Here is a 67,145-nt window from a genome sequence, read left to right as displayed (position 1 = left end):
CGGCGCCGCGTGCATTAGATCGGTCGTGTTTTATTTTTCAACCGCGGTTATTTATTATCCGCGGACCACAGCGGTAAGAGTGGGATCAATTTATATCCACGATGCGTACAAAAAAAAAAAGGATAAATGAAATTTAACGCGACTAGGCGAAAAGCATTTTCTCGTTCGCGCGGTTTCGTTATCCTATTGTAGATAGCGAAACAGAAAGAAATTTATTAACAACTTAAAGCAGTTTCGCGAAAAGTCCAGCTCAATGGAAACACTTGCTTTGTCATCGCGCAATCTCTTAAAAAGACTGCGACCGGGAAAAAGTAGACTTTGCCGGCGCTTACGTTTTACGAGAAAATCGATTACAATTATCGGCGACGAAATTCAACACAATCTTGTACTAATTCCGTGCAAACGAGATACCGAATAATCTCTCCGATAAACTGATATGTATTTAACGCGATATACTCTTTGATTGTATATTATTTGGATAAACGAATTCCAAATATTCCCGATTTTCCTTCAACAAACGACGCGTTTCAAGTTCTACGTGTAGATAAGAAGTTGGCGTATCGATAACGAGACCCGTCGGTTTCTCGGGTATAGTAAACGACAGATCGATAGGGAGATGACTTTTAACGTCGCGTCGCCACGCGATACCTGTATGTCACCGTCGAACAGTGGGAGGCTTTGAAAATGCCACCGAACGTTCCGCGGTAAGGTCAAAGAGAGCATATCTGGTATCGCGATCAACGTCGCGCAACAAAGAAAATACACGCGTAAGACGAGGAAGAAACGAGGCGTTTTTACTTACTCAGTATGTCGAACTGCGGCAGCCATTTCTTCACGAGAATGTTGCTGGATTTCAAGGGCACTTGGTCGGTCTCCCACTTCCAAATTACTTTTCTTGGTATGGAGCTTAGCACGTTCAAAACAGCGGTCAATTTTTCTTCCGGTACGCTAGCCATTTTGATCATCGAGCCGAGATTAAAGTACAGGACGCCTTCGCGAGCCTCGTCCAGAAACTTCTTGACGTCCTTCGGTAGGGGACTCGGTTTCGATGGTAAATGCATTCCACCCACTTCGACGATATTGGGCGGAAACAGTTGGGCACCGTGAAGAGAATAATGCGTGTTGAGCAGCATCAACGACACGTTCTTACTGATCTCCTTCACATCCGGGACCCCCGGGCCGTAGTACTTCTCTCCCAAGGATTGATCGTGCCAGTGGAATATGGTATCGTAGACAGACGTCGCCAACCATGTCGCTAGAACGTTCCACGTTCTCTGAAGAAAGTTCATCGGCCTTTCCAAACCGCTAAAGATCGACGGCTTGTGGCTGGCCTCGTAGGAAGCCCCCAATTGATCTATGGCCCAATCCATCAATTGGTGAGTAGATATTTGGACAAAGGGAGCGTCCAACTTTTTAATCACAGGCATGAAACAATTGGTGTTGAAGCTCTCCGTTATCACCAAATCGAACTTTTCTCCCGACTCGACTATCCTTTTCAATTCGGGATTCTTTAACGCGTTCTCGCAAGTCATTCGCGCCATCACGCTCAGCATGTATATATTCTTGATCATTTTGAAGATCGTGTCGTCCATCTCGCGCAGATCGATCACGTTTATCATAACGTTGTGCTCCCCGTCCAACAGACTGACGTCCTTGTAGTTAGGCAGTGGTTCCGCCGCGATCGATTTCTCGCTTCTAGGAAAATGAGAAACCACCGTCAGATCGTGACCGCGGCGTGCCAAGGACTCCAGAAGAGGTTTGAAAACGTCGAAGTGGCTCTTGCCGTTGTGGCCGAATATCGCCAAGATCTTGAACTTGCTCGATTCGGAGCTGGCATCCTTCGCCGCTGAACACAGCGCGAAAAACATGAGGGAACACAGGAGAATCCACCGAGTCCGCATGTCGAAGAAACGATGGAGACGTTAAATAAACTGTGTTTAATCGAATGCAACCCAAGTTCCGACAGTAGTCGATTCGAGGAGTATTAATTCGAGACTGCGAGAGTTGGTTCATCACCGGTTACACCGCGAGAGCAGTGTGACGAAATTTGACGTAGATAGTGCTGCTGCTTCATCAGGGGGGGAAGTCCTAGCGAACGTTACGAGTTACGTCTAAAGATAATAACGTAGTACTTAACGACTAAAATATGCATAGATAGTACACAACGTTGAATAAAAGAAATTATTCTTACCTGTTAGATCGGTAATATTACTTTTCAGCGAATTTATCCACGTTGCATAAGTAAAGTTCTTCTTACCGATTAGATATCATTTTTCATCTAGTTCTTTTCGATGCGTATTATCGAGGATTTCCTAGATAAGCTCTTATCACGTGATTTCTAGCGATAGACGATCCCCTCGACAGTTTTTGCGGTTAGTGAAAATCTGACACGAAGATAAAATGAAAAATGAGTTCGCAGCCAGGTTCGATATCGTGGTTAATACGCGCCTGGGGATTATATAATACAGTAGTTCAAAGGCCCGATTACGTGTTTTAACGGCGAGCACAGAGACGATTAGCTATTCCGAGCTCGTAACATAAGAAGTCTACCGTGTCGTCGTCACTTGATCGCGTTTGCTTCGAACAAACTGAGACGTGTGCGTTCTACGTAACTTTTTCTCGTTACGCTTATAATTACACGACTCGAATCAACGCGCCGAGAGCTTTAATTCGTGCGCAAACTTCCAACAGATTTACAAGGAACACGGAAGCGGGGAAACCAGCCCTTTTGAGATAAAAACGATTCTAATCACATAGAGTCAACGGCGCCGAATCGCACATATGCTTAAAGCGACGGGTCCGGTAATCTCGGATCAAAGTGTATTCGTAGAAACGAACATTGGATTTCGCCCAAAAAATACAGTAACCTTGACATCGTTCGGACTATCGTTTCAAAATGTACCGATTCCCGCGAGCTACAATGTAAATACCGCGGAATCTTTGACACGCCAAACCGAAGAAAGAAACGAACAATTTTGTGTAACAAGGAACTACCGCTAATGCAGTTTAAGCGAGAACACGGACGTTTATCTCGAGTATGCGAGCGTAAGCAAAGTGAACCGCGCGAAAAGTAAACGCGCTTTATCCGATGCGTTTCACGGTTTCTCCGTGCCACGTAGTTTTTTCTTTCTTTTTTTTTTTTTTATTCTTTCAGTTCTTTCCGACACGACTACATTAATTGTAACAGCACTTTGCTTAATTACCTCCGAGCACCCTTACACCGTACTAGTTCCACTCTATACGCGTACTTCTTTATTCCCCTTTTATTCGAACGATTTTCGATACTTGTCGCTTTTCCCTGCCTCCGATAATTCCGCTCCGAAAAACACGATTCCAAGCAAGTAAATACCGCGCGCGAGAAAGATGTACGAAAGATGTACACGATGTGTTTTCTTCGCGTCTCCATTGAAAATGGGTAATAAAATAATGAATCGACGGAGTGGAATTTTAATTCTAATTTTATCATATGTCATCACACGAGGAAGTAACGTCCGTGTTCTACGAAATTTTCCAAAGAACTAACTGGATGAACAAAGAGAGAGTCCTGCATAACAGGTGTCGATTGATTTTTGTCGATCGTATATTCCAACAGTTTCCAACCCCCGTGTTTCTTTTCAAACGTGTTCACCCTTCGGGCGTTCTATCCCTGATTTTACCCAATTTCTACCTAAAAAAAAAAAAATATACATGTCGAATCGAGTAACCTTCCTTTACGAAGTCGGTTAAAAAGTTTATCGATCGCAAACGAATCCGTCGGCCGCGAAACATGCTCAAATCTTCGATCTACCCGCGGCGTTCTATTTATGAAGTCCCAGCAGTGAAGAAACCAGCACCATAAATTTCCCGTAAAAATCTCTTAATCCCGAACCCCCTCGGCACACCGCGCGGCAGATAACGAATCCAGCAAATCAAAATAAACGATACGGTTCGCGAATATCCGCCGTGGATCGACCCGTGGAAATTGATGCCTGCCTCTCTGTCCGTTCTCCGGCCTGTCCAAAACGCGATAAACGATCCTCGTCGCGAGACGCAAGTTTCCCGCCAACGGAGAACTCGCGACCAATTGTCGTTCGCGAGGTTCCAAGGGCAGAGAAAAGTTCCAACAATCGCCGAGATTCGCGTCTCTCTGATCCATGAAAATCTCTACTTAAATAATATTAATATCCCGAGTCCATAAATATTTACCCACCTATCCATCAATTCTTCGAACGTTTCTTCTTTTTCTAGTTTCTTCGCTTCCCATGCTCCCGTTGGAGGAAAACATTAATGATTTCCAACGAGAAAACGGTGTGGATCCTGTATTTTTAGCCACGCAGCGGCGCAAACGATGGACTCGGTCGGCCAGCGTTGTTTAATTCATGAATTCAGACCAGCCAGAGCGGGGTCGTCGTCTACAAATTACCAGGGGCAAGAACGAAGCCAAAAGCCGCGCCGAAACGCGCTAATCTACGAACGTTTCGCGCGAAACGATGTCGAGTAACAGGCGACGTGCCGTCGATTCCGCGTTCGCGCGTACGACGCGATTAAATCTACGATTACGCGAGTACGACTCCGACTTTTTTATTAAAATACGAACGAACGCTTTTCCTGAATAATCCCAGCTGCTGCTTCTAGTTCTTGGACTGAAACTTTCAATTTACCGAGGACATTTATTAAGTAAGATATATTTACGTCTGTCCCACCCCCGCTCTCTATGAATTCCGCCTTTACTTTAGAAAACACCGTTTAAAATCGTTTCATAACGCACAAACGGCCTCGGTTTCTATTGACTTTTAATTTAAATGCCCGATCGCGTCGATACGACTCGGCAAGTTTTATCGGGGCCCGTTGCTAACTACTGTTTATCGAACGCTAACGAAACCGCCTGGACGGATACCTATTATAATTGGAGATCTCTCGTGTGTAATCGAAGCCCACGTTTTAACGAGAACTCGCCGTGATGCAGACGAATTTGGATATTCGCGTTCTTTCTGGTCTGAGAAAAAATATATATATACGAGACAGAGAAATGTAGAATTAACGCTGATTCTAATAGCAAACAGAAAATGTTAGATCTCGAAATAGGATTTGGCACTATTTACGACACTCTAACTTGTCGTCTACGATGCCTAACGTTCGGGATATTTCTCGTGCCGCGAACATCCCTATTTCTCGCAACATTCTTAGCTGTAATCGACCTCTAGAGGTTTACCCACTTCCGTCGAATTTCCCGGTAAACTTTCAGCCACGAAGATTTCGTTGCATTCGAGAGTCATTAACGCGAAGTGGCTTACCCCAGAGTGGATTCTCCAGGCCGAACGGGGCTCGTCCGCTTTTACGCGTGTCACCCTTTCTCGAGTGACGGTCCGCGGCGTTACGTACGCGAACGGCAGTAAAAGAAACCCGCGCGAAAGGGCGAACAAAGAGACGCGGCAAGGAAAGGGGGTGGAAAAGCAGAGAAAACAACGCCGTGGGTGGGTTGGAAGGTCGGTCGTAACGGCGAATAGAACAGCAACATAAAACGTCGCGAGAAAGGCGCGTTGGTCTCCCGCAATTTCTTCGGGATCGACGAACCTACCCTCGCCCAGCTTATTAACTTTTATGAGGGGTAGCAAGAAACGAGTGAGAAAAGGATGGCTGGGACGAGCGAAAAAGAAGCGACGATGCAGAGCGTCGTTTGCAGAGCGCGAAAATATTCCGGACTTCTACCCGGAATAAGAGGACGGTCTTAATCCTTCGACGTTCATGTAATCCAGCTTGGCGTTTCAACGGAATTCCTTTCAAAAAAAATGTCGATATAACATCGCAAGAAAAAAGAAAAGAAAAGAAACTGAAAACGTACAAATATAGGACGAGCATCGAGGACATTCCACCTTTCTGACCCAATCTGTTCAATTATTTTAACGCACGCAACTCGCAAAGAGGAGAATCGTCACTGTCCCTTTAGCAAAGATCCATCTTTCATCTTTGATTCCTGGAAGCACTCGCACAACGATGGACGCACCGGTGCAAGTGGTACAAATGAAAGAGACATAAAGGGTTGACAAGGTCGATGGAAAGGTCCTCTTTAAGGGACACAAGAAGAAATTTCTGTGATCGTATCGCCTAAAGTCTTTGTTAATTTTTAGTTGCACTCGCATCGCTAAACTTTTAGATGGCCCGCCGAGGCAAAATCGTCGAGACGAAGATAGGACGATAGGAGGGAAAGATAACCGACGAGAAGGTTGAAAGAGAGACGGAGAGACAGAGGGAAAATGGAGAGGGTTGCCGAGAGGTCGGTGAGACGAATGACTCCCGAGGGAAATTTAGGTGCGACCCCTATGTATCACAGAGCCTGCCTGTAAGTAGGTACGTAACCGACGTATAATACGTACACACCACATACTCGCGCGCAAAAGAACCGCGGGCACTGACTTGAATTCACTGCCGACGGATTCGACGATCCGTGGAATCGCGGCGCGAAACTCTCGCGCCTACAAATTGTTTCGTCCAGACGTCCGGGATTTACAGGAACCGCGAATTGGGATTCTTCGGCTACGTATCCGGCTAACAAGAACATGATAATCCTCGCGTAACGCGCTAAGTATTTTAAACTCGTTATCGCTACTTTTATGTTACATCAAAAATCCGTTAACGATAACGAACTGCACGAATCCGAGACCAAAGACTGGGTGATAAAACGGCTTCCAGCTTGTGCCTTTTTTCACCTTTGTGCATCGCGCCGAACGCAAAGATCCCGACGGCAGGAAAAATGGTAATAAAATCGATGGCCTGGATCTGCCGTCGGTTTGTAATTGAATCAAATTAATCAACCTCATCGACCCCAAGTCCGCACCGGCGCGGCGTCGCTGTGGCAGCGCGCCGCTTACCATCTCCAATTAATAGCAGAAAAGCTCCACGTTTCGTTGGAACTTTATAAAACGAATCCAATTACGGGCGGCCGTTTGTCAAAGACTCAAAGCCATGGAAAAGTTTTACCTCGGTTCGGAAATGACATCGACGGCGGCGGGCTGTTTTTCTTCTCCCGTTCTGTCAATAGGGGAATAAATGAGAGACCCGCGAACGTGGCATTAGGAGTCACCTGCGAAATGACGTTGTCGAGTACGGGGGATTTCCGAGACATTAACGAGTAATGTCCACTCGCACGAAAAACTCTACGTGGTAATAGTTGCGCGTGGATCTCGTCCACGCCTAAGTAGATTGCCAAAATTCTCTTGTTAATACTTGTGTATTAGGAACCAGCGGAATATGTACTTAAGCGCTTTGGTTCCCAGGGTACGGTAAATTATTAAGCCATTTAGGGATTAATTGTTTATATTTGAGCAATTTCGAATTTTGAACAAATCTACGCCGAAGAAAGATGAATTCGTATTTGAATTTTATGAAAACACCTGGCATCAATCGCAAAACGTGATCGATTTGTGCGAACACACACCGATGGACGAGGCTTTCTCCAAACATGGGGCGCTAGTGTCACCCCATATAACTTCCAAAGTTCTCTCTTTAAAATGGCGTTCGATAGAAAATCAAAAAGAAATACAAATCTGCAAACGTCCTGTCATAAAGATAGTAACAAGTTATTTGCAAGAGAGAAACCTTAATTTTATTGATGCATTTTGAATAACAACTGAAGAGGTATCTTGGTACGAAAGTCACTTCTTAAATATTACAAAATATTTCTTCGCTAAAATGTTTACCTATCTCTCGTTACCATTAGACAAGCTAATCAAAGTTGGAATTCGTGATTATTACAGGCTTACGATAGAATACACCTTTAAAAACATTCTACACTTTGGTTCGATACTTGTACGTCTACGTCATAATACACACAATGTCCACGTATGCCTAAGTAAGATCTGTTTTCTGACTAGGTCTCGTGGCACTCACAGATTACGAATAGTTTTGCAGATCGTGTAACATTCTAAACCTCATTTTTCATTAAAACCAAATTATCAACATTAATCGATTACTAATTTTCGTTAGAATTTATCTACAATGCCAAATCGATTTTACGTACCGTCTGTATCGCGCACTTGCGACGTAAAAATTTTACCACGAAAGATCGAACAGTTGACAATTGCATGTCATTCGTGGACGGTAAATACCAAACGCTATATACGGACTGGCTTTATAGCCGGGCAAATATTGCTCGGGGACTGAAAGCTTGGCTCTTTACAATACTTTACACGATATCCTTAAAAGAGATCAAGCTAACTTGAAGGAATGAATGTCCTTTTCAGCCTGTAGCTTATTTTACTTACATGGGAAATGCAAGGGATTTAATCAAAAACGATCAACTACAATGTAAATGTATGTACATCAATAAAAACACGTTTCCCCAATTTCACCTATGCTTATTTTATCTATTACAACAACTGCATATATGATTTTTCGAACATAAAATGCAATAGGTATATGCAAGATTGGAATTCCTATAGGCAAATGATAGATCTTTTTACAAAATTTCGAAATAAACCCCTAACACCTAACATTGCGATAATATAAAAGTTTAAACAAAGAAAATAACACGAGACGTGTCACCGACGTGAATTAAAAGAACTATACAATATGTGCGATCAGAAACGAAAACCTTTTAGAGCAGTTTTGGTTTATCTACGTATTGTTTGCCATGATGAATGATCGTTGCAAATGTACCACCCACCATAGCGCCCCAAAATAGCATATACAACAAAATTTCAGTGGTATATCTCGAAGGGAGAATTATATGAGCAACTAGCATCGACGATGCAACAAGAAGTACCAAGGGGAACGTAGCGTAACGCCAATTTCTTTCGCTCTCTAAAGGACATTGAACCAATGTGCATTCACCGTCTTGCACGATGTAACGACCCAAGAATAAATCCAGTGAATCCTGTTAAATAAATATAGTAAAAATCATCTTATACGAGTACAAATTCCAACATTTCTATAATAATAATCCCCTACCTGTCTGTATCCGTCGGTAAAATTATTTTTGTAATATCTTGTTAAAGAATTCAAGCCGTCTCTCATAGCACCCAATTTAGTACGCTTCCCAGTTCGCGTAAAATCTGTTTTCAATGCGCCAGTACCCGAATACTGGATACTTATCACATCAGCATTGTCAGCCCAAACCTGAGCATTACATTAAAATTAAATATAAAGGAACTACAGATCGCAACGAGAAGTAAGTCCATTATAGTTACCTGTTTAAAATGTTCTTCGACGCTAGGGTGATCTTCGATTCTCCTAAGAATTTCCAACTTTGATAACGCATGGTTAAGAACTCTCTTTGCTATCATACTTTGAACAACGTTGGTTCTATCGAGACAATCGATACAATTAGTACGAAAAACACCCTCTTGAGCGGACAGTAGCGTCCCGTCATCCGCGAGGAAAAAGTAACCCATCTGTTCCAATTCGTGAGCTAGCCGATCAAGTAAAACGTTCAATCGGTCCCATCTTAATCTTCTGCATTCGGCGTGAAAATCAAAACTTTCGTACTGAACGTTCTGATTATTAATTCGTTGTACTACATTGCGGTATGCCTTTTCAAGTATCGCCTCTGGACCATGTTGATCGATCTTTAAATAAGAGTATTATTATCGGTCGATTTAAATAGAAGAATAGGTTGTCAGGTTAAGGAAATACCTTACCAAATTAATCAAAATTTGTTTTCCATAGTGAAATATCTGAGCCTCAAAATGCCGTGCGCAAGCAGTTTGATGATCTTCGTGATTACTCAACTGAGGTTTAGGTTTGTATTTCAAATTTGGTGCCTGATACCAGAACAATGGAATAGAGCCACGTGTTTGTACAAAAGATATGCGATACCCATTGGATTCGATCAACTGTTCTGTTTCTACATAGTTAGAAACATTACCAGTAGAATCTATGCCGCGCGAAAACAATCTCGTTCCAGCACGATGGACGCTACGTCTAGATACGATACCTAAATTGAACGATGTACTACCAGTTACAGTTACCGTATTTAGCGATACAACTACGAAGAAATGTTAAGAATAATACAAGAATTGAACAAATATAAGCGATATATATTCTAGAATACTCCTTATTTGCAAGGATACATCCATGGATAATGGGCAAACAAAATTTGTACTGCTCTGGCCTCGAAGTTAAATCTTGTAGAAGATAAGCATTCCATACAAATCTAAGGTCTGCTCTATCGTGAAGGGGCATCTATATGTAGTACAGAAACAGTGTACTTCTATTACAATGTATAAACAATTATTTGATAATAATTAATTAAAGAAAATTAACCTGTAAGAATTCAGGTGTTGTATTATGAAGTCTTTGCATTGTATGGCTAAGGTCGTATGTATAACTAAAATAAAAATATGGTGTATTCAAAACAGATTTGATCATTTCTAAATATATAGAATTATTTTGTTGCTGTTTTTCACTTAGATGCAACGAAGATTTTGTATAAGGTATAATTTCTGTTGCAACTATTTTGTAAATTTGATGTCCAGCAATGGTTCCAATATCTGTGGCATTTGTAATGACTATGAGATACCGGCCTGCTAATAACCTTATAGTTCCTATTATACCCCATATTTTTCTACGACTCGCAGTCGATGGGATCTGACTGGCTGTACCAGCTAAAATATAGGACTATTTCAGAAACTCAAATCTTTAATTGATGTACAAATGACACTAAACATAACCTACAATCCTAGTTACCTTGTGTATAAATTTGCTGACTCACTCTATCAAATACAAGTAATACTTTAGTCCCAATAGGTTCTATGTAGAACTTTTCTGGTGTTATGTATCTGAAAAAAATGTTATTTATCAATACATTTCATGTGACAATGGGACAGTTTTGAACCAATCGTTTTGGAGTAATTAATAATTAATTACAGATGAAAATACTCACAAATACAATTTGTCATATACATCTGCATGCAGCTTCATGTTGTCACGCAACAATAATTTCCACGGTATGTTATAATATAAACTGTTAAGAACCGAAATTTAACGAGAAGAAAAAGTAAACTACAATGACAATTAAAATCGTAGCCCAAACATATACGTGAAATAGAAAACGATATAAACTTAGTTATGGGTAAATTGTCAAATGGTTGTCAACTGAATGATTGAATTGGCATGATAAAGATCTGTCAAAATTGGAGTAACCTCCATACGTATCTGACAATCAGTCGCACCTACTCCTCACAATGCAATGCTCCGGTTCAATTCTACTTGACAGTGCTGTCTAGTTGGATAGTCTACTGCTGCTATTGCACGAACAGGTTACGATTTTAGTAAGTCATTGGACATAATTGCTAATATTTCACTACTTCACTATCCACAGATAAAAATTAAGAAACCTCTTGAGATACTGTTCGAGTACGTGCTGGTACGTGCGAGAGTCATACTATTTGCGCAGCCATCTAGCGATGAGTATAAAATCGTTAGTGGCGCCATCAGCGGGAAAACGCTCAAGTTTGTTCTCGAATAGTTCCTTCTTTTATTGCAAAATGGCGCCATTCGGCTAATTGTTGGTAATTTACCTACGGAACGTCGGTAATTCAAGGTAAATGGCGCCATCTAACAGTGCCAGTGGAACTATTCGAGGACAAACTTTAGAGTTTGTCCCTCCCGATAGAGGCGCTGACCATACTCAGAAAAATAGTTCGGCCTATCTACCACGAGATGGCAGCAGTATTTTTATCGCGAAATTTGAACCTCTTTATAAGGAAATATAAAGAAATAATAAATAATAACAAACGCAGAGTAGTAATAAATTGTCCAAGTACAGGAAATTAAAGTTAAAGCTTACATGCATTTATGTTTCAATCAGCAACCGATCAAATATAGATCTTTCGCTGATGAACGATGGGTGAAAGGGTGAACGAATACACACGGTCGACAACATTCTCAAATTGCTAATTTTATTTATAGGTTTCTTTATGACACAAATCACTTTTAGCGTCTACATGAGTAGGAGATACAGGCTATACGAGAATGAATTTGATACAGATCACTTATTAGTGTAATTGTAATATGTATCCTCCCTTGTAATTAGTGTAATATGTATCTTCAATTACACGCTATAAACTAGATACTTAGAAAACACTGTACAATGCAGCTGAAAACTGTCGTGGATACTTTACAATATCTTACAAGCACTCATTTTGATGCGAGACGAGCTCAGCCGCGGCTAGAGCCGAAAAAAAAAAGAAAAATGGTTCGGTTTCCTTTTTTGAGAATGATTTTTCGCGATCAGCCGCGGGCAGGCTTTACTCATTCAGCGATTCGATGACGTCTAGCGCGGTCTGTAGGCCGTGTTTAGCGGAGCTTGGAAGCTGCTCGGCGTCGAAACAGTCTCGGTGTGACGCTCGCTTATGCTAACACCATTTTGGAGAACGGGGCCTCCGGAGAGACGCTGGAACAGCTTCCTCGTCCCTGACCATCGCTGGGGACCACAACGGACCACCCTCGTGACGTCGTCTACGTTCCTCGCAAAGTGAACTAACGGCCAAGTTCCTTGAGCAGAATCCGGGCGGAGGACGATCTCGATCGCGATTTCGACACGACGATCGACGTCCAGGCTCGACGTGCCTCGAGGATCTTCGCCAACGAAACTGAACTCGAACCCCTACGCGCGGAGTTTAATTACAATAAATTTCAACTTGGAGCCTGCGATCGAGTACGAAACGATGTTTGTTAGGGATCGTTGGGAATCACTAGAGAAAAGTGTAGGAGTCGGATCGAACTCGATGTTTCGAACGCGTACTCTTTGGGGTACTGTAAGGGAAAAGAACAAACAAAACAAAGAGTAAACAAACGAACGTGAGGTAACACAAATCTCTGCGTTTCTAATTGTCTTAATTTCTCATGGGGGGGAGGGGGATTGAAAAATGTCCCTCCACGAGTATTATGGTAATAAAAAGGTGGGAAGGTTTGCATCCCACTGTGCCCCAAAGAGTTGGCACGTCAAGTGACGTTTAACGTGTTCACCCTTTGCACTCCTAAGGCCAGTCTATTTAAAGACGTCTCCCTCCTATAGATAATAAAATGCACATAATATTTCGGATATAATTCTGATTAATATCTGATAAACTCCCACCATTTTTTATGGTGGTTATACAGCTGAGGAACGAAAAAATAAGGTACCAACGCATAGCATAATTACTTGGAGTGCAAAGGGTTGTGTGCGTTCAGCGTTGCATCGAGCGTCCCCCCGCGATCTCTGCCCCCGCAACCCGACTCTTCGTACAGCAGTCATCGTCGTCACATGCACACGCTCATCCACGCACACGCAGACACACTACCATTACGCACACGTATACGGAATAATACATCGCACCGCTTTACGAGTCTTTTCTTTGTGGCCAACGTCTGTCAGTGCTATCAACGACGACCCCCCTCGTCGTGAATCGTCGGTTGTCTTTGTGTTTGTACATGCTTGCTCGATCGATCTCTCCCCGTCTCGATCCATCGATCTTCTTCTTCGCTTCGTCCCCCTACCCTCGACGAACAGATTCGCTCCACTTTGACGCAAACAAGGGATTTTTGAAGATCTTTGACAGCTACTGGAATACGCAGATGGTAACAGAGGCTGAGGTGGATTAGGGAATCTACTTATTGGCGCGTGTAGATCTTGGACTATATAGGATCTAAGTCGAATGGGAAATTATGATGTATATTTATTTCTCGAAATTTATCGTGGATTTGGATTTAGGAACTTTTATCTTCGAATCGAGGCTTTATGAAACTAAAGTAAATTTTTCAGAATCAGAAGCTTTTTATTCTCTCGCATCAGTATTTAAATTAGATAGCTCATGTGCTCGTATACCCCTTAAGTCACCGATTTAGGGATCTCTAAAAGCCAAAACAGCCGAGAGGAACGCGGAGGGGGGACATCCGTGAGTGCTCCATCTTGACCACTGACAGACGAATTCGAAACGGATCGTTAATTGTAAAAAATATGTATTATCGATAATATTGGCATGATGTCGTTATGGCACGTTCAGTTTACCGTTCAGTGACGCGTTTACAGGCTTATCTTACGTTTCTCGCTATACGGACATCGCGTGATTATCTCAGTCGAGGGGTGGGTCGCGAACAAACGTAGAAAAAGTTGAGAACAAAAGGAAATAATGGGAAGGAAAAACGCTTCGCTAAACTGTTTCTTCTTGTCTTTGCTCTCTCTCTCTCTCTCGCACGCACTCGTACACACACGCTCATACACCCACGCAATCTATTTCTTTCTTTCGTTTTCTTATTACTCGCCTCGACAACGCTCACACGTGACATCCACATCGCGACACTCTTAACACTCTTCTTTCCATCGTCGTCGTCAAAGTTCTCCATTGCACTTTCCCATTCGACGCAACAAATGCACCTTAGAACGTATTTTATGTACAAAAGCTGCTCCCTAATGCGAACACGCGTGAAAACAATTTTCCATCCGGTTTCCCTTCTATGGCCGTGGTTCGATTATTTCTTCTTCGATTGCTTCTTTAGCCCCGCGTTTTCGGTCGTTATCGTCGCGGTTAAGGAGTGGGCAGAGGGATGGAAAACGGGGAACAATGCGCAATAAAAGGAGAAGATTAACTAGCAAGATTTTTCGTTTAACAGCTGTGCGTCGCAGACTCTCTGGATTTAGAATAATTTTAAACGTGTTCTATCCGATGGACTGCCATGATTAAAATTAACCCCGATAGAATTTCCTCGGATCTATCACGGGAAGGGAAAGTAAACGAGATCAGAGTATCCAAAACTCTAAATACAAGTAAGATGGTACATAAAAACAGCAATTAATTATTTTAATTTTTGCCAATTGGTTTCGCAAAATGCAAAACTAAAATCAGCAATCCCTCTCTGTCAGGAAGTTTTATTTTAGAGCCCCAGAAGAATCGATCGTCTGTTCAAACATTTCTTTTTTTTTTAAATTTCAGGCCTTGAAATCATCATGCCTAACTATTCCAACAAAATGGCTCCGGGCTTTGAATCTCCCGGTTCCTCGAAGAAACATCGGCGATGGGAAGATGGCGAAAGGCGAAAGAAAAACGACAGGGGAACGTAGTCGTCCAAGGAGGTTTTGGGGGGGGGGGGGGGGAGGATCGGAAGAAAAACCGATATCATCGCTAGACGACGCTCGATAAATAATGCAACGTGTCTCTCTCTTTCTCGCGCGGCCTCGATCGTGAACGATCGCGAAGAAGCGTAGAGGAGCGACGGCTCGATCGAACGCGATCTTCTCAGACGCGTTTTCTAATGGAAGCTCTCGATCGCGCCTTCGATGCTATAGAACAGTCTCTTTCGCCGTGGTTATTGTCTTCGATGGGACGAAAGCGCAAAATGGTGCGCGCTCGTCTCGATCGCTGCGTCCGCGTCTTCTCGATCTCTTCGGTGGTTTCGATCACGTCGCGTGAGAGAATCGAAAAGGGAACCGGGAAGAACCGGCCGAGGAGGTGTGATTGGCAGCGTTAAAGAGGTTGGAGGGGGCGCGGTGGATCGTTCACGAAGGAGACGGTTTCGATCTCGAGTTCGAACAGATTATACCTGAGATTTCACCTAAACAGCTCGTTAATATATTATGCAATGGAGATCCACGGATGGGTGACACCTTTGGATCGTTCGAGTCCCGATAACAGGTATCCAACTGTCGCGTTACACCGTGGTTGCAGCGAAAACAAATGGCCGCTCAAGGTTAACACGGTGTAACACCCACCTCCTACGATGTTTCGCGTTTTTTTTGAAATCGAGCCTGGATTCAGGGTGGCCTCGAGCGGCGGATCGATTACATTCCGACTATAGTTTTCGAGACAGGGGATGGAGGGGAGGGGATGGCGTGTACAAAAGCGTACAGGGGGGGGGGGGAGGTTGGTGTAACGGCGAACGTCGGATACGGAGGACAGAGGTGTCGGAAATTGTTCATAGGGCGACCTAAAAGTAACGAGCTCTGCACTAAAAAAAAAAAAAAAGAGATCTTACACGCTAATTAATCGCATTGTGTATAGACTTTTAAAAAAATAACAAATTACATACAGAAGATAGGTATTTTGACACCGTAAGGTCGAATAAATGAATGACAATAAAAAGTCTCGTCCTCGTTCCAAACGACTCATCATCATCATCATCATCATCATCTGTTGCTCTCTCCTCTTGTTCACTTTGCTCTTTCTCACTCTCCCGCTCTCGTGTCACGTTCTCCCTTTTCGTTACATACACGCACTCGCTTTCTCTCGTTTTTTGCTCGTTTTACCTTTAGTTATACACGTCTGCGGTATAATTACTTTATAGAATATAGTACCTGGCACAGGAACATGACCTCTCAGTCATTGGCATCACAACGTAACAAGGACTACAAGCTGTGTCACGCACCTTCGTATCGTCTCTTCTCGCCCATTTCACGCACGCACCAACCACGCATACCGCGACTCTCATTCTTTCCCCTCTTTCGTGCTCGTCTAATATACGGACTGACAATCTTCAATTTCTCCAGTGGGTGACTACAGCCAGACACTTGGTCCTGAGTATTTCTGCATCGTATTTTCATTATCGTTTTGTCCTTATTTGTTCGGTTAACGTCTGTTCCCAGTTCCGTCACTCCGTCGACCACGGACACTGGGCATATACTCCGGCGAACGAATGCAGCGAGGCTGAACACGATTACCCGACGATCTCTTTTAACTCGCCCGCTACCAGTGGAAGAATCCTGGGAGACGTCCACGCGACAGGATCGTCCTTACAAGCATCGAACGACACTTTGATTAGCGGCGAACGAACGTTCCACGTCGAAGGAATCCCCTGGAGCCTTGGGCCAAGGACATCCACTCCCTCGGGATAGAATGATCCATCGAACGAACCACCTTGGTCACCTCGAGCTCGAGTCGCGAGTATTCGAGGAAGACCTCGACGTAAAGGTCCTCCTCGATCGTTTCTCCGCGAACGATCAGCGGTCTCCTCGTTCCACAACGATCCCAAACGAAGAAGAGCCAGCTCTCCGCCGCTTTCTCCGTCCTCCTGGTCGTCCAGGTCGCGACAGCGATCGCTCCAATCGTCCAGCCTCCCGTCTGTACACGTACACGGACCCTGCGGATGACACGGTGTGTTGCAACAGTCTTGTCACGTGGGTCCGGCCGGGGCTACGTAACACTGATCGCCGGATTGGACGTGCCCGACGGCGCCTGGACCACTTCACTCTTTATACACTGTCCGGTCAGTTGATTCACGCTAAGGGGGTTGTTGATGTCGTGGGGATTGGTGCCGACCGGGTTACGATGGGGCGGCGGTTGCTGGACCGAGTGCCCGTGAGGTTGACCGGCAGGATTGTTGGACAGGGGCGGAGGCGGCACCGGGGGCGTCAGAGGGCAGGGGCACGGACTGGCCAGACTCGAGGGCGACGGTAACACCAGCGACGGGCTGGCCAGACTAGACAACGCGGACAAACCCCCGGGACTGCTCAGGGACTCGTCCTCCTCGGGAGTGCCTGCCTCCCCCACACTGCCCAGGTTGTCCTCCGAGTGATCGTCCTCGCCTTCGCCGTCGGCTTCGCCATCGCCGTCTCCTCCCTCCCCCATGTATCTGATACATTTCTTCTTACGTCTGCGAACAAGCGACAAAGGATTAGTCACGGACTCCCGGGGAACCTTTCGACGAATATTAATCGGGGTAAGGATCGAACGTCGCTCCTGCGTATACGCGAAGGCGATTCCAAAGAGTTTCTTTTCATCGCAGGAACGGGAGGAGCAAAGTTCGGTCCGTCGAGTAAGGTTACATCCAGAATTATTACCAACTAAAAGAACATGCGGTCACTCGTAGTCGTTGCAAGGCTGGCCGCGCGGAAGAATCGCTTCTTCGAGGTTAGTACGTTACCAAGAGTACGTATATTTTCAGGCAGATGTAATCTACGACAGGCTACAGCGAACGCAAATTCCACTCGAGACCACAAAATACAGCGAGTAGCCGCAATAATCGAGTCGAATTCGCATCGGCCATGGTTTCCGTCGTTCGTAAGATGGGCTCATGGCCTCCGCGCGACCAGCGTCGATTTTTAATTCTTCGACACGGTTCACTCGCTGCCAAATGCCATGCTCAAAACGTTCAGACGTAACAAGCAAATAACTGTGTAATAAACTTATACGTGGAAAACGAAAGTCTCAACAAAAAGAATCGAAATGCAGGGGCACAAGGTGGGCTGGGTGGGTGGAGGGATGGGAAGGGTTGACGCACTTTTCATCGGGCGAGAATACTACGCGGAGAGCAACGTGTCGCGCGACGAAACTCGATCTCGAATCGATTGAAAAGCTCGCAATCGTTGCCAGGAGGCGTCAAGGTTCCGCTCGAATCGGAACGGTGGATGTTACGTGGAACTTGGAACTTTCGTGACCGTAGAGCAAGGTCCTGATCGACGCGAGTCTTCCTCATTTAGTCGAAAAGAAAAAAGAAACGAGACGAAAAGTAATCACGAGACAAGAAAAACGAGAAACGTGAAAAGTTTGGCTTTTTGCACGTGCGCGAATCGTTAATGGTTTCGCGAGAGAAAACAGAACCGCGAGAAGGAAAGAGGCGAAGTTCGCTACTGCAAAGTTCCCGTAAAGTGAGCCCGACCGACCTCGTGTGGTAACAGCATCGCAGTCGAGACATTTACTCGCTCTGCCATTGGCTCTCATTATTCATCTCTTAGCCAGTTGAGTTAATCAATTTATTTCGTACATCAATGTGAATATCACGGTTCTTGGACGGGACGTCGACTTTAGAGTTCGCAGGCACGTCTGGATTCAAGCGTTAGATGTGTAATACATATTACCGCGTACTCCGACAATGGATGTAATTCCCGCTGTTGTCGCTCGTCTTTCTATTACGCAGATTTGTTTATTTATTTACGGATCGCTCCTCGAATGAGGGACCAAACAATGAAATCGAAGAGTCCAGGAGAAACACGATGGACGTGTAACGAATAGAATGTAAAAGGACACAGCTTAATTCTCGCATTGCACGTGGGCTGAATACCAAGAAGTACATCTAGAAGTAATAAGAAGCAGTCGAAATAGAATATAAACATTTTCTGTTTAAGAAAAAAAAAAAGAGCACCAAACGACATCGATTACATACTTGGGGGGCCAACGTACAATGTGTTAATCATAAGAATTCGCTAATTTAACTCGGTACGACTTCCTGGTCGCAAAGTATTAAATTTACATCAGGTTCGGTGGGAATTGGTATGACGGTGACTGCGACAACAGCGCGAATCAGTGTCGAAACGCGTCTGGACTCTTGAAGCTTCCGCTCGAAGGCCGAGGAGTCGCGACGGATCGGTGTCGCCGAGCTCACGCTCAAGGATCGAACGTCCGAAATTTTCGAAGCGTCAGGAGCTTTCCCGATACTTGGTCCGGCCAAGGCCGACAAGGTCTTGTCGCGCGGATCCCGATGTAAGCAAGACGCCTCGCAGTGCCTCGAGTTGATTTCCGACTACGCGCGACTACGTAACAATTACGACATTACAACCAAAAAAAGAACATATAAGAGAAACCAAATATATATGTATACATATATATCTATGTGTATATATATATATAAGAGACATATAAAAAAAGAGACAAAAAAAAAATTGGAACAAAACGTAAAAACCATGGTGTTCACGTACTAAAAAAAAGGTCAACACATCGGTTACAACACATAATTCGCCGTAAACCGTACGAACTGCCATGCCATAAATCAGAGTCACAACGTATAATAACATTTATACTTCTCTATATGCCAAACGTTCCGAACCGGGGAAAGAAAGTAAAAAAAAAAAAAAGAGAGAAAAAAAAAGAAAATAATCGTTAAAAAATCTGGTTACACGTAGTAGTAAGACGTATGTAACATGTATATATTTGTATATACGTACAAATGCGTGTGTGTATATATATGTTTACGAGTATGTATACATCGACATACATGGTATATATATATATATATATATATGTATATATAAAATATATACATATACATAATATCAGATTTATTACAGACCAGCCATGCTAAGGGCAACACTGAGTAAAGTCCAACTAAACGAGGGTAAATCAAATAACAATAATAAGCTGCAAAGAGCCACAACAATGAGAAACAATGCGAGCATTAGGACGTCGCTGTGCCGCTCACTATGCCACCTCGCTCGTGTCGGTACCCGAAATCAGTCAATGACGCGATCCAAGCGATCCTTTTCTCCCAAAATATGGAAATCACCGAGCGATGCCGTTCGCGAAGAACGCGACGTATTATCTGTTACGTCACCGGTGGCATTTATTTTCTAGTTAGCGGCCAACGAGCAGAGTTGGTTGAGTATAGCGAGGGCCAGCGAGCCCGTAGGTTTAAGTCGGGACTGACCACTGTTTAAGAAGAAGTGTTGCAGTAGAAGGGAGGCGATAGGCTTGACTAGAGATTAACATAAGTGGGTTCTTGCTGAGGCGAGGAGGCATTGGAGGCAGTGTTGGTGTTTGGCGGGGCAGTCGCTGCCCCCACCGTCCCTCCACCGCCTCCAGCCCCGACCCCTGCCCCCGCGCTACTTCCCACACCGTGATGGATTATGCTCGCGTGGATGCCCATCCCCGCTCCATGCTCCACTGGGCTGCCAAAACCAACCACCAGCCATTAAAGGGGCGCTCGTCGCATCGACGTTATCACTTTAATCCCATTCTTAATCCCACACCGTATCGTCATCACCCACACGCATCGGCCCGAGTCCCTGGACTGACGCCGCGAGCGGACTCGTGCTTCGACCCTATCAACCACCGGTTTACTCTTCGTTTCGAGGACCCAAGGCAACTTCAGGATCGGCCGTCGCTCCGACATCAAGGCACCAGGTTCGATTTCTCACGTTACGCTTTATTTTTACCAGAATTAATAGTTAACGATACGAAATTGATCGACTCGATTACCCTGGTGCCCTGTGTCGCGTTGAACGACGGGCGGTCCCATCGCAAAGGTCCCAGGAATCTGCGCGCAACCGAACGCGACAGCGATCTTTCTCTTGTGTGATATCAGAAAATATGTCTCCCAAGTTGTCCGCATACTATCGGAAGTATCCTTTAATCCCTCGCATAGGAACCACCAGAAGCGTCCCAGTTTCATTTCTACCCAATGATGTAATATAAAGATTGCGTTTAGGATCCGCTGAGTATTAACTGCATTCGTGTTTCTTGAATTATTGAGACAAATTATTACTCGAAGTGTTTGCCGGGACAGCAACTATGTCACATGATTGCGATTCGTATTCGCCCCTTTAATGAGGTCCACGTGATTCACAAACCCAGGAGTTGGGGCGTTTGGGCGCGCGTATCGTATCGTTTTCTGTTCGTAACATTCATGTTTCGTTTTTGGAAGACACATTTTCTGACGGCAACGCGATCTTCGTCTTATTCGTCGCGGAGGACTGGAACGCGTACTTCGATTTCAACCCCGGAAACGCGGTATATTGCGTGCTAACGCTCGTGTACGCGTGCATCGCGTCGGAATTTCGAGTATCAGCGCGTGTTATTGGTCGACTAATTTTTTTTTCAAGTTCCACGATAACATGTGGATGACGGAACGGAGTAGAAGACGATAACAATAAGAAGTGGTGACAATCGAGAGTACTATATTCGTAGCCGGGTTGCAAGTTTCTTTAATCGAACGTGACGGCTCGATTTACCACATTGTTCGTATTTTACATATCTGTCCGGTTGCTTCGGGCTGCGTGCTCGAGTGTTTTTCAACGACGATATGTTTCTTCCAATATGCGTAATTTAAAAATATTTAAAATGTTCGAATCATCGAGAAGTTGAACTTGAAATTTTTTCTCGAGCTAAAGATCTCCGTCATCCCGAATGAAAATAAAGATTCTCGAGTTCTTACGCCATCTTGGGTGGTTTCAAAGATTGTTCAATAACGAACGTTCGAAGACACTCGGACAGCAGCAGCCCGTTTGCATCGGTTCACCATCATTCATCACATATAAAGTAACTTCCTCTAGTGGAACTACATGACTGACGTGAGACTTCTATAGTCTTTCTCAACACTTCTCAAGATCGAATACGTATATACACGCGACCGAAACAGCGTGCTCAGCTTATCGACAAGACGGTATATATGTTCTTCTCTCAAGAAGCAACGAGTCACAAACCCCTCTGAACGTTGCACACGTACCTGCAGGGCTTGCACCACTGGCTTTGTTGATCTAATCCGTACCTGGCGCGGCACTTCTTCATGTTGTTGCCTAGAAAATGCGAAACATAATCGATTAGCGGGGTGACATTGCATTTTTCCAATTATATAGAATAGGAGGGAGGGGATAGTAGACATCTATGTATCGTTGGATTTCTCTCGTTTTGTCATTAACGATTACCATAATCGACGACGACGTTCGAACAACGAAATGGTTCCGTCGAGTACAAAGACTTGGCAAGTTTTTTTTTTTTTTTAACGTTTCTTCTCGAATTCAACGCTCGTCCCCCATTTAGTCGATTCCTGTAATTTGATTGGCAGTATCGAGTTCATTTTTTATTATCTCGGTTAGATATAAAGCTCAAACGGTCGAGAAATCGTACGATACATCGGCGAGGCAGGGTCCTCCCGGAAGACGTCGACATTCCTTACGAAATTGCGCGATTCGACCATGCCGGACGATCAATCGTGGAAGTTCACCGTTCTTAGATAAAGATCGCTGTCTTCGGGGAAGGACCCCGCGGAACGACAAAAAAAGAGAGATATACTCTTGTCAAGCTGAGCGATATAAACGGCATGCAGCGTATAAACCGTTAAACGGCGTGAAAAACACGATCAAAGATCATATCTACTCATTAATGTCGTGATCTGTATTAAACGCAAGCCTCTAGATATAAAACGTATTAATGAATGTAAACAAAATTTAAAAAAAAAAAAAGAAAAAAAAAACAGAAAAAAGACATACAGGAAACAAAGAACGCCCGAGCGCTCGGGCGTGTTGAACGAAAACAAACTCGTATATGTAGGGGCTCGAGAATAATTGAGTGGTTGATTCGGGGAGAGGGGAGAGGGGTGATCGTAGAGAACAAAAAAAAAAAAAAACAGATGGCGAGAGGGGAATTAAATAAAAATACGATAATCGAGAAAAATAAAATACAGAATTGTGTAAAATTAGTGGAGAAAAAAAAAAATATATCGACAGGGTCTCAGGCAACGTTGAAACGATCAAAGGTGGGGGGAGCGAAAAAATGGGTGGTGAACTGAAACCAACCAGCGTATCGTATAAAGATTGTACGGAGAGGCAGAGAAAAAGTGACAGATAGAGAAGAAGAAAAAAATAATAGTGAGAGAGATAGCTGTTGAGATCGAAAACTAAGTGACATGACAGAGTCGAGGGGAGAGAATAATATGGAGGCGTAGAGGGAGAGAAAGTATCACAGAAAAATCAGTACAGAGAAGGGAGAGAGAAAGACTGAGTGAAAATTAAAAACGCTCAGGATTGTCTGATTGCGGAGTAGGTCCCTGTAAAAATGCAAGATGGCCAGCGTCCCCAAAGTTGTATACGTAATTAATAATTAATAATGCTGTGTCATGTGCGTGTACGTGTACTGAATGCGCTCGTGTTTCCGTTCTGTTTCCGTTATATACACATATTATTATTATTTATATATATAACGGAAAATATACGTAGAAATATATATATATACGAGACACGCACGTGCGCATGCGTACGTGCACGCCCGCTCACACAAGTGCGTTCTTGTCACTTTCTTACTCTTCTCTATTCGTTCGCGTCTTTTTTGCAAATTACTTATCTTTTTCCTCTCAAAGTAAATAAAAAAAAAAAAAAAAAAAGAAACAAAAAGAACAAACAACAAAAATACGAATAGATGGTAGACAATTACATATACACATGTATATATACGATAATCGTACATATATATATATATGCGTGTGCATGTATAATAATAATAACCATAATCATAATAATAGTAATAATAATAATCATTTATATATATAGAATATATATATATATAAAATATCGACCCAAAACCCCAAGACGGGGGGGGGGGAAACATGCAACATAATGTAGTGTAGCAATAAGAATGTATAATAATTATAATATATATATAGTATATGTAATAATGAGGGGGTGGGGGGCTGCTGAGGGGGAAAATTTCATAATTTTGTTGTTGCTGTTGTATCATGGGGTCGGGGGGGGAGAGTTTGTAAGAATGTGTGGAGTGAGGCATGTGGGTACCTCCAGGATCACTGTTTGTGTCTTGTTTGCGCTTCCTCTTCTTAGTTCGGTTGGTATTTGCGCGGGAAGACCAGTCAGGGTACAGCTGCATGTGCAACTGTCTCTCCCGTCGTGCCAACTCATAATACTTGGCCTGTTCCTCTCGCCCTAGCGCGTGCCACTACCGAGAGAGAACCAAACACTATTTGTAATTGTGCATGAACCGTGGGCTAAACAATATTTTTAATCAAGAAGAAAAAAAATGAGATTCACTAATGCTACTGCCGCCACCCTAATAGGATCTTTCCGTTAAAGTTGAATCTGTACTTTCGCTCGGGTTGCTTTTACTCGGAGTTAGAGATTGCTTTCTTACAGATTTTTTTTTTTTTTTTCGTTATTATATTCTGTGTTCTTATGTTTGTTCTTATATGTATATATATATACTTTTTTTTTTTTTCAATCAAAAAATCGTCATTCTCGTTCATTATATGCTTTATATGCGTTCGACGCATCGCTGCCCTGTTTAGCATTTCGTTAAAACACTGGGGTCCCTACTTTCCGTTTAAAGTGCTAGAAGAACAGCCTAGATTCTCCCCTCCCCCTCGGTTGCACCGCTATTCGTCGTATCGTCGTTTATCAAACAACTCGGAGATCGTACAGGGTGTCTGATAGAGGATCGTCCCGCTTAAACGCCGAACAAACATGGCGGACAGTTTACCCGTTCAGCGTAACGAGCACTCACGGTTGATCTATACACTGAAAAAAATATACTGTACGTTAACACTGTACACAAAACGCCAGGCGATAACAAAGACTCGATGGAAAAAGCTTTCATGCTTAAAAAACGAAAAAATTATTACGGTTACTTCGAGAATTAGACTATTCTTTTTTTCAGTGTATTCGCGCCCTGCGATCGGCATCGTTCCGTAGGGCTAGTAGAGAGAACCTTGAAACGAAAGATGTCACTTACCCATCGCGAGCTTGGTAAATATCGATTGTTCCTAGACCAGTGCTGTCCAACATAAGCTCGGAGCTTAGGGAGCTGCCCCATCTCTGAATTCGATAGTACATGAACGCGACACGAAGCGCCAGAATACGACAAAGCCAGGTACAAAGGCCCCTTCCGTGGACAACACCGTTCCAGGGGATGTTTAAGAGAGGGTTAGAGGAACGTCGACGATTAGAACGCAACCGAGCGCAGTAGCCAGCACAGAGTTTCTCGTTGGACCGGGTCAAGACGCTGTCATCCTTTTCGCAACCATTACAAAAACGACGCGAGTAGAATAAGAAGAAAGAAACATGGAGAAAAAGAGGTCCTCGCTCTACCAGACATCCCGTAACAAAAGACTCTCATCGTGCCCACGCTCTCGCTCGAGTCGTCATCGTCGAATCTATCGTACGAGGTACACTTTTGCAACATACTTTTCATTTTATCGTTTTCATTATTATTATTATTATCATCATCATCATTTTTTTTTTTTCGTTTTTTCGTTTTCTTTTTCAAACGTGAACGGATACCGCTTTAGGGAGTTTGGCCAGATACAAAAAAAAAATGATTCTGCGTAATCGTCGCATGCCGCGAGAGTCCGTCTTTTCCTCTGCTGCGCCGCATCGAAATCCGCAAAGATTTTCCCCCAACAGACAATCCAATAATCCAATACAAATCGAAGTCGGAAAAAAAAAACGGAAACAGTGTACGCGTACGCGTACGCGTACACGTGGACGCTCGAAGAGCTGTCGGTTCATAAATACGTCGATCGAAAACAAGTCCGCACGTCGAAGAGTGAATGCCAGAATTGAAATAAATGTAAATCAATGTCAATCAATCAAATATAAATGACAAACGAAACAACAAAAAAAAAGTACAAAAAAAAATATTGTTGTAAAAAAAAAAAAATAAGAGTAAATGAAACGCACAGAGAAACTTTGATCGTTTCAATATCAACCAGTAGGTAATCTATATGAATTATTATAATGAATTATTAAGGGCCTGCTGTTCTAGCACTGGAAAGTGGTACCTCCGGTGGGATCTGCGGAGCGCTCTTTCTTCTTCTTCTTCTTCTTGCTGCCGTATCCGTAGTTATCCCTGGCACTCCAGCCGGGGTATCGTTGCTGATGGAGTTGGCGCTCCTGCCTGGCCGCCTCATAATACCGCGCCTGCTCCTCCCGGCTTAGCGAGTGCCACTGCGTGTCATACCCCCAAAATTCAGATTCACAGTTTCACAGTATTCAGCCGTGCACCGTGTCCCTTTCCACGTTTTTCTCGTATACTTTTTTTTATTATTATTATTATATAATTTTTTTTTTTTTTTTTAGATTGGAAATTATTTATTATTACGTATTTTTTTTCCCTTAGCATTTCGCTTTTACCCACTCACGTCAAAGCGGACACGCCAAACGGAATGAGATGGGTGCCCCCGTCGTCTTATGCCCACCCCTTTCGTTCGATCGACGGCCCAACCCACTCGTTACGGCTGCGATTTCCTTAGATCCCACCAACGATGCTTCTCTCTTTACACTTACTGCGATACTAGGTACGGTTGGTGCCTCGACTTTGATTCCGCGGATGAACGAAAGTAGTTCTTTTTTTTTTTTTTCTTATTTCTTTTAAAACGCATGCAACTTTACGATCGTCCTTGGAGACACCTAGCGATGGCGCCGGGGTCTCTGGGGATGATGATGTTTCTTGGTCGCCAAGTCAACATTTTGCTTCCGAGCGCGGGCATCGAGCCGACGAGGCTGCAACTCGTTTTCCTCGTTTTTATTCAGTGATTTATTTATTTACTTATTTATTTATTTATTTATTTTTTTTTTTTTGTAAGCGAATGGCGATTATCATGGAAACGGAAAGTGTCTCAACTGTTCGATCGGTTTCCGATCGACGGCGTCGACGTAAATTTTTCCTTGATTTTATTATTATTGGTTTCGTCATGCATAGCGTCGACTGAATAATCCGCAGTCTACGGCTGTTAGCGTGAATCGATCAAGTGACGGCAACGCGATTTAAAAAAGAAAAGAATAGAACAGAAGAAAATCTTGACTTTGGCACGCGTTCGTTACTTTTGCATCAGGGCACTGCCGTCAGCTTTCCGATGGTTCGTCCGGAGCGACGATTGATAACAAAGCAACTATAGCTATAGCTAAATAGCTGGTCGCACCAGCCCTGATGCAACAGCGTTCCAATAAGAAAGCATGTGTATCGGTAAGAAATGTGCGCCGATTACTCACTCGTCTTCCCAATATTTGGTTGATCGCAGCGCTCTCTTTTAAGGTACACTCCGCTACGACCTCCGCCCTCATCTCCTTCATGTACAGCATAAATGCGTTCAAAGGCTTTTTTATATGGGGTTTCTTTTTATCTGTGCAAACATCATCGACGTATGGTATGAGAGGTGGTTTCTACAGTGAAAATTAACGTATAAACTGATAACGGAAGCCCAGGTCCATTAAACGAGGCTTACCTTGATTATTTTGTTGCGACGAGTCCACGCCTTTTCCGTTGTCGGGCGCGACCAACGACGCGTTCTTCTGGTCGACCGAAGACCTGTGAACAGAAACAAAGGAAACCATAAATAAACCCTAGGATCGGTTGGCGATATCCTCGAGAGGCAAACTTCGAACGCTTTGCTTCCGCGGACGTGCGGTTCCCCGGCAGCGCGCAGTGATTGTAAATCTCGAAAAGCTGATCCAAACCTCAGAAACAAAGAAAAATGATAGATCTTGAAGTAACGTTTGGTTCTCAAGGATAGGTTGGAGTTCTGTTTGGATTATCGTAGGACGTTGATTTACGAAAACACATGTTTTCTCGTTTTGGGCAGGTTTTCGGGATTCGAAACCACTGTGCGCCGTTACCGTTTGTAGAAAGGCTGCTTCGCGTCGTGGTTGGAGGGTTGTTCGGGTTTCGCGCAGGACAGGGGATAGACCGGCGAGGAATTTTGGGAGTTGCAGAGTTGCTCCGTGATGTTGGAGGCAGGCCCGTCGAAGTACGGCTGGGGCATCGCGATCGAGCTGCTCCTGTGGAAGTTCTGCGGCATGGGCCAGTTCATCTGCTGCCACATGCGGTTTCGTGCCTCGACCATCGCCAGCAGCTGCACGAAATTGTGCTGGGCGCCGTACGGAGGCGGCGTGACGCTCCTCGGCGCGTTCATGTTCGACATCTGCATGAGACTGCTCATGTAGAGTGCAGTGAGGATCTTGTGATCGGCGGTAGGTAATCCCGCCTCGCTGGCCTTCACCGCCTCCTGGAGTAACGTCATGTTGTCCTCGATCCTCGACTCGGTCTTCTCCTCATCGATCCTGCTGATCGATGCCTCGCTGCCCGTGTTCTCCTCGATCGCGTTCGATCCGCACTCGTCGATGTCGTCCTTCTTTATCACCAGGTTCAATGGTTCCAGACACTCGGGCTCCATCGCCGGTGCACGCGAACCGCGCTGCACTTTGTGGGACCCTTTATACCCACCGAAGCGATCCGAGCTGATCCATCGAATTACCGTGCAATCTCACCGCTTCCTCGGGCGTCTCTCTACTCGAGCGGTAGTATACCTTCGGTTCGCGCGGCGATTCAAGCAACGTAGCACCGTCTCGTACGATTCGTCATCAGTCGTTCCCATGTTCGTTCGAGCACGCTCCCTCGCGTTTCGCGGATTCGCAATAGGAACCGTCTATCTCGTTCCAACCCCACGGTTCGCGCCTTGGGCGCGATTCGGCGTGCACCACCATACTTCACCCTGACTACAGACCTCGCGAAACGGCAGTTACCAGTTGTAAACAGCACACGTACGCGCACCAACATCTACACACTCGTCTGCGTGGCTCGAACGACACCGGTGGTCACGTATTGGCGAAAACAACCGAGACAACTCTGTCCACGCAGCGTCCCGTTCGGTCGCGCGTCGCGTATCGTCCTCGTTCTTAATGGCTCCATATCGTCGCGAATGTCATTCGACGTTAAAACATGCCCGCAGGGAGCGAACGAATCGCACGGTAAAATGTCTCCAGGGGCGGCATCTCGCGCGTCCGTTGCGATCGTCCCTCGTTCCCGTTTCACTGACAAAAAATCTCCCCGGTTTCTTTTGTCCCGGTCGCGACCTTACCCGGCAGCTTCCCGTCCATCGTTTTACGCCGCACAAACAAACACGCCTCTCACCCAGCAGTTTCCTCCGTCAGCCTTTCGCGTATCTCTCTTATCCAGCGAAAACGCGTCGTTCCTGGCGTCGGCGGAATCACCGAGCGGTGTTACGACGATTGATTATCCGCGAGTGCGGAAGGGGAGGCGAGGAGGAGGGCTGCACCGTGGGGCCATCATCGCGATTCATGGCTCCGCAGCAACGACACCCTACCTACCATCCGCCGATGTATAATTCGCGCGTGGGGGGTGAAGATTGCATTCTCTCTGCTTTCCCTGCGTGATGATGCCTCTTTTTTTTTTTTTGGCGGGCTGCGCAAACACTTGGAGCAATCCACTCGCACGAGCGACGAATTCGAGTATCCACGGAACGTTCTCACCTCCCCGAAGCACGTGGCTCGATCCCGAAGGTCAAAATGGACGACCAACGTCGCGACGTCAACGGCTGGCCGTGCGTCCCGTCTACGCCGCTCGTAAAAGCCTTCCGGCGGCGTCCCAGCGCGTCGTCGTCGTCCTCGTCGTCGCACCCGTTGCTCCCCGCCACGAGAACGATCCTCGGGCCAGCTGATCGTCCATGGTACGCGTGCCTCGAATGCGGAGAATGCTCGACCGCGACCATGCGGTTTTGTATACGCTGTTCGGGCCAGGCGATCGGCCGGGTACTAATGCAAATTAGAAATCTGTTTAAGAGGGTAATGATCAATACATAACCGGCGGCGGCGGCCGCGACGGTGGCGGCGGTGGCGGACGGCAGGCGCAGACGCTGTGCGAAGAGAGTCATTCAATAAGTGTTATACGCGGCTCGTCGACGAAGGGGGAACGACTGCACGAGGGGTTGAATACCACGGGACGTGCTACCCCCTATGGTCGACCCTGAAACTACCCCGTTCAACCCTCGTCGCGCCACGCTTCTTTATCAACGGACGGGACCATCCAGGATTCGTTGCTGGTGCGGACACTTTTTCCTTTATCGATGCAAGGACACTCTGTATCAAGCGAAGCGCTGGGGTCGTCACCTTTCTACCCTTCTCGCCCAATCTCGTAATTTTCGTCGGACTCGACTCTCTGCGCCCTTCTGTTATCTCATCGTCATTCAACGATTTACAATGTAACAGGAGGTTGAACGTTTACTCCATCGCTGACATTAATAATTCTACGAAACCATCGTGTTCCGAATAAATCGATAGTGCACATCAATCGTAACTCGAAGAGGATCCCATCAATTATTATTAGATGAGTCCTCTTACCTCTCGATTTCTTCGAATCGACTCCGAAGTAATACAACCGAACGGTTCCTACGTAGTTAGGACATCTGCTAGGACGATCTTCCGTTTCCAATGGACGGTCGAATAGAAACTTCCTGTTGTATCATCTGGCGCAGCCTCTCGAATACATTCGTTTCGTTTTTCCCGCTGTATCATCAGTTCAGCGAATTATCGACTGGCGCTCGCTGTTCGCCCGCTGGGAATCTTCCGATGGCTTGAATATTTACCAGGCCACCCGCGACCATGATCAAAGCTCGCAGGAGGTATGCATCCCTCCCGACAGAGGCAAATCAGTCCTGCTCGCGCTATCGCCTAGGAGCTGCCAGGTCTCGACGCATTTATGATGTTCCTCGTATAGATTGGTCTCGTCCCTCGTTTGCATTTTTACAGCTAATAAAATCACCTTGGGGACTCGGCGCCACTCGTCGTCGATAACCCGACAAGAGCTACGTTGAACCTAGGAGTCTAGGATTAGGATCCGAGGCAGGAAAGAAAGGGAGCGATCGCGGCAGGGATTCAGATGTTACCTTGGGTAAAGAGAAAACAAACCTGTGATTGTGATCCATGCTGGAGTGGTCCGACTTCGGCGTCGAAGGCACCAACGCGTGTGACGTTAGCGCGTGTGCGTGCGGACTCAGTCCAGGATGCGGTGGCATCAGACCCGTCGGCGAAAAGCGGTAGAGATCGCTGGAAAAACGATGAAGCTGGTAATCGTGAGCTACGAATGAGCGTTGGAAGCTCGTCAAACGTTTCAGCATCGATTATCGTCTTATCTATCGCGTAAGTCTCGCGAGAGACAAGCCAAGGTGACGGAATGAAGAAAGAACTCGCACGTTAACTCGAGTTCCCAAAGATTCAATCTCAAAACATCCAAGTGTCGAAACGTTCGGCGATAGCAATGCAACGCTCGCGATTTCGAGCAAACGTCGAACAGAGTAGCGTGCTACTTGGAACAGGAGTTCCCGTGGCAAGCTGAACTCTACGAATCCGATTTCGATCACCTACTAACCTTGGTAAACTAGAAGTTGGGATGGGCAAACTCGTGGGATACGGACTTCGGAAGCCAGCGCTTGACGGGGAGATGGGGTACATGCTTGGTGTATGCCTGAAAACAGAACCATCACGCGTCAAACATAATCTTCGGTTTGAACACACCTCTCGTAAGTGAATCTCGTTTTCTCGTATCGATATCTCGCAAGTAGCACGAATCAATTTTCTTGAACAAAGTGGAATACGACAAAACGCTACCGGTACTTTGATTACTGTTGAGGGGATGAAGACAACCCACGGAATTAAGGTCGATGAACCTATGTCTAAGAAACTGTTAGGTGTGCGTCAAGTAACATATTAAAAATGAATAGGTATAAGCAAAGACCAGCCCTCCTCTTGCTCAAGGTGGACCTGAACCTACAACAACGTCTTCGTTTTCCGTTTGGTCGCTCCCTTGGAAACCTCTTCAAAAAACGCAAAGCTCCTCGAGGGCAGCACGCGTCCCGGCGTTTCTTTCGCGCGACGTCGAAAGAGTCAGCTGAAGAACGCGGGGCCGCCCTCCTAATTGAGAAGAACGTGCCTAATCGTCCGTGGAAAATCTCAATTTAGGGCGGTTCGGGCAGAAAGCAAATAACAAGGAGGGAGAGGCTGAGGGAGCCGTCGCAAGAGGAGGGTCTCTGGCCGATGGTCGTGCGTGCGGTCGGTGTGCATTGCGGCGGTCAATGGACGCCGATAACGGCGACGGTGATGGTGGTCGTGACCGATCCAATAGACCGGAACCAAGAGGATGACCAAATCGGTGACATGGAGCGGGACGATGTGATTTTCTCGAGAAATACGAGCGTCGAATTCGGGATTCGACGAGGCCCGTGGTCGTTATTCCGCGTCGCTTGGCGATCGCCGTCTCGATGGCTCGACGCGCAAGAGGCCCGATCGACTGAAAGGGAGCTCCAAAGAGAGAAATCGGAAATAAATCGAAATAAAAATCGCATTTATCCTGCGTCGAGTGTCGCGTCCCCGGTTCGAGTTGAATCGTTAGTATGCGAGAGGCAGGATTAACGACCGCTCGAGCGCGGAAAATCGGACGTTTCTTATGCAAATCAGACCACTTCGGGTCGTGGACGGATCATCGACGGGACTATATTACGGTAAACGCGTATCGGTACCGGGGCCATCCAGTCTGCGACGTTTCCTACCCTCTTGGCCGTATCATCCTCTCTAAAAGCTTCGTCTTCTTCGGTCCACCGCGGTTTTAAAAATCGCGAATTATTGCTCTAATCTTTGAGGGAAAAATTCTAAAATCGCAACACGTGATGCAACGAGACCACGGGAGCCAAGGCCTGAGTAAGCTTTTCCACAGAAAATAATGAGACGAGGAATAAATCAAAGTACAAAGTTAAAATACCGAAAACATTATTTTATCTCTGCGTTACTCTACCTCTACCTAGCTTTGTAGAAATCGGTTAGCGTGGGCTTCCAGGAAAAAGGTAGTACATCATTTTTCTCTGCAGAAATGTGCTCTGGCTCAGGACTAGAATAAACGTTCGAGAAATCGTAATTCGAGTCTCTTATGTGCGCACGCGCATGGCTCCCAGCCTCGTTCGTCGACGAGTTAATCGTTTCTTTTATCTGTGAGACGTCGAGCAACCAGTGCGGTGGATCGATCCGCTTGTAAAACCCTCGGAAGACAAAGATGCGATTCATTATCCGGCTATTTTGCCGGTGACGTTTTTCAATCGACGAAAGCGCACAGCGACTTACCAGGAAGCGGCGACTTGCGTCATTTCCGGGCTAAGCATGGGGTACGGATATTGGCCCGTGGAGAAGGGATACATCGGCGCTCTCGTCAGACCTGGAACAGAGAAACGAGGATGCTGCTTGAATTCTCTAGACCTGCTTCGAATCTGCTTATTCTACTGCGTTCGTTTCGTGACCGATATTACTTTCGTGCCATCTCCTCGGCTCTCACAATTTATTTGAAATAGAAACCAGAAATAGATACTGTTACTTTGAGCGATCCTTCGAGTATAGGTAGAGTTTTTACCATTTTTACCATTTCGTTGTTACTTTATCGTATCAAATTTGTCAATTCTAATTCCTTTCGAAATTCGTTGACAGCAATGGATAATCATTTCGTACAGGTACGTTTACATAATTATTTATTTATACGAGACGCATCCATTAGCAAATATCTCGTGCATTTTATAAAACACGTTCACGACTAACTGAAATAACTTGGACGATCCCTGGAAAGTTCGCGATGCAACTAAATTGCCTTGACTGCTCGTGACGTGGACCAATTTTTGCGTAAATCGTCTCTTCTGGTCGCGATCGCTAATTATCCGCGCGGAGGGAGCTTGTCAGGGGCAACCAACCGTAATTTGCCTGCGACACTTTTTGACGAAGCAGGTTCATTTGTCGCGACACGGCGCTCCCGCCGTCGGCAACGCGCTTACTGGTCCCCGCATCGACGGTTGCAGAATAAACATTATTACGGGAGATCAAAGAAGGACGATACGATCGGAGGAAAGCGGGATTATGTGTTTAATATCAGGAAGGTTTGCATTACAAACACGAACTGGATGACCCGGTGAACGGGCATTGATCCTCGACGGTGCCACTTTGCGCAGGGGTGAGGGTGAATGTATTCCTTGCGAGTTATTAGAAAATACGAAAGAGAAAGTACGTTTACGATATGCCTACAACTCCTACTGTTACTATATTACAGTATCACGCTCTCCATACCCAAAAGTAAGAAAGCTTAGCCTGTGTTTTTTTAAATGAGAACACGAATCGTAGGGTTCGAATCTCTTACAATATTGCAATCAAATTCAAGCGAAACTTCCTGCAAGTGCCGATCCAAATGAAACTATAGCCTACTCAATCTACGAAAGTAGTATTTACGGGCCAGGCTGCAAGGTTTCAAACGAGCGTAGGGTTGTCCAATCGAATGACACCTGCGCAGTGCACCCTAAATGCTACATCACGCTTGTCAGGGGGAAATATACTAGTCTAATATAACCGGTACGTGCTGTGGAACCGATCGCGGCTCGAAGAGCCCCAGAAACGTCGTCTGTCGGTGTAAGTGGGGTGCGGCTTTGGCGAGGCGAAGTGTAATTGGCTTCATAAGGGTCGACGAGAAGCGGCCGGAATATCGGCAAGCCTGAAACCGCTTGACGAGGCCAATACTTCTCCCTCCCTTGTCGCTTCTCTTTCCATATCGTTCTCGTTGTGGCGCACGGACGTACTGGGTGGACTCTCTTTTCACTTTCCACCCCCACAGCTCTGCTCGTCTCGTGCTCCTTTTTGCGTTTCGTGGTTGAATATGTCCCGGAGGCGTGTTCCTCCGGCACCCTTCTCGTCTCTGTTCGCCGCTTGAAATCGGTCAACGCGTGGCTTTCCACGATAGGGCCACTTCGTGGATAACGACCGTCTCTATCGCTGGACCGTAAAGAGATCGGTATCGGGGCTCTCACGATTGCCATACTGGCGCTCGCGCTGTTTGCGAGCGAAGCGACTCCAGAACGGATAGTTCTTGGACGTTTGCGACCGAGCATGGATTCTCTACCTTCTCGTTGCTGTGGAGGCTGCGACTACTCGGAAGTACTCTTTGGTAACAACATACTTAAATGCAAGATTTATAAAGCTAAGCAGAGTATATCAAGTAAAAAGAGTCAACGGAGAAGTAGACGGCCGAGAGATACAGGGACGAAGGGTCGAGGCGTTTAACAAATTAAAAGTTAAACCTTGCTTGAACATTTTTTCGTATATTTCACTTTTTAATCTGTTAATTAGGGAAGACGAGACCCTTTATACCGGGGCGTGTGCGGCTCTATTAAAATTCATTCCTATATTCCATGTATGTCTGACTCGGCCGGCTGAATCTACTTAAAACAACGCTCTGCTCTTCGCAGTCTGAATACCTTGCTCGCTTTGTCAGTAAAATCACGGTGGAAGTGAAATAATCATCTTAATCGAGCGAAGATAATTCGTGGTCCAATTTAGGCGTCCTTCCCCTACACACAGGTGTTAACCCCTTTACCTATCAACGCGAAAGGGTTACGAAACACCTCGTTACGAACGTTCCGGTTAAAATATCGAAGATTATTTGTTTTTCGACCCCTCAAGGAGTCGCACATACAGGTGGTTCCTTCACAACCTTCTCGCAACTCGACTTTCCCAACGCTGAAGACGATTTACATATTTCCATTCTCCGTGGAAGGGACGAGAAGAATCGAATCCCGGAAGAGAGGAGGAGTCGACGAGTCGATATTGAGACCGGTTACCCACGACCGGGCGGAGGGCGAAGGGGGTCGCCAGTCGCAAACGCAGGAAAGGGTCGTTATCTGTCCGATATCGTGTACGAATAAGGTAAGGGATGAGAATTAGAAAGTACGATCCATGGCAGAGGAGAGCAGAAGAAGGTAGATGATTATATTATGTATATCTCTACGTTCACCTTACATACATATGTACATGTATATATATATAAGGGAACTTGGAGGTAAGGGGGTTGGAGGGCAGAAGGACGGCGGAGGTGAGTCGAAAGGGGTGGCTCGTAATATCCTGGCGAGTCCGCGGGCTCCGTCATGTGTGCTTAATCACTTTCCAGTCGACTCGGCAGTCTGCAACCCCATTATCGGGGTCTCGCCACCCGGAAAATTACTCTTTTATTCTCGAACAACTCAAGCTCCCGGTGTTCCGTACACCGCGATATTCTCTGTCTTTTCACCCCCCCCCACCCCACCCCCCTTCCGTCCCGCCGCCTCCGTTCCTTTTCTTGCCTCCAGTCGACGACTTCGATGGTTTTCGACTTTCCTTTTTTCCCGAACGAATCTCACGGATCGCCGTTCCCCGCGTCTATTTCGCTCTATTAGAAGCTATCGTTAACATTTACTCGGCCGTGGTTTCCAGCCGGGAAGAAGAGCCACGCGTGTTTTGACGAGGGAGGAAACACGGTTCCGGGGGGTGGGGGGGGGGGGGGGGAATTCGACAAAGAGACGACCTAGCGAGCGGAGCACGACTCGGTGGCCGCCAACTACCCTGAAGTTTTAATTGCTTCCTCGTGGTAAAAAAGAAAGCTTGCGTTTATCTCTTTCCTACTCTGTCTTGAGCTGCGAATGACAATTGTGGGTTACATCTTGATGATATATGTATACACATTACCCATTTTATATTCTACTCACTTAACGAGCTCATAATTTATGTTTCCATCTTCAACATTAAAATCTCCTCTGTCCTGATTTTTTCGACCGATTTACTCGTCCGAGATTACAGTTTTTAAACAAGTTGGAAAAATATCATGTAGTGGATCATGTTAAGATGTTCTCTTCCCCTCCTGCTTCTGAGTCAGGTCTGCCTGTGGGTTGGGCTCGTCGCGCGACTCATTCTCCTTCCACGCGCAACAACCCCTAGCACGGGTCTTTCCCCTTCCACGTGCTACGATCGAGAGAGAAAGACGTCCAGTATAGATCAGAGCGTGGAACGTGGCAGATCCAGGTATCTGCGTCGTCGTGGATCGCGCATCCTATCGGGATCAAAGTGGGGGAAGGTCTTGAGGACTGGGCCGTGGACAGGTCCGTTTTGAGACCTCGAATTTGAACGAATAGTGAATTCCTATATCGTCAGACTACTTCGAATGAACCTAGTGACAGTTTTCTCTGCGAAGAAATAATCTGTCGGATCGATTTGAGTCCAGTCACAAAACTGGAATCCAAAGTACGTAATTACTTGGTCCTACCCTCGTGCGATAATATTATAAATAGACTGCAATTTTATAAATTTATACGAAAACAGAAAAACATGCTAGACGAGTCCAGAACATACGCGCTTGTGCAGCACGTAATATGAATATCATCAAATAATTTAGAAAACGGATTCTGCATAAACAGTGGATACCACGTATTGGCATGCGTTAAAAACTCATAAAATTCGCGGTGTAAATGTAATATACGAGTTACTGACCGACCGATCATTTAGCATTCCCTCTTTCCTTCGCTTATCCTCTCGACCGCACTTTCGCGTCCCGTTTCAATTTCGAAGTCGTCGAGATAATCAACCAGAAGTGTCCATCTTCGCGCCACGGCGGTATCGTCCTCACAATGATCGGCCAGGAACGTGGACGTTCCACCGAGTTCTCCCCTCGCCTCGTCCACGGCTTCTATGGAACAAGCTCCGCAAGAAACCTGCGTCTAACCTGCGCTCTCGAGGGGCACTCGAGGTTCTCTTACAAGGAGGATACCTTCGAGTGGTATTTTAACACTCGAACGGGAGGAAAGGTGTATTTACGCCGGCGCGAGGCCACGATACGAGGAAATCTTCGCGGGGATGACAAAGTGATCGTTCCCAACCACGAGAAAAACCGGAGAGCCTGCTCTCGTCGAGGATTACGTGCTGGAGGGATCGCAGCTGGTCGCTGTTCCGTGACGAGACACCGATGCAAACAAGGTGTTCGATGGTTCGATGGTTGATGATATCCTATATTTTGACGTTACGTAACGCTAATCGGGGTTTAAATTAGTGGATACGTAGCGCAGGAGTCTAAACAAAAAATAAGGCACGCACGACCACTACTATTAGACGCCCAATCCCGCACCCTACGATTCGTGTATTCATTCGACGCCATATTCTTGGATATGGAAGTCGCGGATACTACGATACCGATAGATAAAAGTTTGGACAACAACAATGAATTCGTTCCAGGTGTGATTCTCGAAGTCATCGGCTATAAACACCCCCGTAATCGAAGCGAATCGAACGGGAGATGAGGGGGGGGGGCGGTTTGCCCAGTTGAAATGCGGGGAAGAAAAGAAGCTGGAAGATCGGCGACAAGGAGTGCCTCACGATCGCGGGTAGAAAAAAGAGAAGCCGCGGGGGGTTGGGCGAAAGAAAAGAAAAATTAAGCGGATCAATGGCGGAGTCCCGGCGTTTCGCCGGGATCGTCGTTCCTCTCCGTTCAACCCCCGTGTCCTAACCTTCGTTCCACCCCCTCGGCCCGTCTCCTCTTCCATGGAATCCTGAAACAAACACGCGGCGGAGATCGAAAAGTGGAGCTAATTAGAAATATATTCGTGGAAGCGAGAGAGTGGGCCGACGTCGCATAGACGCGGGGGGTTGGAACCCGTGGAAACTCTCGAAGGGAGGACAGTAAAACGAAGGAAACGAAGAGAGAGCGCGAGAGAGGGCGGGAGAGGGTGGGGGATGGAAAGCAGTCGAGACGAGGACGAAGAGACTGAGGAGGACGGAAGGGGTCCAAGAGGGCGGTCAGGGGAGGTTTGGACGAGATAGAGGAAGGGATGTCAGAGGTGGCGGTGGTCTCGGTCGGGTGCTACGTAGCAGGAGAGAACGGGTGAGTGGGTGGTTGGAGAACAGAGCCGGGGGACAAGGGAAAGACGGAGAACGCTATCATTTCGCGAAGCAAGGGAGGGGAACAGGGTGAGCTCTAGTCGGAGGGTGGAGGAAGGAAGCCGAAGGGTACTCGCGGCGGAGGAGGGAGTGGGTAAAATGCTCGCTCGTTTGCAAGACAAAGAACCCGAGCCGCCGCACGAACTCGTAGTCGTGCATAAACGCTATCAACCCCATCTATATATTCCAGGGACCGAGGGGACGAAGGGTAGCGGAAGGCAGCAGGGAGGCCCGAGGCAGAAGGAGAGGAGACAAAGATAGCGCGCGCGCAAACACGTCCGAAGTCTCCCGGCCGTGACTCTGCGTCGGTGAAATGATACCCGGAGCCCTTCGAGAGGTAGCCTCCGACGACGACGACGACGACGATGGTTCGCGAACTGAATTAGAATCCTCCTCTTTTTAGAGAAGGATTTTATTGCCAGGATCTCGACGGTCGGGGTAATGGAGCGTAATTAGAGTTATCGACGGCGGATATGCCGGGCTTCTTCGGCGTTGTTGCATCCAAGTTGGTTGAAGATCCTCTTCCGTGACATTCTCTTTCGATCCGAGAATCTTGAAACCCGCGAATCGTCTAGCAATGTAAAAATGTTCTTTGTATATATGTGCTACAGAATATAGGTTAACCCACGTGTCTTGTTTCAGATAAAGGTCTACACGTATTTAAACCTCGGATAAAACGATATTTAAATGGGTATATTCAGAAGTTTACTTCCTCGAACCATTATGACTACCAATCTCTTGGGTCTACACAGAGATTTAACAATACACGAAACCGAGTAGTTAAAAATGAAGCGCCCGAGGCTACCAACTCAACCCACCCTTAAGCTCTCCATTTAACGCCACCCGAGAAGGTAAATTCCGAGCAGTAGTTTCCGTGAAACGGTACAAGTTGGCAATTTCGCGAGTCTCGTCACTGGGTACCCGTTGTTCCCAATAGATGATACTAAAAATATTCAATGTTCCGTCTGTATCATTCGCAGCTTTCGTCTTCAGATTCTACGTCGTCTCTACCCTTTGGGTCTTGCGTCCCACTGGTCCATCCCTTCTGAAACCTTTAATGCATCGGTCATCGATTGTTAATCCACACTGGTTGGAGAGATAGCGAGGGGTTCCCTTCGGCAGGGGAGGCGGTCTCGGGGGCGGGTGCAACGAGGGTAGGAAGGAGAGAAGCTGTAGAAATAGAGAGGCGGGTTGAAACCCCCTTGACCCGGCGCCCGAGGGAGGCTGCATGCCTGACTGATTAGCCTAATGGTGAGTCCTCCTCTTATTCTCCTACTTGACGCCAGTTCGCGAGCCTCTCTTCTCTCTCTTATCCCACCACCGCTTCCGTCCTCACCCTCTCCTTTTCTCTTAGCTCCTCGTTCTGTCTCAGTCCTCCTTCTAGGGACGCCTCGTCCTCTCCACACCCCCGTTCGAGCCGCGGCAGCATCGAAGCTCAGACCCTTGACTCGATAAGAAATATTCCTTCAATTAGAACCCCGTAGGAATATCAATGTTTGCACGGCTACCAACAACGGACGACGACGACACTTTTTAATTTGCGATGAGAGCTCGAGGTTGTTCCTTTATCCGAGAGAGTGGAACCGCTTTATTCGCGGTGTACGATTTTCATCGAACGATTCCTGTTCGAGGCGATACGAGTGTAAATTTATAAATCGTGTACGATCAGGATACCGCAACGGTAACCCGACGCAGATTACGTTGCGATACTGTATCGACTAAACGTAACTCAACACAGGAAACGCGAGAGCAACCTCCACCTTAGCTATTACCATCGTTTGTTGAGCCAGCAATTTTTCGCAACTATTCGGTCAGAATGTTGTTAACGGAACAAGGAACTTGTATAGTTCTATGGTTCCCGAACTTTCTTGAAGGCGCTCCCTAAAAAAATTTGTATATCCACTCTAGAAAATAAACATTTATCTCATATTCAATGTTAAAATGTAGACATTTGGGAATTGTTCACAATCGTTTTGGATTAGTTCGTTGGGTACAGTGATAGCAATATTCATGTACTTTTTAGAAATTCTGATTCGATTCTGACCATTCTTTTCCACGTGAATAAACATTCTTGTACGAAAATTGACAGTGATTTTGTTCAAACCATGTACAACCGATATAAATTACTCTGCTTCCAGACGATCGTCAATTCGCGTGGCTCAACGAAGGATGGGCTTCGATCCAAGGAACAGGAAGTATCAGAGGACCGAGGAGCAATCGAGGAACCATGGGGAGGAGCTAACCTGTGGAGGCTGCCGCGGCGAGAAGACGTTTCCAGTGATCGGGGTGGGTGGGTGGTGGTTGTCCAGGGTTGCCTGATGACCAGTACTCACCGGCCGCTGCGGCCGCTTTGCCTGCATCCAACGTCCCGTACGGTGGAATTCCCATGTGGGCAGGCGGTGGTTGAGTCAGGTGGTCTCCGTTGGGGCAGAAGAACGGCAATCCGCTCGGATGAGTCCCCGTCAGGCCCATCTTGCTCGCCTGAAATTCAAATAGACCCTATAGTTAGTAGAAGACCCTCGAGCAAAGGTGCGATTAGCAAGTTAGGATAGCGAAATCGTGACGAGTATATTTTGTTGTTATTTCGAAACTGCGCAGCCTCGCGTGTCATCGTTGCATTATCGTTATCGAGTAATTAATTAATACCGCGCCGATTAATGTCCCCGTTAATGCAGCCAGGTAATCAACAAGTCCGTCGAGGATATCAATTAATTAACCAATGCCCCGGAAGCTTCCGATCGAAGCGTCGACGCTGGAAATGAATATTTTTGTCTCGTCGTTCGATCGATGATGTCATTATAGACAATTACTAATTAACGCGTCGAGTGTCGGGCGAATCACCAGTGCCACGTGACATTCAGCAAACTAATCACGCGTTCTTCGGATCGGTGTTTCGGTTAGAAAAGAAGAGAACTCCAGATGCCAAGAAATTCGTCGAAGCCTTGGATGTTCCAAGCTCGGATGGCACAGTTTACCATTCTCGTTCATGGAACCCGCGGGTTTAACTATCCGACAAAATATCGGTTTACGATTCTTCGACGGTGTCGAGTATAGTTCCAATCCCTCCCTGTTTAACGCAGACGTTAGCCTCGTTTCCATCCGCACGGGACAAGACACGGTAGCAGGATCGAAGGACTAAAAAGCCCTCGGAGGAAATATAATATACAATTCGATAAACCCTCAAAGGGGAGCGCTTATCGAGGACGAGAGCTCGAGCATTAATTTGCAAAGACGGCGCGCGCTCCTCGAACGTTCGAGGGTTCGTTCGGCTTTTCCGTCCGCCGACTCGACGACGCAGTATCGCCGAATTCAAGTGGTCCTCGAGCGTTCTCGCGCGACTCATCGCGTCCCGTCCCTTTCGACCCTTCCACGAGGAGAAGAGACCTGCCCCGTCGAGCGACAGTCGATGGAATTAGTTCAATCTGGTCGCGAGAGCTCGCAAGGTCGGGGACCTTCTCGCTTCCTCCACGAGACACTCGCGTCGCGCGACGACGATCGATAAGCTCGAGTGGTTGTCTCTTATCGGTCGGTGCTTACCATGAGCGAAGCGGTATCGCGCATCGATCTGACGGCAAGCAATAGTCCTGGATCGAGAGGCTCCCTTTCCATCCAAGTCAGCACCCTCGACAGTAAACCGACGGTCTCTTCCGCGGTGGGCTCGTCTTCCTCCTCATCCTCCTCCTCGTCCTCATCGCCGGCCTCGTAATCGGGCCACTTCTCCTCCGCCTCGATCTTGACGCGGCAATGACCCTCCTCGAGCTCCTTCTTCCTTACGCACATCGCTAGCTCGCTCTCCTCGTCGAGGATCCACTTGTTCAGCTCCTCGTCGCTGACCTCCAGACCTACTTCTCTGGCCAAACTCTGGAGTTCGATCAACAGCATCCTGTCGTCCTCCTGATCGGTGGACGCGTGAACCCGCGAGGACAAACTCGGCCCGTTGCTCGTGAATCCCATCGAAGCGTCGTCTCGATCGCTCGGCAAGATCCAACTTCTCGCGAACGTATCGGATCTGATGCTGAGCCAGGCGCGATGGAAATCGGCGAACGCCTCCTTCATCGTAAACTTTTTCAGGTACGCGCTGAGGAGATCGGTTTCCTCGGAGGGATTCGATAGGTTGCGATAGACGTCGTAGGAAGCTCTGGTGAGGACCCCGATCGCGAGCCGTACTCTAAGTTCTTTCACCACGATCCTTGTCTCGAGACAGTCTTTCGGTACGACGAACAACCTTACCAAACCGTCGGCTGCGACGCAGTCTGCTTCCGGCGGTAGGTAATCGGCGCACTCCGCGACCAGCACCGCGCCATCGGGATGCATGGCCATCGCGGTGACCGCGAACTCACGATGAAACCACCAGAGGAAGAGGTCCACGGTGAGGGAACCTCTGCCTCCACCGGCGTAGATGACCGGCTGGCTCAGCATGTTCACTCGTCTCAAGCAACGCGGTCGCCAGTGACGACCGGTTACGAGCAGCCGCGTTCTGTGATGACCCTCGTGATCAGCTGCCCCCACCACCCACACTCTCTCGGCGTCGGGCACCGCGGCGCTACCGGTCCGGCGTCGTCCCGGCAGATCCCGCCAATCCAGAAAGGACACATGTGCGAGGTAGATTCTGCTGCGATCGTAGCTTTCCAGAGCGGTTCGCAGGCCCTCTATAGCGGAGGTGTGCGCGACGGACGGGCAACTTCTGGCGCTCGACTGCGCCGAATGTTCGTTCACTTTCTCCGAGGTCGTGGAGACGGAAGAGGAGAACGGCGAAGGAGAGGATACCGCGGTGGAAGTAGGCGCGCAGGTCGTCAACGTCGTCGTCACGGTCGACGCTTTCTCCTCCGGCGCGTCTCTGGCGCCGCGCGACCTCGCGGAACACTGTCTCTCCTGCTTCCGCTTTCGGATTCTGTCCTGATCGATGGTGTACCGACTCGACTCGATCGGTCGCGGTTTCTCCCGCGAGATCGCGGACGCGGAGGTCGAGGAGGTCGAGCGGGCGGGCGACGAGACGGTCGATGGAGGGGACGTCGAGCGACGAGAGGACGCGTCGGTGGAGGAGGCCGTGGAGAGGACCGGAGAGGGCAGAGACGTGGAAGAGGAAACGGCGACGTCACCGTGGCTGCTGGCATCGACCGACGACCGATCCTTCTTGGACGTCGACGTGATCCGATCGCGTCGACGTTGTCTCGCCGGCCATCGTTGCACTTGGTTACCGTTTTCACGGGGCTCGAGGCCGCTCTCCTGGGGTTGACGCATGCGCGCGTTCCACGACGATCGACCCTCGCACGCTGCCACCGCGGACTTACTCGTTCCGATCGTGCACGTCGTCGTCGTTGTCGTCGTGGTCGTTGCATCCGAATCGTTGGACGGAGCGACGTTCTCAGGCTGTTGGACGGTGTCGTTGGTTGCCTCGTTCCAAGCTGCGCGACGATGGTTGCGATGGCCGCGCACGGGCCGCTCCTTCGCGGCCACTTTGTTGACGCGTCTACACTTGCTGCCACGAGGAGACATCGTACTCGTCGGATCGGCCCCGAAGAGATCCCACGACGTAGGAATCTCTCGGCCAGCCCGAAACGCTTGCGAATCTCACGGATTCGAGGAGATTTGTTGCGCGCGCGGCCGCTCATCCACGGCGTGCCGGCTTCGCCTACCGAGCGATGACTGAGCGAGCGGCCGCGACGCAGCCGTCAAAGGCCGGAGCGGGAACTAGAAGGCTTTGATGTACCGCCGCCCCGGCGCGCACAAAGCGAAAGCGGCCCCGGCTCGTTGGTTGGCATGCCACGGGAGCGGGAGCGGTGGCGGAGGCGACGGGGCGGTAGAGAGAGCAACGGAGAGAGAACGGGAACGCAAACGGGAACGGGAACGCTTCACGGGAACGGAGACCGAGAGAGACGGAGACTCCCAACCGGACGACGACGCCAGGAGAGACGCGCGCGGGGTTTCGAGAGTGCTCGCCAACAAGCGGGACGGAGACAGTATCTATCGGCGGACATACGGTCGTATTATTCGAGGACGTCCACGCGCGGCGCTTCTGTGATACGCGCGAGCTCGAACCTTTGTCAGAGACCCGAACGGCTGACTGATGCTAATTCGGATCGTCGGAGGTCGGGACCTTCGGCCGCCCGAAGGAAACTGGGAAGAATTATTCCGCCAACGTCGTGAGGTCGCCTAAGTGGTGATCGATGACACACTTTTAATCCCTTGGGCAAACGCGACTCTCGGACTCGGCCGATGCACCTCGTTATGTACATTTTTATTAAGGTTTCGTCTCACGAACCACGAGGTGTCCTTAAACGAGAGAACGGAGCCTCCAGAATTTCCGCACCGTCTGGCAAGTGCTATCGACGCGACCGACGGTCTTACGCAAGAGCCGCGCATCTTTATGGCGGTCTTTATGTTCTGTTTGAAAACATATTGCCGTCGCAGACGACGTTTTATCGCCGTCGTAGATGCTGTCATCCTTATAAAAAGATACCAAGAAGCTCTCCCCAGTTGTTTTCGTATTATCATTTGCATACATTGTAGAATAACGCAATCGCGTATACCGTCTATACTGTGTAAAATCGGTTCGCGAGAATGAGCATCGAAGTAAAGCGCAATCATGGCTGGAGGCAGAAAGGGAATCCCCGAACGGGAATCTCCGCTGGCGCGTCAATTGGTCGACGCTTCATTCTTCGGAGCTGTTCGATCGGGAGACAACTAATTAGGCGGTAGTCGAAAAACGTTGAACCCGTTTTCACGGCTGGCGGCCGATGGGGAGGGCCGCTTAATATTGCAAATCGGTTTTAGCCTTGGGCGCTGGTCTCGCGCATGATTATCGGCGTGTCGGCATTTCATAAACGCGTCCACATCAAACGCAGCTGGTCGGTCGATCGCGATAATATTTGTCACGTAGTTGCGGTGCGCGGCGATAGGCGCGTACGTACCGCGGGGATACAGGCTAATCGATCGGCCTCTGTAGCCGGCACCGTATGCGTGATTACTTTCCGGCGCGCGTTGTCTCCTCCGCCTCCGGAATTCTAGCCTCGGATACCGTCGGGTTGCGTCGCACTTGCATCTAAACCCACCGCCACGCGAGCGTTTCTTTACGCGCGAAAAACCAACATCGATTCGTCATTTTTAAATCTCCTCGCTATTACGACGAATTTATCACTTGAACCTCCTTAATTATTTTCGAAAGTTCGCGCTATCTTTACACGACATTCCCCTTAACTCCGATCGAGATTAGATTCGAACGTTCCATGTATCACAAAAAAAATGCAATTGCATCATCGTCCATTCACGCGTTTCCCCGGTACAAAGAGATCGCATTCTAATGTTGCAGCAATTATTCCTGAACCTTTGCAATTTGCACGTTCACCTCCCACCCACGACGAAATGGCATTCTGAACGAGCCTAAAACGCCTCGATCGTAACTTTCGCAACTTTCTTACGTTCGAGCGCGAATTTATTCACCGGCCTGCCCCTTTTAATCCTCGATTATCGTTTGCAACATCGAAAGTATCTAAAACACCGGGGCGCTATCGAAACGACACGTAACGATCTTTCGTTAGGCGAGAGCGCTACGGGCCGCGGCTCGAAAGGAAAGCGGCCCCGCTGGATGGGAAAAAATTCCGGGGAGGAAAAAATAGTTGAGAGCCTCTGTGTCGCGTTCGCGGTGTCCATACCCCGCGAAGGAAACTGGCCGTACTCGTTTCTGACTAACGATTTTAAGCCGGGGGAAAGTGGTAAACGGGAAACGTTGTATCCGAGTGACGTGTTGCGCGCGTTTTCTTTGCACGGCCCCGATGCGTGCAGTTCCGCGCGGCTCGTGGGTACTTTTAATTGGGTTATCTGTCCCGGAACGCCGTCAATCCGTCGTACCCCGATACAGAGAGCTTTTCCATGTACCGCCGGTGACCCGAATAAAAGTGTTTTAAAGACGACTATCGCCTATCTACGCGCGCTCGAATGCTCAAACGGCGCCCTTTTTTCATTCTGTTCGCTACGGCCACCGCGTATCGACAGTGAACAATTAACAGAGCTCCGCGCAGCGCCGGTCCAGTCGAGCAAAAAAAGAAAAAAAAAAATATATGGCGGAACTAATTCCCATAGCTTTGACACTTGTTATGCACATATGGTAACGGGCGCAGAAATTGCACCGTCTAAAAAATATAAATGTTTTTTGGTTTAACGCGAGAGCAATAACCGTTTCCGTTATCGGACGCGAAATGTTGATTTGCGTAGCGGGAAGCAGAATTTACTACAATGAAACGATTTAGCGTAGTTACGAGTGGGGCAGAAACAAAGTAATCGTCGATAACAATGCACGGCCGTCATTCATGGGGTTATCGAGTTACCCCGTGGAAGTGGATGGAGCCTCGCAGCGTGGAGTTTACCGAGAATTTAACCCCCTTCAAGGAAGAAGACAATGTTTCCCTTTCGCGCTCGCGAACGGCTACACGCGCGACGTCTCCATCCGGAAGATCGAATCCGAACGTCGCTCAGCCTTTTACGGTGGCGTAAATTCGATTCACCCTATTCCTGGGATAGAAAAAGCTGCGGAGGAACCTCTCCTCGCATCCGTCCCTTCTACCCGCTCCTAACATCGTAAGAGACTCCTCGGCGACGTTAAGAGGGTTGTCCCTTTTCGGGGTACAGACTGACACGGGGCTAAAACGCGCCCCTGATAACACACACGCCCTTTTCCCCGGCGTGGTTGACACACGTGGTAACTCGATTCGCTCGGATGCGTCGCAGACGAGAACACCCTGGTCAACTTGTTCCTGTCGATAGACGTGTCCAACAGCTATAGAATTTTCTGCACGCAACGCCATGGTAAATATGGTTGGGCTACCGTTGTGTACCTGTTCTCGAGGTGAGTTTATTTTGATGTAGGCTAAAAGTGCAGGCAAGACATACCCAAAGGAGCAGTATATACGTCTTCTTCTTGTAATAATAGTACTGGATGAGCATTGGGAAATATTTTCGAAAATTAATAAATTTCCCAACGATCGTACAGTAGCTTGATAATATCCTCGCATCGTCTGAACGTTCGAGCCCGTCCCCATAAAAGTGCCATTACTCCCCCCTGAATGAACGTATTCCAGGCAGTGCTGGCGTAAACACCTCCCCATCGTTTTCAGCTTACGCATTCGTCGCACGTTAACAATCCCAATTTGCCCATTCGCCTTTCCTTCCCCGAGTGGTTCAGCGTCACCCCCGCGCTCGTCGCCGAACTGCGCATCAGCCGTTTCAGCCGTGAAGAGGGAGAGGGACGGAGACGAGCACAGACCACGCTAAAATTCTCACCTTCGTCCCCGCAGGGGCTGCAGCTCCCGCGATCGATATTATTTTCTCAATACAGGGCTCGCGGAGGTGGGTCGTCGGTTCGCGCGGAAGAACGCGTCTTCGCGGACGGTCGCTGGTCGCGGAGCCACCCCCCCCCCCCCGCGCAACAGTCTGAAATTGGCCAGGTTCGTAGAACGTGAACGGTTTTCTTGCTGCACGGCGAGTATGCATGAATTATTCGAGATACGTTAATCCGGTTGGCTTCCAGAGCAGCCGAAATCCTCCCTCGACCTTCCTTTCCTACCCCCCTGGTTCGTTTCTCGCTTCCTTCGTCGTCTCTGTTTCCCTCGTACGCCGATCGCGGCGGTGTCGTCGTTCTCTCCTCCTCTTCTGCTTGCCTCACGAGAGGTTGGGAGCCGAGAGGCGAGGTCGAAACGAGGATAGCGGAAGAGCGAAGAACGCGTCAGGCGGGGGATGATGTTGTGGGGGATGGGCCGCCGAGTCGGAGCCTGTGCTCCGCGAGGGTGAGCGAGGAAGTCGCCAAGGGATGAAAGAGGAGCGCGGGAGTCTCTCGGTCGGAGAACGAGGAGAAGTTGGAGGAGAAAGAGCCCGAAGGGTGGGGGAGGCGGTGAATGGAGCCGTGGTGCACGGAGGAGGCGGAGGCCAACCCCAAGCCGGGGTTGCCGGGGCAACGCGGGAGGCGTAGGCGCTCTGGGGGCAGGGAGGAAGGGTTCCCTCGTTCGTTCGGTCGAGCAGGGCCATGCCACGAGGGTTGCGGAGGAGAGGGTTCCTGGCGAGCAGCATTCTCGGGGATGGTTTTCCCTGTGGTGGGAGCCAGAGGAACCGTCGGAGGGGTGGGAAAGACCGCGGCGGACGACCGTTCGAAAACGACCGACGGACCGTGCTATCGTTGCACTTCAGATTGTGCACACCTTGTTTGTTATCCGAGTTACTCGCATGTGTGTCTTTCACCCCTATATGCTTTCGGGTGTTTATCTCCGATGGTTATTTGGGCGTGCAACGGGATTCCTTATTCGAACTGAATTCAGACGGATCGATCTCGTTCGTGTTACCGAATCTCGTATTTTCGTGGTGAAACGATTGTTCTTTCGAGTTCCCAAAATTCTCGCCTTCCTCTTTCCCGCCCTACACCTCTTTGTACGCTAAAATAATGTCACCCTCGCGTTCACCTCTTCAGCCTTTGGCAAAATTAATTCTAGTCTCTTTCTCCTCCGGTTTATAACAAATTCCTAACTATTCGATGCGAGTAAATTTGAGGATAAATCCCCCTCGGGTACGATTAGTTCTTTCTGGGTAACCGATTTCACGATGAAATCATAAATTTGCATCCCTTTCCCGATATTTTTGTTTTTCCATTCTTTCCATTTTTGGACGCCAGTCGATCAAGGGATATTGGTAGAGAAAAATCGTTGCGGGAACCGAGCTTCCATTGTTGATTTTGCAAAATCCTCTGAACGAGGCGGGTGTTCTCATTTCTAGGGGTTGAGAGAGAGAGAGAGAGAGAGAGAGAGAGAGAGGGGGGGGGATAGGAATGGTTGGTGAATTTCGAAGCGTGCCGACATGTAATGATTTGTTTTTCTGAATTTAGAGCGCACTGCATTTTTCCGCGAATTTATTAAAGGGTCGCGCGCGCGCGCGCGCAGAGGGGCGGGAGGGCGCGTGGCGCGCGTTTAATTGAAAAAGCCAGCCGCGACGCGACGGACCGATGTGTGTTCAGCGTTAAATAATTGTTGTGTTTTTCAACGCGACGGAAGAACGTAATTTCAAGCGAACGGGAAAAATGCAGTCGCGCTCAATATTTGCGGGTTTTTCCGTTAAAACGATAATTCTCATCGTAGCGACTAGTAACGCCGAACGCGCGTCATTGCCTCTCCGGTTCGTTACAAATTTGACGCGAGCACCTTTAACAGGCAATCCGAGAATTCTTTTGAATTCGTAGCAAATCTGGATCATTCATTTGTGATCAGTTGCCTTCAACATTTATCCCTTTAATTGCCACGGTGATATTTTCTAAATATCGAAATTTCGCGTAGCGCATCTTATCCGATTCAGTTGGAAAAAGGGTATTTCAGAATTCTCCGAGAACAACGACACCAGGAAAAAAACCTTTTCTCTTTGCTTAACGCTGATACAGCCTGCTGAATAATCGAGCGCACACATTTCAACCGAGAGTATCGCGTATATGGCCGGCGGCTCAGTAGCGCGCATCCAGTGTTTTTCATTTTTAAAGACGACTACTATCCGGACACGGTTCTCGCGTATACAGCTTCCTAGTCGCGGCCCACATATTTACCGACGTATTCGACTACACGGTCCCATCCATGTACACCCGCCCACCTGTACACACGCCCACACGACTTCCTACTTGTACATGGATCCGCGTGCCTATCTATCTAGCCGTCTAATCTTTTCCTCTTCTTCCGACGAAGACTCCTCCAACCGTATCCTTATCGATGACGGATCGAATAATCCGTGGACTGGAATGTTCTCCTTTCTTGGCGACCAAAGATACCGGGACAGAATTTTTATAGCGTCTAGGTGCGCCTTGCGATGATGCAGCTTCGAAAGATTGCTGCTTAAAATGTGACTCCTCGGTTTGAATACTCGTCGAATGGAAGAAACTTCGTTAAAAAGTTCCGCTGATAGGTGCACATGTATCGTTTCAAGCCTCTGCGTACGTCTTTCTTATACTTATCTCGAATTGAATGTTCTTGCGTCCCGAATAGAACAATGCCGCTCTCTCTCTCTCGAGCCGAATACATTCTAGTCGGACGTTCTTCGCGTTTTTCTGAATACGCCTCCTGTTTCCCGTTGCTTGCGTCATCTATTCTCGCATCCTGGCGATGAATACTTTTCATTCGTCGAAAGTTTCGTGCTTCCGTTGTCGAACATTCCCGCTTCTTCGAGTCTTATCGCACAGGAGAGGACTGGCACAGTCGCGAAGAAGATTCTTTCATATTTCCATACTTTGAATCTCTTCTTTAAACTTGTTTACGGGATTACCACCACTAAAATTAAAGGATCCCTGTTAGAGTGTGTAGCTGTGCATAAAACCTATGCGATTAAACCGAAGAGTGATGCTGTTGGAAGAGAATGTCCATTGTTGGTATTCGCCTTTGCTCTTCGGCCTAAACGTGCCTTTACACGATTACCGATTCGCTCGCTCGATCCTCGGCCGATTCTTTCCGAGACCTGATTGCGCCGTTCCCTCTCGCCTCTCCGGATTGGATTGGATTACTCAGTCCAGTAATTCTAGAGGTTTGCAACGCGCTACCGGTTTTCGTGCGCCACAGAGATGATCGATAGTTCGCTGCGAGCCGAGATCATGGCATGTCTGGTTAAAGGATGTTTATTCTACTTTTGCACCGCTGGAAGCTATCGGTCATACGGTAGGTCTGCTTTTTGTCGATGAAAATCGTCTAGGTACCGTTTTTCATTTCTTTGGCATTCGTACTTCAGACTTCCACTTTAATAATGTATTAAATAACAATTACTTATATTCGTAAATCAGTCGTTTTAACCTGTTTGAATACTTCGGTTCGTAATATATTTTCCTCCTAATATTCAAATATATAATATTATTCGCATTAGCCTACAGCGTCAATAGTTACAATATCCTACGAGTCAATAATCACGCTGTCACATTTGTCCCCGCGTATACCATTACAATTTGCTCAAACACGTATGAATTCCAGCTTACCTAATACACGTACATTATTTTAAACAATTCACCGTGACTATTATACTCTATCACCGTCGACATCGCAGCATTTTATCTATTCAAGCCTCTGTTACAATTGATTCCCGTCTTCGCCATTTCATCGTGCAGAAAATCGTTAATTACGGGCCGCTTAATCGTCGAACAAATTGCGTGGGCGTTTCGAAGCGGGATCAGCTTCTGTCGACCGTTCGTAAAATTTCGGCCTTGAGATTTTCTTGCAGGTTTCAGGAACTGTCGCTTTTCACCGGCTGCAAGCAAAACGCGAGATTGATTTTTGGCGAAACGCGAAGAGAGCGCGGCGCGTGCTTTCAACCTATTTTCGTTCCCTTCCTTTAAACTATCGGTCGCACGCGTTCATTAACGAGCGACGTTCGTCGCCATCAAGATCGTTTAGCGATTCTTTGTTCCAGCTGCTCGAGTAACAGTCGTGGGACGCAAATTGCTGGGCCAGAGAGTCGAGCTAAACGTATTTTGGATAACAATGTATGGTCGTTATTGGAAGAGGCTCAACGATTAATACGAATACATGACAAAAATGATAATAGTTTGGAATAGTAGTTACTACACTCGTTACTTCGAATGCAAAACGGTATTTACATATTTAACGTAATTTCTATTTGGTCGCGCTTAATAACCAGCGCAGCCCCCATTTTTATTTACCGAGAATTAACGACACCGTTTATCATTATTCCGTCACGAGTGGAAGACGCTGTAACCACATATTTTCCTCTGGCATGTCTGAGAAATGTTCTATACGGTGATTACGAACGATGTGGATATTCGTTAGTTCCCACCGCGGACACGCCTGCCCGCGTTTTCTGTCAGAAACACATTTGCATGCCCACGAATGGGGAGACGCGTAATCATTATCCTGGCGCTCCCTTCGAGCGGTCTCCCACACTTCACGTTTATTTTGACGTTTTAGTTGAAAATTCTGGGATCGCGATTGACACTCGACGTCTACCATCTCTAATTGCAGTTGGAAAAACTGCTCGTAGCCCCTGAAAAATATAGCTGCGTCGTTACCGCGTTTCTCATTAAGTAGTCGCGGCCATTGGTCAGACAACTTCTAAACCGTTGACGTACCGCGAGCGGCGTGCATTAATTTCCAAGAACGTGGAAGTTCCCCACTGGGAAGCGGCACCGGAGAACGGAATAAAAGGCTCGATGCTCGCGATTAATTAACTCCGGTGCATTACAGCGTTATTAGTGTCCAGTACTCGCGATACGACCGACGTAGATAAGCACGACCGCTTCCGCGTGCTCGGCTACCATGGACGCGGAAATGCGTGCTCCCGACCAATTAGCGTCCTATTTAACGCGAAGAAATTTGCTTATGTCCCATTGTTTCCTCCCTAGTCACCCCTGTCGATTGTGTTTCGCGGGTAGGCTTATTATTTGGCACAGCTGCCGCATTTCTATCTACCTGGGATTTTTGTTACCAGGTATATTTCTAGAAATCAGAAGCAAAAACAATCACCAACACGGTTAATAGGTTTCAGCGAGCGAGTAGATAAAGCGTTAAGGACGAGGAACGTCGTAGACGACTCGCTAGATTACCGAAGGACGGCTCTCGAGATTGCAGGCGATAAAGCGATTTGCTAGCCGGGCGGGGGTGTTCGTTGCGCTAGAATGTTTAATCTGGGCCGTGACGCGCGGGGTCAAACGCAGGAAGATGAAAAACATGGAAACTGGAAGAAGGTGGAGAATGATCTCCTCCGAGGGGGTGGAATGGTTCGTGGGGTGAGGAGAAAGAAAAGATAGAAATAGAGAGAGGGAGGAGAAGACGGTGGCGCGAGCGGGATCGCGATCGCGAGGGTTGGTGAAAGCGAGAGGGTGAATCGTAGACGAGGTTGGCAACGGGGGGTGGACGAGAGCTACGAGCCAGAGGGGTTATCGATGGTGGCGGATAGTACGTCAGAGCCGGAGGCCGGCAGCGGGGGTCGACGCCGGGGATTCAAGTGGAAGCTGCGGCCAATCCGAAGGAATCGTCGCCATGGCTACCGGCGCCTGCGTCCACCGGCTTGCATGCAGACGTTCCGCACAAACGTACCGGCACCCTTGCACACACGTACACGCACGGTCCTAGCGTGTGTTTAAATATATCGCGCCCGCGCTCGCGAGTGTGCGTGCGTGTTGGTGCACCTATGGAATGTGCAAATACCTTGTACATACGAAACAGAGGGGGAGGGATCGCTGCACGTATTCCTCATACCTCCTTGGCGTGTATCGCGCGTTTACATAGGCCAGCCACTTATGTGCATCCCCACAGGGTGCTAGCGTGTGCGTGCACGGACGTACCAGAAAATAGGCGTTAATACGATTTATCTTTGTCTCTTTATAACTGTTCCCCTCCGCGAATGTTTACCTGGCTCTTTCTCGTCCCTCCTTCCACCCCGTGCCCTAGTCCTTTTCCTCCTTTTGTTCTACCATCAGCGAAAGGGTAGCCGAGGATCCATGAAACTCTTCCCTTCTATTCTCTTCCTTTAACCCACTTTTTATCGCGACACTATTACCACCCGCAAACCGTGTCGCAGCGTCTGAATGAAGCCACGGGGAAACGGTGCACGCGCTCGTCCCGTTTTAACCGGTGATCGTTTCAGACACCCGACCGCATAAGGCTCCGTAAATAAAGTTATCGTCTTCGTCTTGTTTGCACGCCACTTAGGACCGCGAAGTTTCTCTACCTCCGACCGCGCTTTGACGAGGGAAAAACCCCACTCCTCCGACAGGGACGCGACGCTTCCGAGATTTATTCAACTTTTGCTCCGTTCGGTCGCACGCTAGGTGTCGAGCTTTCCCGCCAAGATTCCGTCGCCTCTTATTTCTCATTTTCTTTAAATTCAACAGATGACATGCTTCAAAAACTCGATTCTATTTTTATTTGCTTGTTTCATTTTAAACAAAGCATCCCTTGAGCCAACTCTGCTCGAAGAGGGACATCTTACGTTGAACGCAAATCTTTTCTAGGCCTCCGAGATTGCGAGCTAACCTAGCACCCACTATGCCAATTTAATCCAATGTAATAAACACCCCGAATATCTATAAATCTCGCGAACCCGATAAACGGTGTCGATTAGGCAGAAAACGCGGCTCAACAGAGCAATAGAAACTGTCCCCGAAGTCTCCCTAATCGAGCACGTCTGAGAACGCGCAGCGGCAATTTAGGCGGCACTTATCCTGCTGCTTCTCGGTGAATGGCTTCTTTTGTACTTCGCGATGGAAGTCAGGGGTCGGGTGGGGGATTGGCAAAGCAGCAGAAGAAGCGCGGCCGGAAGCGCACGGGAAGAAGCAACAGCTAGCTGCTGGCGGCGCATTCGGTTTTAAGTTTGTCACAGTTATACCCGCGGCCCCGACTCGAAAGTGGGTTAAACGAAGTTCCGCGATACTTCGCCGTTGCGGGCACGGTTCGTCGAACAGCTGCCGATGCGGTTCCCGCCACGAGGATAGAAATTGCAGATGCTCCAATATCGTCGATTAAACTCGCCAAGTTTGAGCAAATTTTATTCGCTCGTGAATCAGCCTCCGTTCAACCTTTCGTTTCGAAGTGTGTATAATTTTCGACACCCCTTACGTTTTCACTTTTTATTTACATTTACAACATATATTCTTCGTACTATATACGAGCGAATAAGTGAGTTTTTTTTTTTTTTTTAAAGAAAACTACCCCTTGAAACGTGGATTTAAGGAGCGAGTATTCCTCCTGCAGACACCAGCAGGGAAACCATTATATAATCTTTGCGTTTAGGGTTAGGAAGGCGCATAATAACCGAGAACTGCGCCTGCGTCGACGAGGGAGTGCCCGCCAACCCTCTTCCGAAAGTGCTCTTTCCCCTAAATCTTCTCAGACCGGTATTACGTAATTATATATTCCATGGAAATGCAAGGGCAAACGTAATCGTCCGTGTTGGGTACCGGAATCGTTCATTCGTGACTTGGCCACCCGTGGAACCTGTAATTTACCATTTTCCTCTTCTCATAGTTGACCATCGTTGAACTCGGTCCGACAATGGGGAGTTTCCGGTACGTGTATGAACTTTTTCTGGCGAAGTTTGGTAGACACGTTAAACGTTCTCTCGAACAATCATTCAATTAGAAGTATCGAGACTAAATAAGATTTTGTTTGATCTCGTATGATCGACTCGATCGACGACGATGATCGCGAGCACCGTGTTCGCAGCAGGGTCGATACAGTATTCGCGAAGCGTCGGGCAGAAAGTTTCGGTGAGTAGGATGCTCTCCACTTTCACTTCGCTTCCTGTTCTCGCTACCCCCTTAATCGCCCCCGAGTACTCGGCAACTTCATGCTTCATTTTATGACGGTACGACGTGCATCGACGAGTCGTAACCCTGAGAAAAAGTTGCACGTTTAGCGGACGCACTTGGAGCGGATAAAGTATCCTCCTCCGTTTAAGGGGTGATTTTTTATTTTTCCCTTTTCTTTCCTTAGTTTTTCCTACGGTCGGGAGAGACTACGTAACCGGTTGGAGTGGTTAATGCACGAGGAAATTGAGCGCTCACGGGCTCACAACTGGACGCAATTAATTCGTTAAAAATGTCTGGCCCCGAGCTGACCAGATATATATGCTAATTAAAATTTTGGCTCGCTCGGATGGCAACGCGTCTCGCGAACTTGTTTGTTTCCAATTTAATTCCCGCGGGAATTAGCCGGAAACGTTTCAATTAGCTGGACGATATTTTAGAGACAAAGTGCTCTTCTCTTGCTATTAATTGGAGGGGATTTTAACGAGCACCGTCGAACGGAAAAAAATACGCCAGCGACGAGCAGTGGTTGAAAATTGAATAACAAATTTTTATAATTAAATAGCGAGAAGAAGTTTGCCGTGCATGCAACGGTGCCTCGAATCCGATCACTTCGGTTTCGAATTTCCAACGAAGCGCGAGAAAGCGTCCAATTCGACCACCGGGTACGGTGGCTCGCTCGCTTTGGCAAGTGTTCGGGCTGCCTTCGAGGGTGCAAACAGTTTATTTAATCTGAAAAACCTATTTGGGGGAATAAGGGAGACGATACGCAGGGCTGATGAGGAAGAATGCCATCAAAGGCCGTCGCCCACACCCCCAACCACGTCCATTTTCCCCTTCGACCCCTTCTTCCTGCTTCGCGTCACCTTTTCGACGCGAGAAAAAAAAAGAATGTTCCCTCGTCGATGAATCTAGTAAATTTTCTCGAATGAATTTTTGAAACGTTCTCTTCTTTGACAGAGTACGTGTCCCTTCGACTATACAATTCTTTACTGGTTTACGATTAAGTAAGTAAATAAAGGTCAATTGATTTCTTTACCCTCTCGAGTCGAAAGCGTTATGCTTCTATTCTATGCTTTTCGTCCTGGTTTTCCTTTTTCCAAAGACCGCGCGCGCGACAGTTTGTTTCAACGGGGCGCCGGAAGCCGTACCTCGCAATCAGCGTTCCTCGCAATCAGCGTTCCTCGCGCGCGCTGAAGAGCATTTCGCGCGTTTGGAGAGGGCAAGGAAGGCTGGTGGATCGACAACGGTGCCCCGGATGTCGAGCAATCAGCCACCTAGCTGGCTCGCGTTTGATCTGCGAAATCGCGGCTCGTCGTAAACGAGGTTTCTTTCGCGCCAGTTTAGACCACCCCATTCGGTTTCCCCTCTCGTCGAATTTCTCCATTCCTCGAGCCTTCCCGATTCTCCTCTCCTCCTTTTTCGCTCTAAATCGGCGACGTTAAATTTTTTTCTTTTGTTTCACGCTTCTTGGCTCCGGATGCTTTTGCTTCTCGCAGTTGTTCTCTCGCATCTTTCTATTTTTCACACCCCCCCCCCTCCCTCCCTCTCTCTCTCTCTCTCTCTCTCTCTTTCGCATCCAAAGGTTCGTCTAGCCTCTTATCCTCGGTCCTTTCCACTCTGTCGAATGTCGCGGCTCTAGAGTTTCGTAATTTCTATTTTCAAAAGAGATTTGTCCTCCCCCCGGTTTATACTACTCGCGTCCACTTTCCTCGGTCTCTCATTCCCTCCACTATGTATTTTCATTATTCCCAGTTCTTTGTAGCGAGTTCACACCCCCCGGCCACCTTTTTTCTCGCTTTTCCACCTTCCGAATCCTTTAACTCCGTTTCTCTCAATTTTCTCCTTTCTTCTATGCACTCTAATTTTCGTTTCATGTCTTTTGCCCAGGATCTCCCTGTCGGTTTCTCCCTCTTCCGGTTCCTTTGGCGGCGCGGAAAAGGGCCGCGGCACAGGGCGAGAGGGAAAAAGGACGGCGGGGGGGAGCGCGAGCGAGCGAGAGCAGCGCGAAAAAGCGAGGAATCTGTAACGTAGGCGCGCGCGCGCGCGAGTCGAGAAAATCTCTGTAAACGAAAATGTATTAAGCGCGGCCACCTAAGCTCGTAATTGCCACGAGGCTCAATTAACTTGCGCGTTTGATCCGGGACTCTGCGCGCCGTCAGACGTCCGCGATCGTGTTTCCTCTTTTTTTTTTCCCTCCCTTCGTTTCTGCTTCGCGATTTCCTTTGGCCGCTCGCGGCTTCGAATTTCATACGATTTCCGCGCCAGACGCGGAGCGCGTTTCAAATGACGAAAATCGAGCTGTCGACGAGTCGTCTGTTTAAGTTGTTGCACGTCTAGCGGAAAATATTACCGTCCGCAATGTATCGATATTGTAGCGCCACGTAATTGCACCAACTATAACACAATTGCGATCGGGGTGCTTCGTTCGTTGTACTTACCTTCCATTATACTATCGTTTATTTTCTTTATTTGTTTTTTTTAGAGAGAAATTTGCAAGTTTGTCGATGAGGTAATGAGAGAGGGTACTGCGAATGGGAAAATCGAGCAGCGTCGAAAAATGTTTGAAAAGGTCCTGGAAGGAGCGGCAGGGCGAAGGCTATTTGCGCCGTAGGTCTCGTCAAGGAAGCCTTCGGCAAACGAAAATGCGCCAGAGCCCTGCGCTAAGCCCGTAATTGCTACGAACCCCTATTAACTCCCGGCGTTTGATCCGCTCGTTCTTTGTGCAAACTAACGTGAAGTTCGACGCGCGAGCGCAACAAACATATTAAACTTTTCTTTTGCCGGGTCGGCGCTCCGAGTGATCTTGATGTAAATTTCCTCGCACGGAGATCCGTGTGTCGCGTTGATTGCCTGCTCGCGACACTTTTTAGCCGAGCGCGTTACATCGAAAAATATGCAATATCCACGGTGAAAGATTTACACCTTCGAGCTGTGAACTTATTTTGCAAAAGCTGCGTCCTTCCGCGGAAAGCGCCCTTTGTTGCTTCGACAATTTTACCTGCTGAATTTTCGTTGTAAATTTCTCGTCTTAATTAAACAGTGAATCTAGAAGCATCGTGGGATTTCGTAATGCGAGTGGAGCATTTATTTTCTTCTTCTTCTTCTTTTTTTTTTTTTCGTAAATCACCGAATTAGAATGTATTCGGTAACGTTTTAAATGGCAACAGTTTTCGGCGGTTTCGCATCGGCGCCATGTGATTTCATCACGCGGATTGCGCCTCTTCGATTCTCGTAGCTTCTGCCCTCGTTCTGTCTCCCTTCGGCCCTCTTCGCTGCGCTCTCGCTCCCTGCTCTGCGCTCGAGCGGTATTGAGTTTTCGCGGTAACTCGTTTAACTAAGCAGTACGCCGATATCGGTAATCTGTCAATGGCCATTTAAATACCCGTGGACTGGCCACCCCTTTTTTTCGCGCGCATTTTCACCGGTCGAACGTCATTGTTGACTCTGCCGGAACGTTTAAAAAACGGTCACCACCGGTATTAAAAGCTTCCCCGCCGGAAAAAGAATGAAATTGTTCGGCCACTCGCCTACGAAACTTTAACAAAAATTAAACAAATTATCGTCTGCTGTCGCGCGTGTAAGGCTTTCACCGAGCCAAATTGCATCCCGTGCGAGAGAGATAGAGATGGGGGGGGAAAAAAAAATGTGGAGCGATCGAGAGTGGACGAAACGATTTCAACGGGACAAACAAAATCTGTAATAATGTCCGCGCCGCTTTTTTCTCGTTTTTCGGTTCGTTCGCTTTCCAAGGGAACGTGATCGTCAAATCGCGCGGTTAAAAAGGTTGTTTTAACTTGAAAAGGGGATCGCTTTAAAGGATTAAACGTTGCCTGTTATTCTTCGTGAAAATATCGAACCCTACTGATTCGATGGAAAAGAATTTATAGGTGGTGTCCTTCGTTATAAATCGTACTAATAAGGAGAAATAGATAAATCTTCATTTAACTACGCGAGCCTATCTAGATGTAAATAAGTTTAGCCCACGCGAGCGAGATTCTAATTTAACGGTATACCAGCGATTCTGCTGGTTGCTAAGTTTTCTAATTATCCAGAGACGAGTAGTTCGACGGTCTCGGACGCTGCAACAGGCAGTTTGCGAAAGACGCGCACCCCGTGCGATACGCGAAGGGTTACCACCTTCGAAACTCGACGCTGGTGCGTTGCGAAACAGGGGAATGGAGAAAGTCCACGGGATAGGTGTGAAAGCAAGTCAAGGAGGGGGTGGGATTCGAGGGGTGGTTTTTCCGCGAAAGCGCATAAAATACACGGCGGAACGGACGGCGATCGGGAGGCACGGCGGCGAGGAAGACAGCGCGAAAAAGGAAGCAGAGGAAGAAGGGTGGTTCGGTTCGAGGGCCTGGGGACCGTTGGGGATGGGATGGAGTTAGGTCGGCGGCGGAGGGTCGAGGAGAGGGTGGTTGTCGGCAGGATCAAAGGGCGGTGCTCGTCGGAGGTTTCGGGGCGCGGAACGGCGAAGAGGGGTGGACCGGGAACGGGGCCAGAGGGGTGAACGATAGGGTGGTAGCGGTAGTAGGGTGCGTGGGTGGTGCGGGGGGTTCGAATGGAAGCGGGAGACCGGAGGTAGGTGGGTGGCGATGCTCGTGGGTGGAGGCGACAACGAGCAAATCTGATTTTCGCTTCACTTGCTATGCTTGTGGGTCCCTCTGCCGCGCCCTCCCCTCTATCGCCATCCACCCCGCGGTCCTCCTGTGCCAATCCGCCTTTCGCTTTTCCTCGCCGATTTCGTAGCGTTACCTAGCTTAACCTCGACTTTGGCATACTTTGCCGGCAGCTCGCGCATCGGCTGTCGAAACTTGGACGAACTTTCTCTGGGGGTCGCTGGCGTTAACCCTTCCGTGGCCAGCGGGACTCCTGCATCCCCTTCGAGTAATCTAACCCTAGGTAACGTGTCGAATCGCGCTTTTCAATCGCGTGCGTATAAGACTATATTTACCATAAAGGATAGCCCATTGCAGATTCTTCCATTGTCCATTCGCAACCCTTGGAGACTAGTGTACCGGACCAACACAAAATTTTTCAAAAAATACAGCGAGTCGCGGGGAAATAAAAATGAATCTTCAGCGTCCATTAGACAGATGACGGTCAGCAGATAAGCGAACAATTCTGAAAAAGCATTGTAGCGACGAAAGAGGAATTGACGTCCTCGCGCTTCGCGGTGGAGCACGGTGAACCGTGTCCTTTTGGAGGTCACCGTGTATAGAAGAACTCGTCGATGAACCGTTCGATCCAGAATCAAGAGGGTTTTAGGTCTAAAGGGTTTCCAAGCATGGCTGGACTGCACTCGAGATCAAGAGAGGCGCGCGAACTGTATCGTAGAAGCTTTGGCGTAGATAAACTTTCGCAAGAGAAGTCCGATTCGATGCTTGGGTTTGGATTTTTTTCAACTTCGACCAACGGTCTCGAGCTTTTAATTTCGGAAGGATCGATCGGGAGCTTCTGCGGTTTTATTCAGAGTTTTCTAAGAGCTGCAATTCGCGACGAGAAAAATGTGGTCGGCGATGGATGGATAATTCACATTACATCCTTCTTTGTTGCACATCGAGTATCGCGCGGTTCAACTCGTTTACCTAATGTCTCCAAATTGATCTTGATCGCGTGGTATTAATTTTTTGACAATCGAACGCGTTCGTTCCGCTAAAACAGTTAAGTCCGTGAACGACGAACAAGGCCACAGATTAATTATTGGAAATCGAAATTGAACCGATACCACGCGCAGAGAATTATACGCCTCTTAATGAAAAATCAATTCTCACGCGAGCACGCTGACACGGCGCTACTTCCGGCGAACCGTCGAAAACGAAAATTAAAAAGCTCCATCCAATCACGATGAAAAAACGCGATTCCGACCGATCAAGGATACAGAACGTGTTAATAAAAGTCGAGAGCTTCTCTTTCAGAGTCGATTACCGCGCAATTGAAATGATGAAAAAAAAAAAAAAATTCGATTTCGATAGTTTAAATCGCTGGTACTACATCGCGATGGGCGTTCTACGGTGATCTTGATCTGTTTACCGAACGTTCGGGTAAATACATTTTAGTGAAACTTTCCACGAATGGTTATTATCAAACACACTTCTTTCCTTTAAGGGCATTGGCAACTAAAATTGTTCCGCGATAAAATCCTGTATAATTAACCAAAGAATGACGATCGATATTATAATATCTTCGGTATTTCGACCAGAACATTAACATTTTTGAAACGAAATACGGGAAAGGGTGCTCGTGTACAGGAATATTGACACAATGGTTAGAGCGCTCAGCGCTGGGAGTATCGACTTCAACGTTATCGAATTTCGATTACATTGTAACCCTTGCACAAAGACGAACCGTTTCGCCTAGGTGTATTAAAAACTGTTTTACAGCTACCGTGGTATAATCACCTCGGTAAACGAATTTTCCAGAATATAAGTCTACGCGAAACGTTTCAAAGGATAGATTAACATAACGTATCGCGAACTCGTCGGAGTACCGTGCAGAGAACTCACGGAACGCTGATAATACACCGGTTGCAGAGATTCGTCGGGGCAGCTTCAAAGACACTCACCTGAAACACAAAAACAAAGGAAGTCATTGTTAGTCCAAAATCCCTTACGACCGTTCTTCCGACTCAAACTTATAAAAGAAACTTCAGGGGACCTCGTTAACCGGGAAAATCTCAAAGTGCCAATTACGTAGCCGCGCCTTCCGTCGACGCTTAACGTACCATAAAGATTTAAAAACCGTACGGTTGATCGTGGACTTTAGGAATGACTAAGGATAAGAATAACAGGAGGTTAGGTGTTAAACGTGTCAACGTTCCATTACGCTTAATATTTTTTTCAAATACAGCATTCGAAAGTAATTTTCTTCCTAGCGTTTCCATTCTGACCCACCTCCCCTAAGAGTCGGCAAATGGAGGACGACCCAGGTTCCCAAGTCGGAGAGCATCTTGGGAACGAATCGAGCACGAGGCGATCGCGCACGCATCGATATCGGTATCCGCGGCCGTCAAACGAGTGGTCGTAATTGATTTCCACGGAGCGTCGCCGCTTGTTGCTCGTTAATCATAAATCCAAGCTCACGCCTATCCGAGTAAATTATACGCCGGTAGGACGAGCTGGAACGGACGAGCAACCAGCTAGCCGGCTGGTATCATCGATTCCCCGGACGTGGCTGAATGGCGTGGCGAACCAGCGACACTGAAAACTTTGGCGGGGAGTTATATATCCTCCAGGCTGTCGGCGGCTGCCAGATGAAGCGTGAGGCAACACCAAGTACCTGTAATACACCTGTTCGCCGCGCGCAACTGATTCCCTCGATGTATGGACAAGTTACTCTCACCTCTCCGCCGAGATTTGCGAACGACTACCATCCTTAGATCTCAGAAAAGAAGTGCCCGAGGGTACACGCTTCTTGGAATTCAAAATTTATCCGTGATAAATTTAAAACTACTCGATGTACGTTGATATCGGGAAGCTCGATGCTCGAGAAGAAATTAACGAGCGGTGGATCTCGGTAAGGTAAATTTCCCAGTAGGAGGAAAAGGTGACAAACACTGGGCGCAAAAAAAAAGTGGAGCAGACGTTCGAAAAACGGATATCTGACGAGTGTTAAGAAGGGAGGCGAGCCTGTCGAACACATCGACCGATAAATTAAACGGTCGGCTGGTGGCGTTCACGGCTTGACATCAAAGTACGCGAGAAGGGTGGTTCCATCGTGGAAGACAGGGCGGCGGTGCGGGAAGAGAGAGGGAGCGGGGCAAGACGGAGAGGGAACTAGAGATTCGCAAATTTCCTCGACGAGGAAAAACTTGATTACGAAATTTAGAAGCGAGCGTTAAAAGGATCGTCCTGAGAAGAGGGGAACCCCGGCAGATTGTTATACGGCACGGCTGGAAATGAGGCGCGAACGAAACGTGACATCATCAAGAGAAGTTAATTGCAAACGACGAGATAGTAGATTATAGCGCAAACTAGCTCGGCACTTTGTGCGAGCCCCGATACACTTCTCTACCAGTTCTCCCTCTTCTCTGTTCTTACCAGCGGCTACACGGATGGAGAGGTAGCTTATTTTCGTGTTCATTTTCACCTCGAAATGGGCGAAGAAACGAGCAGGACTTGGGAAGAGAAACAACTACGGTTCGAGAAACCGATAGAATGGTTTCCATTGATACCGATACGTACGTTACCAAACTCGATGATCTTCGATAACATCGATGATAACGTTTTAATACGATAAAGCAAACGATTGCCGAAAGATACTCAAATATATACGCGTTACGAACCCCTCCGAAAGTACCCCTTTAAATTCGTTCTCACGCGATCGACGACAGGATCGCGCGGTGCACGGGGTTGTAAATTCCCGGGCGTCGAACAACGTCCGAGATTTCGATCGTCCCTGGCAACGGAGATGCCATCAGCGGCATCGTTTCTGGGCCACCTGGCGCACCGTCCGTCGCCCCGTTATTACTCGTTTAATAACACGTCATAATAATATGTAATTTCGTACGGATTACCGAGCAACCTACCAGCCTCGACGGGCAGCCAACACCGTGAAACAGGCGAGCGTGTAGGTGCGCGCGGCACCGTTGGAACGACAGGGGAACCGAAACACGGATGAATGGACGAAGAAACGCGCGGAACGTAGCGAGCACGGTGACGCGGGGGCAGGGGTTGCAACGCAGGAGGGGTTGCGACGATAGATCGACAGCAGGCACGATGCTATCGCTACTCTTTGTGATGAGATCCGGCACAATGATACGGCCGAGGCTTCCTCTCGATACACGCCCGGCGTAATATACCAGAAGACCGACCCCCCTGTTTCTTTTTCCGAGGACCCTAGGTAAAACGCACGAGCCCCAGCCCATTTCGCTAATAAGGCGTTTCCCGAGAGCTGCGCGCGTTATGAATCGACGCGGTACGGGGCCAAGCGGAAGAATCGCTGGATTCCGGGGAACGAAACTGTGGCACTGATTCGCTTCCGGGTATAGGTGATTAATGGGAGTGGGATCAATGCATGCCGGATGATACGAGCTTCTGCGCGCTCTCTTGCTCTTTTGTCGAGCTAGGGCTTTTCCTTTGTGCCCGTGCCGCGCGCGTGGATTGATTCGACCTGTGATCGGTAATGGGGTGGCAGCTTTTACCAGTCGACGTTATTACCGCTGCTACCACTCGGTCATTCACGCCGCGGACTCGATAATTCGACTTCCTGAGAATCACGTTTCGCTCGTACGCTATTTACGTGATATTCCATCCTGTGTAATTACCTTGCAAAACATTCACTACCCGCGAATAAACATCCCGTGATGGTCAAACGGTTACACGGCACCCGAAGATTCTCGAGCGAAATCCTCTTCTCGCCACACCGCGATTAACCCGCGGTAACAACACCGTTTAATCGCCGCGAGGTATTCGAAATTCTAATTTCGAAGTATCGCGGATTCGTTACCGTACCGTCCAGCGGGGTTCCCTTCCAAGGTCCATCGGAGAGGGTGGAGGGGGGGGGGGGGTGGCGGGCGAGAGATCCATCGGCGTACCACCGCCTCGTCCCATGAGCCGTGCGGGTGTATGCGAGCAGACGCATACACGGTCGCGTACGCGCGAGGGAGCTCAGGGATAAACGATAGCCGTAGCATTCGTTCTTTAGTCAAACCTCCGCCCCTTTTCAATCGAGACTTCAAACGGTGGAGCGTGGAATCATGATTGGAACCGGCCGGCTGCTAAGCAAGGGCTGCTGCCTGGCCCCGTTAGCTCGAACAGCGTGTCCGCTCGGCTCGATGTAGGAGGAGGGTCGGTGGCGGCGGGGCAGCAACCCCCGGGGGCGGTTCTCCGCCAGCATCCCCACGATCCTCATCCTCCGTTCGTTCCGCCGACGTCGTACCCCGCCGCCACCGTCTCCTCCACGAGTCTCAACTCATGATGAAATTCCTAGCATTCAATCGCAGCACCGGCCGCAACTACCCACATAAAGCGAGCGGGAGGACCGGGACCGTGGAGGAGAGGGGTCGAGGTGGAGGAGGAGGAGGAGGAGACGGGGGTGGAGAGAGAGGACGAAAGAGAGGTACGAGGAGACGGGTTGTCGATGGGGGTGGAGGTTGCTCGACTATAGAGAGGAGAGAGAGTCGGTGTTGGAGCAAGCTATCGCGGGTACCAGGATCCTGGTAGATCCGACACGCCACGGCCACCGATATATTCCTGGCCACCCACGACGAGGATGAACGTCGACCGGGCGAGTGGACCAGCTGGCTCTACGCTCTATGCGCCGCTCGTGTTCGAGCTACGCTCTGGAATTCAAATACAGTCGTTGGGGAGCAACTGCGGGGGTTGTGTCGGGCTTTCCCAGCTAGATAGGTTTCCGCCGAGATTGGAAAATACGATCGATCATCCACCCTCCCCCGACCCCCCCGACCCTCCTGGCCGCCTCCTTCTCCTTTCTTTTCCTTTCTATCCCCGAGTCCTTCTACCGCGTTCCGGATTGATGGAGGAATCTTGACGGCGATGGAAGTTTCCCGTAACTCGGTATTCCCGTTATCGGGAACAACGAGCTAGGGTACGCGTGCCAAACGTTCAGGGTTTGCGTTAAACACGGACTGCAATTCGGAGCAGAACCCACGTTGACTTCTCTCGCTCCGACTGGATTCACAATTTTTGCATCCATTCTCCACCGACCTCGACTCACCTAAGGATTCGAGGGGATAACTTCGACCCAACGATTACGTACGCGAAGGTTCGGAGTCTATATTCTCGCGAACTTTGTCTCCCTAGCTTCAAGAACCAAGCGGTCGAAGGTCGCCCTTCCTTATCGGTGTACCGTAATATCGATATCTCTTCGAAAACTGCGCCAGAGTTCGGTCTTGGCTCGGCACTTTGATCGTAACTCGGTCACACCCGCAACTTCCAGTCACGGTTGTTGTCGAGTTTAGCTGGAAGTCACTGCTAGCCACTTGGCGTCAATTGT

The 67,145-nt window shown here is 47.9% G+C and overlaps 3 protein-coding genes across 8 annotated transcripts; all 3 read right to left on the bottom strand.

The window, feature by feature from the left end:
• Positions 1-775: 775 nt before the first annotated feature.
• On the bottom strand, positions 776-2,044 carry LOC128893315 (UDP-glycosyltransferase UGT5-like). The gene has a single exon (XM_054154190.1). The coding sequence runs from the start codon at positions 1,899-1,901 to the stop codon at positions 795-797; it is 1,107 nt and encodes a 368-aa protein (XP_054010165.1). The 5' UTR covers positions 1,902-2,044; the 3' UTR covers positions 776-794.
• A 6,183-nt stretch (positions 2,045-8,227) lies between these two features.
• Positions 8,228-11,361, bottom strand: LOC128893317 (phosphatidylinositol-3-phosphatase SAC1-like). The gene is made up of 8 exons (XM_054154197.1): positions 10,859-11,361; positions 10,663-10,754; positions 10,240-10,580; positions 10,047-10,158; positions 9,615-9,961; positions 9,165-9,542; positions 8,926-9,093; positions 8,228-8,851 (listed from the first exon to the last, which is right to left on the bottom strand). The coding sequence occupies exons 1-8, from the start codon at positions 10,894-10,896 to the stop codon at positions 8,573-8,575; spliced, it is 1,755 nt and encodes a 584-aa protein (XP_054010172.1). The 5' UTR covers positions 10,897-11,361; the 3' UTR covers positions 8,228-8,572.
• Positions 11,362-11,855: 494 nt separating this feature from the next.
• LOC128893316 (uncharacterized) lies at positions 11,856-44,527 on the bottom strand. 6 transcript variants are annotated; one of them, XR_008461300.1, is made up of 11 exons: positions 42,464-44,522; positions 41,170-41,407; positions 33,284-33,374; positions 31,542-31,637; positions 31,082-31,219; positions 27,604-27,686; positions 27,371-27,501; positions 26,161-26,326; positions 22,105-22,174; positions 15,982-17,541; positions 11,856-15,900 (listed from the first exon to the last, which is right to left on the bottom strand). XR_008461300.1 is itself a non-coding variant. In XM_054154195.1 (11 exons), the coding sequence occupies exons 1-10, from the start codon at positions 44,420-44,422 to the stop codon at positions 20,356-20,358; spliced, it is 3,165 nt and encodes a 1,054-aa protein (XP_054010170.1). In that variant the 5' UTR covers positions 44,423-44,527; the 3' UTR covers positions 17,401-17,541; positions 20,308-20,355. The 6 variants fall into 6 exon arrangements, 5 of the variants coding, with proteins under 5 accessions (XP_054010167.1, XP_054010168.1, XP_054010169.1 ...); XM_054154195.1 differs by lacking the exon at positions 11,856-15,900 and adding an exon at positions 20,308-20,548 and having other exon boundaries at positions 17,401-17,541; positions 42,464-44,527; XM_054154196.1 differs by lacking the exons at positions 11,856-15,900; positions 26,161-26,326 and adding exons at positions 20,308-20,548; positions 24,164-24,323 and having other exon boundaries at positions 17,401-17,541; positions 42,464-44,525.
• Positions 44,528-67,145: the final 22,618 nt, after the last annotated feature.

Source organism: Hylaeus anthracinus, unplaced genomic scaffold, assembly GCF_026225885.1.
Source record: "Hylaeus anthracinus isolate JK02 unplaced genomic scaffold, UHH_iyHylAnth1.0_haploid 27333, whole genome shotgun sequence".
Taxonomy (NCBI): Eukaryota; Metazoa; Arthropoda; class Insecta; order Hymenoptera; family Colletidae; genus Hylaeus; species Hylaeus anthracinus.
This window is presented reverse-complemented; position numbering and strand designations above follow the sequence as displayed.

Excerpts from the sequence above, each read along its gene's own strand:
- LOC128893317 (XM_054154197.1), bottom strand. The coding sequence starts at position 10,896 with ATGAAGCTGCATGCAGATGTATATGACAAATTGTATTT. Across the intron at positions 10,581-10,662 it reads TCAGCAAATTTATACACAAG|CTGGTACAGCCAGTCAGATC; the intron begins GTAACTAGGATT and ends CCTATATTTTAG. Across the intron at positions 9,094-9,164 it reads TCGAAGAACATTTTAAACAG|GTTTGGGCTGACAATGCTGA; the intron begins GTAACTATAATG and ends TGTAATGCTCAG.
- LOC128893315 (XM_054154190.1), bottom strand. The coding sequence starts at position 1,901 with ATGCGGACTCGGTGGATTCTCCTGTGTTCCCTCATGTTTTTCGCGCTG.
- LOC128893316 (XM_054154192.1), bottom strand. The coding sequence starts at position 44,422 with ATGTCTCCTCGTGGCAGCAAGTGTAGACGCGTCAACAAAGTGGCCGCG. Across the intron at positions 27,687-31,081 it reads AGCATGGATCACAATCACAG|GTCTTCGGTCGACCAGAAGA; the intron begins GTTTGTTTTCTC and ends TTCTGTTCACAG. Across the intron at positions 27,502-27,603 it reads GTCGCAACAAAATAATCAAG|ATAAAAAGAAACCCCATATA; the intron begins GTAAGCCTCGTT and ends ATGTTTGCACAG.